The 71,376-nt window shown below is 44.1% G+C and overlaps 2 protein-coding genes across 3 annotated transcripts in view; both read left to right on the forward strand.

Moving 5' to 3' along the window:
• The first annotated feature begins 416 nt into the window (after positions 1–416).
• Positions 417–33,104, forward strand: CRCP (CGRP receptor component). Its single transcript, XM_082492874.1, has 6 exons — positions 417–537; positions 4,191–4,227; positions 7,231–7,329; positions 10,636–10,730; positions 23,160–23,217; positions 31,558–33,104. The coding sequence occupies exons 1-6, from the start codon at positions 530–532 to the stop codon at positions 31,693–31,695; spliced, it is 435 nt and encodes a 144-aa protein (XP_082349000.1). The 5' UTR covers positions 417–529; the 3' UTR covers positions 31,696–33,104.
• A 32,401-nt stretch (positions 33,105–65,505) lies between these two features.
• Positions 65,506–71,376, forward strand: part of TPST1 (tyrosylprotein sulfotransferase 1) — a gene marked incomplete at its 5' end in the record, with an annotated part of 23,086 nt that continues 17,215 nt past the window's right edge. For both annotated transcript variants that reach the window (XM_082492872.1, XM_082492873.1), the window contains one exon: positions 65,506–66,350. In XM_082492872.1, coding sequence (XP_082348998.1) covers positions 65,506–66,350 — 845 coding nt within the window. The remainder of the gene's footprint in view (positions 66,351–71,376) is intronic.

Raw genomic sequence — 71,376 nt, forward strand, 5'->3', positions numbered from 1 at the left:
GGAAAAGACACATGACACTGAGGAGCCTGGTAAAATGTACGTACAGGTGCTTTAAAAGATCAGAGTATTACACAGCTGGTTCAGCTTTACTGTACTGTTTGAAAATGGCTACAGATTTGGAAGGACCTTTACAATAGTATTTTCCTCTTGTCGTCACACTTAACGGTAGCAGTAGGTTTTACCTCAGAGGATGATGTTTTGTCCCCTTTTTTTTCTAAAGCAGTTACAAGTTGGGGGGCGGGAAAAGCGTCTTTATCACCGGCATTGGTGGTTCAGTGGTAGAATTCTCGCCTGCCACGCGGGAGGCCCGGGTTCGATTCCCGGCCAATGCAGTTGGTTATTTTTTTTTTCCCCCCCCTCCACCCCCCCTTTCCTTCTTGCTCCTTCCTTTTCCGCTTCCGTCCGGGCCGCCAAAACCTCCTTTAGCTCAACCCCGGCCCTGTCCTCGCCGTCGCCGGGCGGGCGGCGGGTGTGGGCGTCTGAGGGGAAGTTCAGCGGCGGCCGGGGGCGGTCCCAGCGCGCGGACAAGATGGAGGTGTAAGAGCCGTGAGGGGGGGGGGGGGGCGCTGCCGCTTCCCCCACAGCTGCCACCTTCCGGGGCGGCAGCGGGGGCTCCAGGGCCGGGGGTGTGTGTAAATCTATATGGGCCTGTCCGTGGTGTGGGTGTGGGGGGAGTATATCTGCATGGGCCTGCCTGCCTGCGGTGTGCGGTGGGGTACATCTGTGTGGGCCTGCCTGCCTGTGGTGTCTGGGCGTACATCTGTGTGGGCCTGCCTGTGGTGGTGGTGGTGGGGTACATCTATATGGGCCTGTCTGCCTATGATGCGTATGGGTATATCTGTATGGGCCCGCCTGCCTGTGGTGTCTGTGGGTACATCTCTATGGGCCTGCCTGCAGTGTGTGTGGGTATATTTATATGGGCCTGTCTGTGATGTATGGGGGGGTATATTTGCCCTTTAACGCCCCTGTAACCACCTGTGTGTTCAGGCATTCTGATGAGAAACTGAGTTGTTGTTTTTTTGTTTTTTTTTTGTTGGCTTAAAAATCTCGTTGAAGCATCTGTTTGGGGAAAGGGCATCGTGGCTCAGCTTAAATCCCGCTCTCCCTCCCCATCTCCCCTGCCCTCCTGTCTACTTGCACTCCATTTTTCGTTCTGCCCTGGGACAGGTGAAGCGTGAATCCTCTGCTGCGGCTTCTGGGAGAGAGTTATTCCTGTGAGCGTCAGGTAGACAGCTAATTGTAGGAGTTGAATATGCTGGAGAAGGAGAAAATCTAATGGGTGTGCTCCAGCAATTGCAAATACAAGAGGCGAGTCAAAATTTTGGCTAGGTCATAGTTCGTGGCAGTTACAGCAGCTGGTCCCCAGGCTGCCATCCCAGGCAGCAAGTTTTGATGCCTTCCAGTGTTGACAGCACTATTTGTATGTCTGTCATGTTAGCGTCACCTGGGCACAAAACAATAGGATTAGACCTATTTTGAAGCTTAGAAACTCATTCTGATGAGTTGTGTGGAGCCCTTTACATTGTGTGGTTATATACATGTATGCGGAACCGGTTTCTAATGAATGGGTGCACGGAGAGTTTGAGTCCTGTAGGATGTATGTCAGCATCCACCAAAGTCAGCTGAGTTGTTGCAGTTTATCTACGGATGCTTTATTGTCATTAAATCTTCTATACTATTATAATCAAATCTTGTATACATAAAATTTGAAATATGGGTTTGTATTATGTTAGCCTCAACATGAGTAGCAGCCTGCAGGGAAATGAGCTGTTCTTACTGTTGTATACTGAAAAATGCTGTGAAACACATACACAGGCTGAAAGTTGCTGTTGCATGTGAGGAAAGATAGGATTTGCCCTGCTGAAGAAGATGCTTTTGATACCATTAGTAGTATGTCTGTGATGCACTTATACATCCACTTGTTTTTTGCTACCTTCAGTGGCCCAACTTACTTTACTGGTGCTACCTCTTTTAGTACCAATAGGAAGGTGCATCAGAGGTAGAAGACCTGGGCTGAAGCCCTGAGCTGTGGGTGAATGTCCCTTGCATTGGAATGGAACAATTTAGTCCATTTTGCACTTCAATTGCTGTTGGAATGTAGTCTTCCTCATCTTTTGCCTCCTGCCTGAGGGCCTTCATAGAGGGAAACTCTGCAACTAGCAAAACCTCTCCGAAGTTCTTGCTGTGTCAGAAGTAACTCTCACTAGAGAAAAGAACCCTCCAGAAAATGTTTTGGTTTAACTATACAACATATTTTAGATTTGAAAACGTGAAGGGTCAGTGCTCTTTTTAGAGGTGTGATTCCATATACTAAAATATTTTTCTATGTTATATGCAGAAGACCTTGTCAATAATATTTTGGTTTGGACTAGAATTTGGACAAACTTTACCTGTTTAAAGATTCTAAAAAGTGTTTATGTATTTGATGTTAACATGAGATTTCTTTCCTTTTTTTTAAGTCATAATCTGGTAAAAATTAAGCATACTTTTTAGTTGACTAGAAATATACATGAGAATGCATTTATAACTTCTTGTTTTCTTAATGTAAAATTGGCAGTTGATTTATGAGAGTTAGGACTGAAGGAAATTGTATTTCTACTTTATATGTTCTGCGAAAGTTTTTAAATGTGGTCATATTTAACAGTTTGTAATTCTGGTATTTCAGCACAACAAAAATTGTTGAAGGTTTGAGACTGACTCATTTGGTATCCATTCCTGGAAGAAAGAAAATACTTTTCTGAATGGCAAAGCGTTTTTGAATTAAAAAAGAAACAATTGTTTTAAATAATTTAACTTCAGAGAGATTTCACACACTCATTTACATAGTGATGTATTTACTCTATATGACCCTTTCACTTATTTAACAGAATAATTCCCTATATAATTCTTCTGTAGCATTATTATTTCTAACAAAGAATGTCTTTGATCCATAGGGATTTCTGTAGTGATAGCCTGAATGCAAACATTCTGAAGAATTGCATTTACCTAACAACAAAAGCTATATGGTTTGTAAAACATGAATGAAAACTAATGCGTGTATGAGCTCACTTGCTGAAGTTTCACTCGAGTCAGCGAAATGGAAGTTGAAGTTCATCTCAGCGTATTTTAGAGGGTCCTTTTCATTTAAAAACAATGATAGAACCTGTGGAAGTTTGTGGAGGCATTTAACTCGTTTGAAATTGATGAACGTGACAGTTCTATTCAAACAGTTGATGGTGCTTAACAATACATTGTACCTCTTTTTTCTTTGTGTTTTTTTTTTTTTTTTTTTATAAGCTGCTGCACAGATCTGAGAAAGGCCTTTTTTTCCTTTTGTATGGAAACTTTCTGTTGTTGTGGCTACTGACTGCTCAGCAGAATGTGGTGTTCGAGAATATAACATGTTCTGTGTTGATTTTTCTCCCTTTTTTTTTAATTTAAAAATATAAAATTACAATATCTGGTAGTAATAGAGGCATGATTAATCTAAATCTCAAAGAGAGTGCATTCAGCCTACCAGTGGTGAATCATGAGTTGTGCTCAATTGGGACAGAATTAGCGGGGAAGTAGTTGGCTGGTGAAAAATGGGAAGCTCTCAGCCTTGCCCTGCTAATAAAGCAGTAGCCACATAAAGAGGCAAAGAATAAATAAAGTGGAAATGCAATAAGATTTTTTTTTACTCAGTACACTATGTGTAAATGTAGTGCCTTATCTATGCACACACGTGTACATTGTACTGAAAGTAGTAATTGTATTTTCTTATTCTGTATTCTTGACTAATAAACAAATAGTGTGTGTATTCGGAATGATTTTTTTTCCTGTCAATCTTTATTCAAATAAATCTGAAGACCCCTTTTTGTAAGGAAGAGGCAAGGCAATTTGGTTTTAGTTTGTAAAATTGGGTGAGTGAATGATGTAGTGGGGCTGAGTAAAAAGTATGTTGTGTAAGTGTATTATGATTTATGGGGCAAATTGTGCAAAATATACTGTGTATTTATGTAATAATTCTACTGAAAACATGGAAAAATATTTTCCAGAGGTGGCCACAACTTGCTAATTATAGAATCACCAAAAATATATTTCTTGGTGATTTTTTTTTTAACTTTATTAAAGTAGTGTCTGTTCTTTTAGAGTCTGTGTCACTCAGCAAAGAAAAATTTTAGACAGTTTCATTTGGAACATAAATTAATTATTTTCATTTTTCCTTTTAGAAAAGATGCAAATGCCGCATTGCTAAGTAACTTTGAGGTAAGTTAATCTGCGTCCTGGTCTTAAACCCATAGTTTAAAGCTGTAATCAGTCGTTTACATACTTCTTTGGAAGCTGAAAATTGCCAGTGACAATCAGCAAGACCTGTATGTGATTTCCACCCAGTCCATTTGATTTGTTTTTAAGAAAAAGGCTTTTTAAAGAAAATACTGTTTGCTAGAAAATTACTAGTGAAAACTAGTAATTGGTACTGTATTATTTGGTCTATCCCAAATCTATAAAAACAGATATAAATATGTTTTTCAAATAGATGAGGAGCAGATCTTTAGAATGTCGGTAGCTTTAACTTCAGCTATGTCGTGTTTACTCTGTTGCTGTGTGGTTAGTTTGTTGAATCATCTTCCGCGAGGTGTGTTTTTATTTAGAATTTGATTCTCCACATCTTCAAACACTTGTGTATTTGGGCAAGTGCACAGGATTCACTGGTGCTTTGTCTGACATATGATGCATCGGATCCCAAATCGGGGATGTTGGCACCTCTGTAACTGGGCAGCAATGTCTAAATATCTTTTTTTGAATTTTGTCTTACGATAAGCCAATATACCACCACATATGCGACACACTGATTGCTGGAGTCTCTTTAATATTGCAAATAAAAATTCTTGCAAAAAAAAAATCAAACATTTTTTACAGATGGCTGCTGCTAGAATCCATGTTTTGTATTTAACTTTAACCTTGTGATGTGCAGTATTGTCTGAGAACCTGTAACTCATTAACGCATAGTTTTATTAAAGCCAGTGCTACTGGAAATGCAGTATTACACCTCTGAATGCTTGACAGTATTTTTTTAAACATCTTGAGGTGTTTCCAAAGCAGATCAGGTTATATAGTAAGGGTGAGGCAGTTTGCTGATCTGAGATGTGTTGCTCAAGATAAACAGTCCTAGAAGCCAGTGATGTACTTTGATATGGTGTCATGGGGAGGCTGCAGTCCCTGTCATAATAAACAATGAATATTGGCATGCAAATAACAAAAAAAAAAAATCTTATTTTCTAGTATAGATAAGTTCTGAATAATTTTCCTCTTCCCTGAGCAAAGGTATTTTTTTAGTGAGGTAGAAAGAAGTATCATGTTCTTGTTGGTTTAACTTCAGGCAGGTAATGAAAGATTTCAGTGCTTTGTTTATGAGTGTAGTTTTTTGGAATGGTTTTAATAACCCACGTGTTTCGCTTATACTGTTTTATTGCTGAAGCTTAAAAGTTGCACAGCTGTTTCATCCTATTCTGAAATAAATCTTGAAATGTTTTATCTTGAGCTGCATCTGTCTGTGTACAGCAGAGCAACCAGCTGGTGACTGTTAGAAGGGCTTTAATGAGCTACTTGGAAAGAAGTCTCCTGAGAAATAGATGATATGTCAGCCGAAGTAACCTTAGGTGTCTGTTTGTTGAAAACATGTATTATTGCAGTAAAGAAAATAGTAAGTATTTCAGAGATGATTTATTGCGAAATCTTCTCTGCCGCTGTAGGCTTTTGGGGCATGGCTTTCTTTTCATTGCTTTTCAAAGTACTGTTTCCCCTAAAACTACCGATCCCTTTCTGTTTGCTCCTCTTTCCAGTTGCAGTTTGACTGGAATAGCTAACATTCTCTTTATCGAGGTAATGGTTTGCACAGAAAGTGGTGTTTGAAAGGAATATTCAGGACTGACATGATGTGTGTTTCATGCTTACACTTCTCTGGGTTTGGAGTTGTCATTTCATGTTTTGTTGTGACTGGCTACATGTTCTTCAGATATTTATTAGATAAAAGTTCATAGCTTGAGTTTTGGCTTTCAAGTGAGAATTGGCAGGTGTTCCCTTTTGATAGAAGATGCAATATAAAGTAATTGCAGGATTTGTAACCAGCAATGTGCTTATTTCTTATTGTCTAGAAATGTTTGTATTCTTATTTCTATGGACTTGTCAGTTTATAATACCATTGGAACTGGATCTTGAATTAAGCTAGTTAAAAATTAGGGGATAAACAGTAAGAAGTGTTCCTTTGCTGTGGTTATTGGCTCTGGATATAGCGTAAAGCCTGAAGCAAAACATCTGAAGAAACTTCAACCTAATGTGATTTAATATGGGAATAAAAGAGAATTGTGATGCTGTCTCAACATTTTGGTGCGCATTTAGCTATGATAAATAAAGATGTCGTGGCATTGCAACAGATTTGACAAAGCACAGTTGCAAAAATCAAAATTTTGTTTTCCTTGCCTTCAGACTTACATTAATACTCACTGCATCATAAATGTGAAGACAACTTTATTATGTTCTTTTCAAGAATGTCTGCTTGTATTACATTGTTGTGATGAAATAGGGAGCTAATTTAATCTTTTTGGCTTAACATACCATAACACCATACCGGTCACTGTAACATTTACTATTATGAATAACTCCGCTGGAATTTACAATAGGATCACTAATCTCAGGAGCATCTATAGGTTAAGCCTTTATTTAGTTGGTTCCTGGCAGTGTGACAGTTGTAGAGTTTAATTTTTTTTTGCAGATCATGTAAAATTGCATCTCTGTGAGACAAGATATATATCCATTTTAATATTATGGTTACATCTGTCATAACAAATCCAGTAGGGCCATAAACTTGTGTGATATTTTGCTTCAAGCATCACTCCTATTTAAATGGGAGCTCTGTGCCAGTACAGCAGTGTGTGAGCCAACTCTGTTCAGGACATGAGATAAGATAAACAAGTAGGATAGATTCATCCTGGCATCTTCTCCTTTGGAGCCCTTGGATAACACTTAACAAGTGCTGGAAATCTGTTTAAAATAGTCACGAATTTTAAAAAACAATTTACGTACTTACTCATCACTCTGGTGCCAAAATAGTTTTCATTTCAATTGCTGGTGCATTCACCAAAGAAGCCATGCTTTTTTTGTTGTTTGGTTGGTAGGATTTTGCATTGTTCGTTTATGTTTTCCTGCTGTAATGTTTTTAGGTAAAATACTCTCAAATGTTCTAAAACACTTTATTTTTTTTTTCGCCAGGTGTTCCAATTACTTACTGATCTTAAACAGCAGCGCAAAGAGAGCGGAAAAAACAAGCAGAGCTCTGGTCAGCAGAATCTGAACACAATCATGTATGAAGTGAGTAGTACTGTGAAATTCCTTTGTAAATTAGCCCAAGCTGGAGTAATTCACATCCTTAGATCTGTAGATTAATAATTTTGTATCAAATTTCCCCTATTAAAAAACACGGTAATTTTTTTTTTCTTTTGCCACTTTTCTGTGGTCAGTTTATTCAGGTTGTAGGCTAATGGCACTGTTGGGGCAGAGGCATGCAGCTGCTCTTATTAAAATCACAAAAAGAATAACCCCCCCCGCTCGTATTTTAGCTGGTTAATTTTTTTGGGGGGGGGGGGGATGTTGATTCCAAATATTCTATCCTTTTAAAACCCAGGGCAGAATTTGCTATCATTTGATGAATTGATGATACCACCTAATCCAGGTTTCAAAGCTGAGGCACAGATATTTTCTTATTAACAGAATTAAACTAATAATTTCCCACTAAAATAGATTATTTTTTAATTTTTTTTTTTTGTCAAAAGAGCAAGACATGGACAACCTGAGTAGCAAAATCACATGTACATATAGCAATATCAGTTGGATGCCAGATCGGTAATAAATGTTCATCTGTTGCTAGGAAGAACTTTTAAAATCATATAACACAAATATTAACATTCCCATATCTCAAATTAGCAACTTCCTAACGAACTTGCAGTATAACCTATTGTGTCCGTGTCAGAGAATTGCATGAGTAGCACCACGATTGGCAGGACGTTGAAAGCAGTTTGCCTTGCTTGCATGAGTAATCCCGTTGAGCAGTGAAACTACTCATGTGAATAAGATTTGGCCTAGGCTTTGTTTTTGTTTTAGTTCTGGCTTTGTTTGAAAAGGTATAGAGTTGTAATTCCTAAGCCTCATATTCAACAAAATAGGGGCTTACAAAAAATCTAATTTAAATCTTCATGGAGACTAACAGTCTCTTCCTGTACCTCTTTGAAACAGCTGAGAAAGATCTTGTAAGTATATTTTGTCAGAACACACCATAAAGCTTTAATTGCCATGTTATTTTGCTACATGTTAAATTAACTATAGGATGCTTGGTTTTGTGCACGGGGTGAAGCTGGTGTAAACTCTAGGTACATTTTTATCTATTTTTGACTGAAAGAAAACCCGAATTTGATCCTGAAGGTTGTTTTTATTCGTGCTGAGTATGTCTTCATGAGCTCTGTGCAGGCTTGTATCCATCGGTACTGAAATAACTAGCTAAAGCTTGCTAAACTGGAGCTGTGTTTTGCTGTACGGCTGGCATTTTAGTTGGTCTGATATGGCCAAAAAAGACTAAACTGGAAAAGAAATTACTCCTGTTGAATAATCTTATTGCATGATAATACGATAGTTTCATGTGGGGCATTACTGGTATATAATAACTCCATTTTATCTGAAAAGGTCGGGATGGGGCTCAGAGAAGGGAGGGTTTTGTAACACCTTACTGTGCTTTTAAATATATTTCTCAATAGTCCAGTGAAACTGGTGCTTACAAATACCAGTGATTCATATTTAATCAACACTCTTGTTTGTTAATTAGGATGAATTATCCTGTGTTGTTTTCCTTTTCCTAGCATTTTTAAGTGATAACAGATTTTAGTGGAAATACACTGGAAATATATTTGCATATTTTCCTATATGCCATACTGATCTTGTAGCTCATTTTTTTTTTCCAGTAGCTGTTGTCTTCTGCTCTGGGAATACTGATTCAGCTTTTTTGGCTTCTGACTCTCCAAATATGAATATTCATTTTAGAAATTTTCTGAGAAAGAAACTAAAATAGTGTCATATAGAATTTTATGGGTTTTTTATTATTCGAGATAATCTGTGCATGTGGTATCCTACCACACATGTGTCTCTGTATTTGCAATCCAGTTAGTGCTTCGTGAGTCAGTTGTATTGATACTTTTAAGCTTTATGTATAGCTATGCAGTGTCAACTGACGAAGATTTTCTTCCTTAATTCAAAACAAACGTTGACAGTACTCTTCTAAATCCTTCAGTTGCTGATGCACACAATGCAGACAATGCAAGGATTTCCTTGACTTTTCCATTGATGCTCGTTATTTCCAACTCCTTATTTCGGGGTCTAATCAAAGTGACATTCAGGAAGATTCTAAGCTACTTCCAGTGAAAAGACAGCTATGAACTGGAATTTGTGTGGGGTTTTTTAACAACAATTTTTTTTTTTTTAACGCGGGTCAAATGACATTATGTATTATCTGTCTGCCAAGGGTCATGTTTTAAATAAAGAAAGCAGATGTAACCTCAGCAAAAGTTAGCTGAGGTTGGTAGGTGTTACATGTAAAAAATGGGGCAAAGATAAATTGTCTTAAGTCAGATAAACATTTCTAATCCTGTAGTATTCTTGTAGATGTTCATGACAACCCACCTAACCTGCTTCTATGAGCTTTAAGAAAGCGTTGCCAAATATGCATATACAGGATGAAAACGGCCATAGATTGGAGAGCTTAATGAGTTATTTACGGGTTGGCAGTGAGAGTGTCCCTGGCACATGAGAACTTGGCGGAAGGTAGCATGGTTTTAAGGATGAATAGTATTCAGCTTTTCTGAAGTGTTACTGCTTTTTAAAAAACAAAAACCAAAACAAAACACACAAAAAAGAAACACCATAAAAAACATCCCAAACCCTGTGTCTTTGCACCTTTTTCAGCTCGCTTTGAATCTGTAAATGTTTGTTGGCTTTAAAAGGAAAAGTAAATATGATTGATACTATTCAGCACAGCTGTAAGTATGTCTTGATCACAGTCTTAGCAGCTGAGATTATTTCAAACCAAGAAAGCAAATGTCTTTCACAATCAGCACCTGTTTTTTTTCACAGAGGTAAAACTTGCTCCTTTCCTGTACTCTTCAACATGCGACTTTGGGCTTTGAACAGATGATATAAATGGCTGTCCGGAGCCACAGAGGGAATGGTGAAAGCTGTAATTCTCACCTGGCTGTGCAGTGAGCTGGCTGGGTCATGTCTTTATGGAATGAATTCACTGGAGCTTTCTGGAGAAGTACTAATGTAATGTCTATTACATAATGTTGTAGTTACATATTGCCTGTTTCTTACTCCCTCAGCAAATATCAGTCTAGTCTTACTGGAGACAGAAAAATGTAATTTATCATCTGTGACAGCACTTCCCACTGTTAAAAAAGCCCCACAAACAAACAAACAAACAAAAACATAAAAAGCCAAACCCTCAAACCTGAATTGACTTTTCCAATTTTTCTGAGTAGTACTTAGGAGACTTTTCAAGATGGACTTGTTTCATACACACTGGTAAAACAAATAATAACTGTGAAATAATGTATACTTTCCTTCTATCCCTTGCAGACACTGAAGTACATTTCAAAAACACCCTGTAGATACCAGAGTCCTGAGACTGTGAGAGAGTTCCTTGTAGCAATGAAAGACCATAAGCTAACCAAGTAAGTAGCAATGTGCCTTTGAATAAAAGTATAAACTCGTGGACACGTTGAAAAACTGATCCCCATGTACGCGGTATGATAATCTGTCTGGTTTTGATTAACGTATTTTAAATATTTTCTGCCGTTATTTAAATACTTATCCAAACATCTTTTCCTTCACTCATTAACGCCTACATGGATGAGTATTTCCTTAAGTAGGCCTGTGTCTGCCAATGTATTTCTCAAACAGATTCTTGACAGTAGTTTGGGTTTTAGCATGTTTTCACGGGGTCCAAGCACAAAGTAGAGTTCATCAAATATTTTCTGAGAAAGAAGCTGTAAGTTGTAAATGGGTTTTGAACACAGTAAAAGAACTGAAAAAAAAACCAAAACCAACCGAACCTCAGTTTATTATCAGTCTTATTTTTATGAACTTCCTTAAGCAAAAATGCATTCATTCCTAAGAGGTGAAAAAGGTAGCTGTATTGCAGGGATGTAATAAGTAAATAAAATCCTAATGTAGATGTATGGGAAAGAATGTTATTCTGAAGTTAAGTTTTATGTGAATCTGTGAACCGCAGCTGCTACAGATCGTCTCTCAGGATTGTGTCCTCTAATTAGCATTTAGCAAACTAAGATGTTCATCTTCTCTTTTTGTGCTGTTTGTCCACTGATATTTATGTCCACTAGGATTTCTGAGATGTGCATTTCAGTTACCTAAATAGTGTGTCAATCAACCTTCCCTCTTTCCCCTGCAGTTTCTAGTAAAGCTGAACATAAAATTCATTACTCTTATTTTGGAAAGTCCTGCATAGAAAATAAGACTTCCTTCACAGTTACAAGAAGACTCAAAGGGCATTCTTCCTCTTTCGCAGTGGTGTGAGTGGCTGTTGGCAGTGCTCGAAAGGCATAATCATCTTGAACCTCTCTCCAGAGTGTGAGCGAAGCCTGTCATCTGATTTTTAAAGCAGAAAGAGCAAAAATTTATTTGCTTCTAAATGACTCCTTTACCATGAAGGAGTAATTTATGCTGTATAGACACTGACTGCATTTTTCTTCCCTGCTGGACGGACTCCCAAGGAGTTTGTTCCCTGGGAAAGAGGCTCTTGCTAATAATTTGGTTGTGTCACGAAATGCAAAGTGAGAGCATCTGGAGAGTGCAGTGCTACAAGGCAAGTTTTTACCCTGTCCAAAGCATAGTAAGTTGAGTAGAAAGCAGATTGTCAGCTCTTTTGTTGACTTTCAGTGCCCCCTCTCTACAAACAATTATGCTCAGATCCAGTATATCAGCAGCTCTGATCACAGTATTGCTGTCACTGCAGACATAGGGGTGCTAGTACTTGGAAGCTTTGTCATGGATATTGTAACTTTGCTTGTAGCACTTCCTTTTGTAGAACTGAAGTTGCCAGGTCAGTATGTCAGTGTTGAGTCCTCCAGTAGCTCATTTTATATAGCAGGATACTGTATAGCAGGATACTAATTTATGTAGTGGGGAAGGTATCTTAATTCTTTTATGTCATGGAGGTATTGAAGCATTTGAGATAATACTCTGTTTACTGTAAAGAGCTGGTTACAGAAATGAAAGAGGGTATCTTAAAATTCTTGAGTAAGTATCACAGCAAAAAGCCAGCAGGGGTTAAAAAGGCAGAACAGGGTTTTTCAGAAGTAACTGAATGAGTTAGGTATAAGAGTCTTGTTAGAAGTCAAAGGTTGTTTGGTTGTTTGGGTTTTTTTTCTTTTGTTTGTTTTAAAGCTCATTTCTAAACTTGTTTCTGGTAGAATTTGACCAGGACCTCTGGGTTAACTCTTACAACAAGGTAGGGGAGCTCTGTTATCACATTAGATACCTTGACCACATCTGCTTCTCTGTATGGGGTCTCCAAGAGTGAAGTACTAAACATTGTTGGGTCATAACACAGAAAATTCTAGCTACAAAATCTGTCCCCCATAGTGCCTAGCTGTTTTGTAGATCTACCCAAATATTGGCCTTCCCATGCCTGCCTCTTCTGTGAGCTTGAGTATAGCGCTGCTGCAAAGGCTGAAAGAGTTACAAGCTTTAAATGAGCTTTTTGACTATTTTCTTTTTTATGAGTGCTAGGATGTGCCATTGATTTTTAGATATCATCCTCTCTGTCCTTTTTCACTGAATCAGTCCGTAAGATAAGCAAGAGAATTATTCCTAAGTAATTTCCTTCTGCATAATGGCAGAAGGATGAAAGTGAAGAGCCAACCACTAGTTTAGGTTACAAATTTACTGCATTTATGGCGTATCAGAACTCAGATTGGACTGTCATACTTTAGTTTCTTAAGCATCCTGTACAACTTTTACTGTGCTAATACTTTGTCATCTGGTAAAGGAGTTGCCAGCTCTGCATTTGCCACGTGCTTTACAAAATAAGAAACAGAATTGTTTAGTGCGATCCTGGCACTTCTTCTTTCTTCTAATCTTTTCCATTCAGACATTTCAAGCTAGAAGTACCAGAGCCCATCTGGCAGTCTCTTCACACCGAAACACAGAAAGCATATGGTGTGCAATTACTATATAATGCACTTTATGTTAAACCGCTTAAAACAGTAATGCCTCCAAGGAAATTTTGAACTACCCTTTGGGTCGTAACCAAGATCATTTCAACACTGCTCTGTTGTTACATAAATGAAAAACTAAAGACTTTAATCATTTCCATTCTGTGGGATGGAGGTGGTATTTGTAGAAAAGACTTCACTAGAGATTTCGTTCCAGTTATCTGGTAGAGAGCATTCTTCCCCTTTGAGAGGAAAGAACCTGCAGTGTTTGCTCGCCAGGACCTTGCTTACATGGTCTCGCTGTAATGACCTTTCCTCCCACGAAGAGTAATGAACTCCAGAGTCTGTGTTTGCTGCTTCCTTTCTGGGTAAGGCATTCAAAGATGTGCTCTCTCCCTTAATTTCTTAGCTGGTTATAAGCTGTCTCTGCTGGTAAAATTTTCCTGAAGGTAGCTGATTTGATCTCAAATATGTTAGTTGGTGTCTGTCCTCAGTGAGGGCACAGCAGTGTTTTCTGTTTTCTTGTTTCAAGAGGAATAGAGAATTTAGTTAAAAGGCACAACTGGTCAGAAGCACCTCATCATCTTAGACAGCTTCCTCTGCCATTTAAATTCCTTGTTATGTCTCTGGCTCTAATCAAGGAGGAAACAATTAAGCAGTGTGTTTATGCTGCTAATTAGGCTCGGCAACTTCTTTTCTAATACAAGGACTTCCGGGCTTTGAATAGAAGAAGGATTTGCAGCTATATCTAAAACCCTGATGGAGGTAAGGTAGTGTGATAAGCTGACTTTCCCCTCTCAGCATGTTATTGCAGCACGCAAGCACTAGGTTGTGCTAGTGCATGGGAGAATTTCCAGGTAGTGAAGAAAGACCAGACGCCATCCAGAGAAGCACCAAGAATTGAGGCACGTTCGTTTAAAGAACAAAGGTTTTAATCAAGTGAATTCTTATTTTTCCTGCCCTCCTTCTACAAACCTGCAATACTAACCATGCAGAGTGCATTGCTCCTCAGGCTACATGTGAGATCCTAAAACTTTCTGGCTCCAGTTACAGAGCTGATAGCGTTGTCCTGGCAAATAGTGCAGTTCCTGTAAAATCACCTCAAGTCTTTTTTTTTTTTCTGTTACTGCTGATGTTTGCTACTCAAAATACCAGGTTAACAGACCAGCATATCCTTTCTGCTAACAGACATCTATTTTGTGGTTAGTTTTTCTCATTATTGTTACAGGCAGAAAAAAAACCCTTTTTCCTAAAAGGAAAATTTTAAAAATAAATACTAATGTGTACAAACAATGTAAACCTTTCAGAGTAATTTCAGATAGCTGCCTTACTAAATGGAGCAAATTCAAAGACATCTAAACATGTATTTCACTAATGTAGTTAGTAAAGTACAGTAAAGCACAGTGTTTTTTCCTTGTCATCAGTTATTTTGGTAAAATTGAAACTGCAGAACTGAGGTGGGGTTTTTTGTTTTTTTTTTTAAGATGAAAAGCTCTGAACCAACATCGTAATGAATTTTATTATTACCTTGTTGAGGCCTAAAGCTTTGGCTAATGCCACAGTACAGTAAGCCACGTCATACTTGGAAATACAGTATGCCACTAACAGCTAATTTTCCAGTTTTAATCCCTGGAATGGCTTCATGTTTTGTAAGGTAGTGTGAGCGACATTGCATGGAAAATACATTTATTAAGCTTGTACTCCGTAGTTGTGGCTAAATGAAAATTGGCTCTACTTTTACTTCTTCCTGTTACTGATAGCCTATCTTGGATCTAATTTTGGAATAATCAAATTACCAATCACTGCATATTATAATTTTTTTAAATTGACATAAACATAGCCTTTTTTGTCTTCAAATCAACACATTCAAGGAAATGTTGAGCTGAAAATCAGTAGTACTTTTAGAAAGTATTTTTCCCTTGTTACTGCCAAAAACTACAACAAATATAAACCTCTACAATATTGAAGGCTGAATGATTTACTTTGTAATTTTTGTCTCCTCCTGAGCTTTCAAAGTGAACATACAACACGAAAGTCAGGATGGTGCTAGTTTAACAATTGCATCATTTAATAGCCTTTTAAAAGGCTCCTGTGTTTCCCTCTGAATTGAAATTAGCCTTTTGATCTGTAACAGTATTGCTCAGTGTTTTGTGGTCAGAAACCATTATCAGCCCTCAGATTTCGTCCTGGACAAAGGTACTGACATCGAAGTACAGTGGTGACCCCTGTGGAGAATACAGCCCCCAGTATGTTTGCGCAGACTGGCACTGTGATTGCACAGAGCATGGCTCGGGACTGCTCATCCCTAAGCCAGGTCCTGCAGTCTCAGACATTTTACGTGAGTTGCTGTGGTTGACCCAAGACTATAGGATTTGACTCCTAAGTATTTTCAGCTAGTAATAAAATACATGGTTGTGTTACTTTATGCTTTTTCTAGCAACTAAACAACATACATTCCTGAGGATAAATTTGCCTCTGCACAGTCACAGATGTTTTAGGTTTTTTTTTTTAGCTGTGTGCTGTACGTTGACACTGATACTGTTCTCTTCTTACCCATGCCTATAGATCTCTTACTAGAAAAACAAAATGTGCATGCATGTATATTTATGTGCAGTCTAGGAGTTCAGTAGCTAAAAAATGGGCAATACCAAGATAGAATTTGTGAATTTATTATGTACTGTAGCGATGTGCTGTCCATCCTGGCTACCCGGATATGCAGTGTGATCTTGAACACAAGACAATGATTGATTTTTTTTTTTTTTTTTTTGTCTTCTAGGAGAACATTTTTTTTTTTTGACTGTGAAGGATTACACTATTGTAATCCTACATCCTCACCTCCTACAATATACACTCTCCCATCAAACGCTGACCTCTGACCCATTTTCTTCTCCCATAGCTGCGCACGCTTTTGACTCCCGCAGCCTGAGCTTTATACATCCCAAAGCCCGCTCCACATCATTTTGCCCTCAGCTGGAAATGCTGATCTTGGCTCTGGCTGAGTCTCAGCTCCTGCTCAATGTGTCCCAGAAGCGGGGAGGCTCTGCTCAGCCTCTCGGCAGTAATTGTCATTTGGGGATTTCTCACTAGGCAGGTCCTGTAAGAGTCTGCATAATGGACGATTAACTCCGATTAGTGGAATCTTGCTTTTATGTGAGAAAATGGCTTTCAGACGTCACTCGTCTTTTGTATGTGGTGTTCTCTTGAACGAGCAGCTTTCATGTTCCAAACAGTGTTGCTAAAATCCAGACAGACCAGAGAAAATACAAAGACTTACTTCTTGGGGGCAATTAAGCTGAAAATATTCTTCACCTTCTGTTTAGATGAATGGGACAGTTATCCTTTTTATTTAATGAGCAGGAGTGTAAACATGCATGCCGTAGAAAGTGTAAAGATGGATTCATCTGAGTTGGAAAAAGTTCCATTTATTTTTTAGATGTAATGGAGCATGAACTAAATTCAGGCTTATCATGTCTGTGCCCATGCAAAATGCTGCAGTCAGCACTGATACTGATGCATGTTCAGGCTTGCAGCATTTGCCTTCTTAAAGCTTATTTCTGATGGGATTGTGGGTATTTAGTTTCTAATTTGTGTATGTGTTAGTAAGAAATCCGAGGTACACAGAGACTCTGATCCTAACAGTCAATTTTTGGTATCAGCGTAAGAAAAAGTCACTGTGGTGGGTACTGAGCTGCAGCTCTTACTGCCTGCAGAGATACACTGCTTACTGCTAGTGTGGAGGGCTGAGGAATCCAGTTTTCTGTTGCAATATTGAACTTCAGAGTCATTTTGTGAGTGTTTGCTTCAAAGGGATGGTGAGAGGAGTAACCTGGTTGCACTATCTGCCACAAGTAGGAAGGTCAGAAATTGTGTGCAGGTGGAAGAGCTGGGACCAAAATATCTAAAGGGTCGCCTGAGCTGATCTTGGATCACGTCCCTGGAGTGCGTGTCTGTGTTCTGTGTAAGCAGCAGCAAGAGCTGCTACGGGGACCTCCCCAGTGAGCAGAGGTAACTGCTCATGTCTTGCACACGTGTGTGCTTGGTAGTTCTGAAATAATCTTAGCAGCTGGATATTTACTAAACAGAAAAGATAGGAGGAGCGTATCTACCTATGCTAGTATCCAGTGTACCCACCCTAGTATCAACATATGTTTCCCAATGTCTTCAATTACAATCAATTATCCCTTTGCCATCTTGCAATATTTTGCCAAAATGAAATAACTTACATCTTCATTATCAGAATGATGTTCAGGCTGATCAGCAAACAACTGACTCGGTACCAGCTTTCAGATGACAGTTACTGAATAGTTGGTCATCTCTGTGTCTTTGGATTCAATCTCTATATAAATAAAACAAATGCATTGCTTAAATAATATTTATTTAATGGTAACATGTCTAAAGATCGTTATTTTTTAGTGTTAATTAGTGTTCATAATTTCTAAAACCCTGAAACACTGCAGAAGCACCTTCAGATGAAATATGTCATTTATGTAGCTTTTGTTTTTTTGCACCCTGCTGCTAATTCCTTTTTGATGTTCTGAGTCATTTTTCCAGTAGGGAGCTTTGCAGATCAAAAACAAGCATGAAATTTTTCAGATAACACATTTTAATGATTTACTTGCAAATTATCTCTCATTCTTCTGTACGCATTTTTTAAAACTGCAAATACTCTGAAGTTTTGTTGGCAACAAATTTCAAAGATACTACTTTGAAAAACAATAAAATTTATCTTTTGTGTTCTTTTGTAAAAGTCAAGTAATACGTTTTGTCTGGAGATGTGGTGGAACTATAGCATTGGACTGGAATATGTCTCGCTGCAAAAGTGAAGAAAGACTTGTTTGAAAGAGCTCTGATCTCAGAAGTGGCATGTGAGTGTACGGTGCAGTGAGAAACTTGTATGAATTCATTAAACAGTGAACATAAAAGTCTGCCTTTGTAAGTAGGGCTTTGGGAGGAGGTGGAAGTGTTTTACAAGTAGATACCCTCATGGCTCTCCTGCGAGAGCTGAAAATGTTGCCTCTGTGTTAGATGTCTGGAAACTGAAGCACAGACACGTGTTTGGGCAGGGACCATAAAGTAAATAACGTTGAAAGCCAGGACCAGCGCGCCAGCTTCTGCATCTCCGTCAAGTGCTCCAGGCACTGAACCAGGCAGTTTCCTAGCTCTTGAGGAAAAAGCACTAAATCTTTCATACATTCATTCAGATGAATTGGCCAGATTTTTGTACGCTGAAGATGTTATTTAATATTCTTTATCCAGCTTTGTTAGGACTTTTGCTTTTACGGCAGTTACGCTTTCACTACAGTTTTATGAGGGTGGGCTTTTTCTCTCATTGACTCCTTAAATGGCCTGCTCTCAATTTTCATTCTGGTCTAAAATATATCAATACTTGTCTCTCATCAATATTAAGCTTTTATTTCTGTCCTTTCATTACTTATGACAGTAATAAATGGCAGCAGTTATAAATACCTTCTCTTTTTGACAATAAAGCAGCCAACAGTGGTGTTCTCAGTTCAGTGTTAAATTCATCCATGCTCTTAATAGTCTCTTGTTGTAAACATCAAGCTGCCAAATAGATATAAGTGATTAGCATGGGAAAACAAAGGAGGTGTATTCACTGCTACCCACCAATGGAAACATATTTGGCTTTCATCCTTGATTCCCCAAAACCAAAGCAATCCAATAGATCTGGCTAACCAAGCTAATTCTGATTCCTTTGTGTTGTCTGTAAAAATCACAGTATTCTGAATTTAAGACCAAACCCTGTGCTGCCAAGGGCTTGTTAACAGGAGAGGGAGTAAGTACGGCACAAGTTAGAACACAGGTAGTTCTGTTCAAATACACGGAAAAATTTCTTTACGGTGAGGGTGACAGAGCACTGGAACAGGCTGCCCAGGGAGGTTATGGAGTCCCCTTCCCTGGAGATTTTCAAGACCCGCCTGGATGCAGTCCTGAGTAATGTGCTGTAGGCAATCCTGCTTTAGCAGGGGAGTTGGACTAGATGATCTCTAGAGGTCCCTTCCGACTCTGAAAATTCTGTGATTCTGTGAGTAAAAACGGGAAGTTATTCTGCAGGAGGAAAAAGAGAATGTCGTCACTACAGTGGAAATTGCTTTTAAATACTGATTTATACCATAATTGATACAAAAGCCCTTCTCCCCAGCGTCCTCCTGTATTCTTGCAGCTTGGATGCACCTTACAGTTCATGTATGCAGGTACAGATCCTTTTCAGGGGACTACAAAATCTCCAAGAGGAAGGAGGAGGTCTGGCCAGACCTTTTCCGCATTATTTAGTGGAGCCTTCAGAGATTATAGCAATGTCTGCTGTGATGTAGTGTCTCAAGGGCCATTCCTTTGCTCCTCCCACACCACACCTCCAAAACCCGATGCCTTTAAAGCAGTCACAGCTTAATTGTTCCCTTCAGTCTTACTGTCTGTAAAATAGGAATAGCGATCCTTGCTACTCTATACAAGACACAAATCAGTGTGGGCAAGCTCAAGAAACTAATTTGATAATTGGTGTTTCTTAGAAAACACTTTGAAACCACTGTTAAAATATTTGCTTTAGGAACGTATTTAGGCAATTTGTTTCTTTTTTTTTTAAGCAGTAAGTTGATGGCCCTGCTTGGAAGGGCTGATGTGCAGGTAGAAAAATCTTCCTGTTCTTCAGCAAAAATACTCTTTTAGCTGTGAAATCTGAAATCGATGTGAAATCTGCCACACTTGTTGGCATTTGTCCAGGTGCCAAATGTCACTTTATTGCAAGCTTTTTCTGAAGACTGAGAAAAACCTTCTGATGTGGTTCTGTAGAAGTAGAAAAGAAGATTAAAAGGATAGGGTGGTACCCAAAATGTTTGAGCTTGTTTAAAAAAATGGACATTTTGAACAGTTCTGTGGTTGATTAAAATTGAGGAAAAAAAAATAGGTACAGTTGTAAAGTGAATGTAAATTCAAGATGTTGAATTGTGTGTGCTTTTTAATGGTAAATGAATATATAAGGGGATTTCTTGGAGCTTTCTGTTGTGAATTGTTAATATTTCACAAATGATGCATTTTAAAATTGCAAGCTTTTCTTTTGAAGCTGGAAATCATGATTAAAATGATTTTCCAGTATTTTGTAAAAATTATGGCAGAATGGCTCAGGGACTAGGTGGAACAATTAAAAACTTTTCTTTTTTTTAGAATTTTGGTTTTGTTACCACCAGGCTGGGTCTAAACCCAACAGTCAGCATGTCATCTCTTCAGAGCTGTTTTCTGTTCTTAAGGGCTGTGGATACATCCCACAGCCCTCTGGTGTAACGAAGCCCAATGTTTGGTATCAGCAAAGCCCTTCGCTTCACTGAGCCAGTCTCCCGTAGTCCAGTTCCCATCATATCATCACTTGCAATCAGGGACATTTTCACTGAAGAGGGTCTGTTAGATCACCCAATCTGGGGTAATACAGCATTTTTTCCTTTGGGGGACATCAGCCAGGAAAATTTTATGCTGGTGCTGCTCATTCTGTGTGTTTGGTGGATAAATGAAGGGCCTTACTCTCTTTGGGTGCCAGCTGCTGGCCTCCTTAAGTATTAAATTCAGCCTCTCAACACATACGCGTGTGTGCATGTACGCACCAGAGCAGTGAATTGCCTGTCAAAGGCTTCTCCTGAGGAGTCTAACACCCCAGTCTTTGAACGTGTACCGGTGCACGTACATGGATGGTAAAGTATTGAAACACCTGCCAATGTTAAAAGCTGTGAGCTGGTGTTGGATTTCAAGGGCAGCCAGTGTCGGAGGCCGCTTGAAATGGAACGGTGTCTGTGAAGTATCTCCAGATGCGTAGACATTGACCTGTTGGTTGTAAACGCCTGCATGGGAGAGCGCGGGGCTGTGAGTTACAGCATCTGTGTTCTCCTGAAAGCCACCCACACGCCCAATAAACCAGGGGGAAACTCTTCAGAGTTGGTTTAAATATGCATTAAAGATGCCTCTTAAATAATAATAAACTCCAAGCTTTAATTCTTCAAAATCATAGTTTATGACTGTATCATAGACTGGAAGATTGTGCATGTTAACTGTCACTTCTCAGTTTAACGCATGACTGTGTGTGATAGAGGTGCTGCATAAAAGTAGATGGCTGCTGTATGTCAAGTAATAATCACTCAAGATGATCCCCCCCCCAAAAGTATGTTCAAGTTTGTTCACTCATTGTATCTGTTATTACACTGTAATTGTATGGTTTTATTATAAAAGTGCGTTTGTTACTGTTTCATACGCCCTTTTAAACATCTCTTTTATCTTTAGGAGTGCTGTATTATTGTGCTTTTCTGTTCTAAACCACAAAGATCGGCTCAGATTGTTAGCCATGTTGTTATTATGTGGTCAATGTTAATGTTTTGGGTTTCAGAAATTAATGAAATATGCATTACTGGCATGTGACAGCTGTTTTTACTTTGTTTTCAGAATTATTTGTATTTAAGTAGAGTGTAAAATTAATAATTTTTGGCTGCAGAGCTATTGCCTAAATGTTGTGGTTTGAAGTTAATGAACATACTTGTTTGATCACATCTTCACCCCCCCCCAAAAAAATACTTTTAAATGTCAATGAAATTTTCTCCCTCATACCCTTTCTTTTCTTTTTTAATGATCAAAGTGTTTTAATGCGTATTTGTGAAATCTTGTAATTTCTTGATGGAAAAGTAGAGCTAATAGCTGTGTGGTTAAAAAGAATACAGAATAGCAGTGATGCTGGGTGAGCTTAATGGTGGTTCTGAATGTATCGGGGATTTTGCTGCCGATTTCAGTGGTGCTAAACTGTCTCCCTGAATATTAAAGCGGGTCGTGTTTAAGTATCAACATCAGACATTTTTTACTGACTACTTCTTGTACGCAGAGGAGAATGGAATTTGAACTACTAAAAATACAGGTGCAGTGTGGTGCATACCTAAAATCAAAACAAAAAAGCTAATATAGATTGAAGTGCTCTTGTGCTGAAGGCACAGGACTCCAAACCTGAACACGTAGAGTCGCTTTCTGTCTGCCTTAGAGTGTGGACAGGTAATCAGAAGTGTTTGAATTACTGTAAATTAATGAATATCACTTTTATTTTAAACCACAATAAGTGACCATACCTTTACAACTCAGGCACTGATTGAGAGGGGCGGTGGGGTTTTGACATTTTCTGTGTCTTTGCTACTTTGCTGCTTGTGGTCTCGCCAGTCTTTGCGGGACTGCGTGGTGACTCAAGTCAAAAACAACCCTGGAGAAAGAGGTTGGTGATCTTTACAGCCCAGCTCAGCCCCCCACCCGGTTTGCTGCATGGTGCCCAACAGTTGCAGAGACCAAACAGAAAGGAAGAATAACATGGGAACAGAGATGAAGAGACATTTTTGCCCAAATATGTGTGTGAAAGTATGGCCTCAGCCCATTATAATAATGCATGAAAAATACATTGGCTCAAAGTGTGTGGGCTGCAGAAAGTACATGTGACCAAGTGGTTTCAAGCTGTTTCGTTTCTTTAACTTTGCATTTGCAACGGGCTAAAAGAATAAACGTGTTATTGCCGTTTGGCTGAAGGATTGTAACTTCTTAGGTACGATAATTGTTCTTGTGGTCATGTGTTCATAGCAAAAGACTCTGTGATCTTTGAGTTGTTTAGCATTTCTGTACAGCATTTAACAAAGCAACAGCACATGTTAATTAATGCTTGTACAGTAACGATCTAAGGTCCTCTGCCTTGCCACCTTAAACTAGAGATGGCAGCAGCAATACACCTAAACTCACAAGGAAGTACTGTATTTAAAATACCCAAATTATCGTGGCAATTAAACCACACTGCAAACCAAATCAGAAACTAAACGATCAGGAATGTATTTGCCTCTCAGCAGTCATTTTGGTGGATCCTCAAATTATATAGTAATGTGGATTGTTTTACGCTTTGCTTTTAAACAGGGCAGAAAAGCTCCAGTTACTTAACCACAGGCCTGTGACGGCAGTTGAAATACAGCTGGTGAGTAACAATTCTCCTGACTGTTCAAAGCTTAAATGAAAGCAGCTTTAACCTTGAAGATCAATTGAATAATTACTTTCTCATGGCCAGTGATTGAATGTATCCCTTTATGCACATCTTTACGTTTCCAGTTTCAAATCTACTCTGCTTCCTCCCTGAGATCTCCTTAGAGGCTTGCCCATCTTTCTTTCAGAGATTCTCCACCTCTCTTTGCTTCATTGTCGCATAATGAAAGTGCCTGATGCAGTCATTAAAGGTTAGTCACAGTGTTGCGACTGAGAATACATTTAACCTGAGTCTTTTTGCTGTTGCTCTGTAATCAAGTACTTCACTTTTTGACAGCTGTGATGTTGTGGTGGTTTTGATGGCAGGGTTTTATGTCATAGTAAAACCAAACACGCCGAAAAGGAGCGAGTAATGACTGATACAGAATTTTGGGCAGTGGTGCAGAATGAGAAATGTATATAAAGACAATTTCTGATGGAAAGTAGCCATTGTCAATCTGTTAAGCACAGTTCTAGTGTAAAGAGGGATTGTCGCTGAGTAGAACTAGTAGTTGGTTATATTCACTGAAATATCTCCTTAGGAATACAAAATCCTGTCATAATAAAGAGATTATTGTAATACGGATATTCTTCTAATAAAGATCTCTTACATTAAGAACATATGTTTACAATCTTATTCTGAAACCAAACTATGTAGTAACAGGATCATATTTTGCTCCAAAAAAAGGGAAGGATTAAAGAGGTACCAGTAGGACTATTTTTTCTTTCATAGCCAAGGAGCAGACAGTGTAATGTGTGTCATAAAAACAAAAACAAAAAACCAAAACCAAACCTGCTTCTAGCTGAGGAATTAATACTGTGTTTTGTGATTGAAGAGATGAGTGTCAATCATCAACCCAACCAAGACCATTAAGGCTTTGTTAGTTTTGCTTAGGAAGTTATTTATAAGCGATGATGTAGAGCCTGTCCCATACTTTTATTAGCTTCATGGGCTTAGACACGGATTTGTTATATTCCCATATAGGCCATATATGGTCTTTTTTTTCCCTTTTCTTCTTTAAATGCTTTCAGGTGACTGTGTGGTTTTGTCTGTCTTTCTCCTCCTCCCCTCGTTATCCTACATAATTCCTCATTATCGTACCTATCCATAAAACATTGAAAATAGCTTTGTTCCTGTGTCATGTTTGAAGTCGAGGAGGCAAGTGTAAGAAATGTGGGCCTTTATATTAGAAGTCAGGTTTCTGTAGAATATCGTACTTTAGATATTCCAAGATTTGTAATGTCAAAGTTAGATAAAACTCATTGCTGAAACTTACAGAATACAGGTACAAGATTTGGGTTCAGTATTGGTCTGTTATTGACACATAACCCTTCTCTAATGATCAAAAGCAACTTGTGAAAAATGTAATATTCATACATTTGGGGACTAGCCTGAATTTGTATTGTCATGGAATTATTTGGGATGCAGTTAATTCTGTTCTGTTGCGATACCCCTGTAATTCCCAGGGCAAAGTTTCTCCAAAACTAGTATTACAGTAAACTAGGTTGACTGGATTGTTAACGCTGTGTTAAATTAAGCTTCCCCAAAATTGCAGTACACTTACTCTTTCATCAAAGCACATCAAAGTCATTTGAGCTCAATAACTGCTAGGAAACTGCAGGCCATTTTTGTTAGTGAGGTACAGACTAGGAGCAATAGCAAGCAAATGATTTTGCTGTTCAGTTGCTGTCCTGAATCATTTTGCTTTCTGGTGAGGACAGGGGAAAGACACTGTAGCAGTGCAGCGTCTTTGAACACAGACAACCTCTATCTTCTCTGAGCATCTTTGAGTGTAAAATAATGCAGAGCCCTGGAGGCTACCAGCATTTTCTTCTTTGATGTCGGTAGGGATAAGATTATCCATATGCAAATTTCATGCAGGCAAGTAAATTCACTGCAGTTGATGGAGGAGAGACAGCCTACAGAGAAGTGAATACTAGGTCTAAAATTGACCTGATTCTCTCTTCACTGAACTTGCCTCTGCCACTCGAAAGCTTTAAGTCACTCCTGAAATTGATATCAGAAATAAAGGATGATGAAAACTTCTGACCACTTCATAGAATGTAGGCAAATCAATCTTATTTTTTAAAAAGCCAGTTTTAAACAAAATGCCAAACAAGCCACACCTCTGTTTCTCGCTTGCTCTAATAGTTTTGATATCTCAAACTTTTATTCAGTGCTGCCTGTCCATGGAATGCAGCCAGATTTACCTGGTAGGCTTTTAACCGCTGATGTGAGGGGATAGTTATATTTACTGCTGCTTGTTCCTTTTTTGCCTTTCCAGCTTTTTGCTTTTTTACTTTCCCTCTATAAAATCCCCTGTCTTTAGTTGTATGCAAACAATAAATCAATTTTGATAAGATTATATTTAAGCTAAAAAGCAAATTTATGTTGTGATCTTTTGATCTCAAGCTCTTTTGTAAGTCTTGGTGCATAAATTGCTGTATTGTTCGTATTTGTCTTTTCCAGACTGTGTGCCAGGATTTATTTTCAAACAACAATAGCAACAAAAGAAGCATGAAATTTTAATTCATATCCCACAGGGTAAAACACTGTACACATTGCAGCTATCTTGACCTCCTGTTTTAATCTTTAACATACATTGTTCCTGGCTCAGTGATTCACAAAGGAGGAAAATAAGACAGTGATGTTGCTCTAACCATGACAGTGGTCCAGCTTTACTTAATGCTGAACCATGATGGGTTTGAAGATTAAGCATCATCTTTTCTAATTAACAAATTGCTCTACATTCTTCTTTCTGAATAGAAAAGTAGATTTTAATTCTGTACTTTTTAAAACTAGATTTCCGTCTCAGAGAGCATTGTACCTCATGATATGTGCTCTGCATAACCAGCCTGGCAGATCGTCTTTTATTGTTAAATAGAAAATAACAATGTAGAGTACTCTTCTGGAAAATGGAAGATGTTAGAGGATTTAAACATTTTATTTTCTCAACAATATATTTTGATTCCCACTTTGCATACTTGGTTAATACTCTCTGAGGGAGATTAATCTAATCACTCAGTCTTTTATTTTATTCCTTTTTTATGCGCTTTTTTTTCTTTTAACATGTTGGTCCCAAAGAATTTCAAATTACTGCTCAAAGGAGGAAATAGCAGTCATTTTCTCATAAAATATGTACCTCCTACACTGGAGTTAAATTATGTGCTTGACAGCTTTGGAAGTGATCAGAACCCCTATTTCCTTTTTTACTGTAGTTTGCTGATTATTTTTTAAATCAAATTTTGAGCTTATTCAAATAAACAATAGCTTTTAACCCACAAATTGTCCTGTTCTGTGATGCTGAGGTTTGTTACCCATCAGATATTACTTATCCTTGAGACAGTTGCTCTGTTCTTTCAGAACTTATTAGGGTTCTTCAGTGGGGCTTTATTTATTCTTCAACATTTGCGGTGTATTGTTGTGTCTCAGGAGGCTAAATGAAATAAACGTTAGCATTGAAGGCTTAAAAGAAGTGCAGTGAGGATGATGAAGTCTTATACTCTGCTTTTACTAGACAAGTATGCATGTGTATGTCTGTGTTCATATTTTGTGCTTACATGTGTACATAGCACTATGAACATACAGATTTGCTCACTTATTTTATGAGTAAACATTTTAAACCTTGAAATTATCTTGATAATCAGGCTAGCTGTTATTTTCAGATTTACCTTCTCAATAAATAAAACCTTTAAAAGCTCCTGAAAATAACTTTCTGCCATCAGCAGGTTTTAGTGTGACTTACTGCTTAATGTAATTATGTTATTACGTTCTGATTTGGTAGTTATGATTGTTTTGTTCCTCTGAGAAATTCATACATAGTGCTCAATTAAAAAAAGCTACTGTTAAAATGTGCGGCTGGGAAAGGCTGCATGGCAGTAACATATTCCACATACACATTTGTTTAATAAGCGTAGCTCTGCTTCCCAGTAGCAGTCGTGTTACTGAGCAAGGCATCTGCCAGTGTTTGATTCTGCAGTTGGCAAGCGATTTGTCTTTTCATGTTCTTGTAGCAAGATTCAGTGATGGATGTTGGATGCGTGTTTCATTTTGCTGTGTTAGAAAGCTCATGCATAGATGTACCTGGAGAGGCAGAAGAGAATTGGCATCCTTTTCTTGATGTAGTCTCCATTTAGTAAATGTTTGCCTAATTTTAAGCTTAAAGTCCAATCGAGGTAGTTGGACCTCTTGAGTACTTTAAATTAAGTCAATACATAAGCTGTGGCTTAACAGTTGTAGGTACACGGTGCATAAGCAGGTGAAAAATTGGTTATTAGACTTCTAAATAGAGTTAGCATTGCTTTCAGAGGTGAGCAGTACAGTAGCTTCAGCTGCCTTCTGAATATTTTGTATATATGCCACAGTTCTGAAGATGTGTCTGTTTTTATGGATACATTTATCAATAAAGAAAGAAGCAACTCTAGGTACTCAGGCTTAAAAAGTATATGCTAGCTGCAGGGGGAACATGGCTCCTTTTTTTAGCTGTAAGAATTTTATACCAATTAAGCTGCCAAATAAAGTTTTCCTGCTTCCTTCCTTGATTCCTTCTTTGGTCGCCCTGTAGATGATACTCTTTAGGGCGCTAGCTGGGTGGGAAATGAAATGTGACGATTGCATACTGTATGCATATATTGCAATGAAAATTTAAAAACTAACTTACTGGTTTGAGTGAAATCAAAGTTATTGTTGAGGCCTGACTTGACTGAATTTATCTTGACCACGTAGTTGCCTTTCATAGATAATACATACTGTATATCTGTATGAATGACATTGATATGCTATGACGTTTGCTACAAAAACACTGTAGTTATTTTGGTATAGTAGAGACTTGAATGCTGAAAAGCATTAATGACTTGGGAATTATTTATTGCAAGGAGCAGTGTAGCTGACATGGCTTACTGCCTTTCTCTTGTGTTCATTTCAAGAAAATCCTTGCTCTCAGCCCTGAGGAGGAGATATGCTTGTCCTGCTGCACATCAGAGTGCTTTTTATCTGTCGGTTGTGTTACTGTGACATCCAATTCTGTTATTTGCGCAAACCCATCAATATTGAAATTGCACAGTTCAACGGAGCTTTAGTTGATGATACCCTACACTTTGCACATGGCATCGTCTGTGAGGATAATCTATTTCCATTTTGGGTGCGTGGCACTGCCAGCATAAACATCTTGCCTCATACACTTATTAAAAACATTTGCATTTTTGTTTTCCTTAGTATAAACTTTGCATTCCTGACTGCTTATGGTTTGAATCTGTTGCTTGAGCAGTTTCATCCAATTGCAAGTTAAAGGTTAGCAAGGCTTTTTGGTAGATATTTTTTCATATATTGGTAAAATTTTTGCTGGAAAGGTAGGTACTTGAATACAATTGTTTCTTTTTGCCTTTTAGGCTTTTTCTCACGTATAGTTTCTCTTCTGAGCATCATAACATTGTTTCCTAGTACTAAAAGTAGCAAAGGTATTTTTTTTTACAGTTGTAAATCAGTAGACTGTGCGAATATCTGTTGAATCTAGAATAAGCCTCTGAGTGACCATCTGTTTCCCTTGATAGCTGTTTTCCTTTAGGGCAGTTTCATTTGTCTCTTTATTTACATGGTCTCTGCTTAATTTTTGAATTTTTCCTTTTGGCATGCTGCTTTTCTGCTTCCTAATTGCTTATGTTTTCATAAGTCGCTGCTTGGGCTTTTTTCCATGCAGAGTGAAAAAAATTGATTTTTAAGCTTATGCTTTTGATCCTTTGAACTTTTGAATAGTATCACAGCAAAACAGTGCTGAAGCATCAACTTGAATAATAAGCTGTCCATCCTGCCAAATGTAGATTTTTGTCTGTCGGTAGTTCCCGGAGTGAGAGCTGGCAGTGAGGGTGCAGGGCTCGGAGGCACTGAGAGGTGAGCCCTTGATGAATTTGCTACACAGTTAAAGCAATTACCACTTGTTCTGGCAGTGACTATGGATCTGTCAGCAGAAGGGAATTTGGAACTATTTTACCCACTCCTCAGTGCAGTGTCCAGCATCTTTCTTTAAAGATGCTTTTCTCAACACTGATGAGACATCAGTTATAGCCCCAAAGCATCTGAAACATGAGACTATTTTCTTTCATCAACTTTCTGGTAAAGTGTGATTTCTTAAACTGCCAGAGCAATCACCAGAGCTCATCTGTCAATGTCCCGAGTCATATCTGCAGTTTGTCAGTCTTGCAGGCTTCCGTGTTCAGCCAGTACAAATGACATCAACATGATTGTTCATATTGGGCGTTGGGGTATTACTCATTTGGCACCGAGGAGCATGTAAGAAGCAGTGATTAGACACTCGCATAAGTACATTCAGCCTTAAATGCAGTTGTGAAGAGTTGATGCTGATCTAGAAATCCCTGTCTATTATCTGTTTAAGTTCTGATCAAATCCTTATGTTTAACTCTGGCTACCTGAAGCAAGCACCAAAAGGAGAAAGTGTTTGGAGAAGAAAGGGAAATGAGATATATAGGGAGGGGTACAATTTAAATGGGGAAGAGGGGCGGACTTCATGTGATCCAATAAATCAAATCTAAACCAGGCAAGGTGCCATTTTCTGAAGATCAGAAAGCAGTGGGATGGTAATGAACGCAGGAAACGTTGGCCACTAAGAGAGAAATCATTCTGCCTTAAGTGATATTACCTGTCCAAAGGATGTGGGCTTTTTCTTTGTATGGCTGCTGCTGCTATGGGGCTGTCACCTTTAAAGTTCAATGTAACAGTAATTAGTAACACTATAATCCAGTCCAAAAACCAGGCTGATAGTCCTCTACAAAACTTAATAGCATAGGTCGTCTGAAGAGTAACGGCTTTGTCAGCAGTATTGGCAGCAAAGAGTGTATGTATGCGCTGTAACATACTTTATTGTATCATGTTGATGCTCCAAGGTACACTAGTCAAGCTGCTGAGATGATCACCTCTGAAATGCATCCAAGCAGGCAATTATCTGGTACCACTTCAGTAGCTGCAGCAGTTGCTTACACAGAAGGATAACATTAGGAGGATTTTTAGCATATTTTAGTGCATAGTGTATAGTATAGCAGCTGGCAGTAATGAGCACCAGGACTGGTTTTCAAGCCAGGGTCCTACAGTTGTTCTGAACTAACCGTACTTGGAAAGCCACTGCACAGAGAATTTCACCCTTTGATCAGGATAGTCCCCAGAAACAGTCATTTGCAAATGGATATTCACTGTCTGCCTTTTGCTACGTGAGTGGATTCTAGCGTGCTCGCTTTCCTCTCATCAAAGGTCTGTGGATAATGGCTGATGAAAGATGATCAGATTGTGCAAAGAGGGCTCACAGGACATTGAAGAGAAAAAAAGTTAATTGAATATACTAGTCTGCTTTTTAGAAGGCAAGATGCATCTGAATAGCTGACAATTTATAGCTAGAACTGATTAAAACTGCGTTGACTTGGAACCATAATTAATATAAATCACTGCTCTTCAAAGGACATTTTAAAGGACTTTGTACAAAAAAGAAAATCTCAAACTCCGCAATCCTAATTGGTTTCATTTGCGTTTGAAGAGCTCTTTTGGCTTGCTTTTCCAGTCCTCTGACAAGCTTTTCCTTTTAACAGCTGCCTATAAATTAGGGCAGTTGTTTTTACTGGTAGCAGCGATATAAGAGTTCCCACAGCTCCACAGTGAGAGTAGGTCCCTAATTAATCTTACGGAATTTTATTGTTGATTCATGACAGCATGTTTTGTGTTGCTTAGAGGTTTTATATGCCTTTATATTCAGGAATATCACAATCTAAGCAAATTCCAATAAAGTATAGCTGCTGTAGGATTAGGTGGTTTCTTTTATGGCCTGGTTACTTCTTGTCTAGGTGCTGGATAAGATACCAAGGTTAGGTAACCACTCTCAGGTTATCTCACTTCGGTTCTCACCTGAAAGAACAGGAACTTAGGAGAAGAGGTGTGGAAGGTAGGTCTGCGTATGAGCGAAATGAAAAGCCTGTCACAAGCTACTGATGAGAGAGGCTTTAGGAGAAACCAGGGAGGAAAGCCTGTTCTGAGCGGGTGTTTTCCTTGTTGTAAAGAAAGCAGGGTCTCGTTATGGAGTGCCAATTGTAGTGGTTAACAATAGAGCTCTTCTTTCTTTTCTTTTTTTTTTTAAATATTGTGAGAGTTCCACTTTGTAAAATGCTTTTGTAATGAGCTCAGATAATGTCTTGCATCCAGTGAGAATAGTATTTCCCAATTAGTTGATTCCTTCTGTTTGGAGCTGAGGAAGGAAGTATGGATTTAATGATTACAATAGATTGTTTTTTTGACCTGCAGATGGTAGAAGAAAGCGAGGAAAGGCTAACAGAAGAGCAGATTGAGTCACTTCTCCAAACGGTCACCAGTATTCTTCCAGGGGATTCAGAAGAACAACTGAGAGACTCGGCAATGGCAACTGAAGACAAAGGTGACTAAGCGTAGGAGGCATCTAGACCAAAGCTGGCAACAATTTTGGCAGAAGAGAATCAGCTAATATTTTTATTTTTTATTTCACTTGGTACCAGTTTAATCTTGTATTGGACATTATTGTAAAATATATTACAATTTTTATTACTCAGAGGTGATGAGGGAACCAATTGTTTACAAGAAAGCATGGAAAAGGACACTATTGTTTTGGCATTTTGTCATAAACAGGGATGGTAGTAACTGGCTTTGTCGTGTAGCAGTCTGAGAAATACGGGGCACAGAATCTGAAGCTTTTGTATTTTTTCCTTTACCCATGTAACAGCTGTACATTTGAATAGGCTTATATACAGCTGGCAATGTTTTAATTATCACAGCAGTACTGTAATTATAATTGCTTTCATATGCTTTTGAATTGCCCAACTGGTTTTGACAATACGGTCTACCATACAAAGCCAACTTTTGGAGCTGTTTGTGAAAAGGGCTGTTTTCAGTGATCAGAACAGAGAGTAATGTACAAGAACTGCTGGGTGTCTGGCCAGAGGATTTCAAGTAGGCTGTTGGTGTCATGGAGGTGAGAGGATCTGTTGGTAGGGTGACTGTTCTCAGGGGTGTCTGACAGTCCCTGCTTGGTAAAAGGGAGATTCGGATCATCAGCTAAATCATCAGCATATTGCCACTGAAATAGCTGAGTTGGACCAGTTTACAGCAGTTGAGGCTCTGGACTCAAATGTTAGGGCTTTTAGTAATACAAACAGAAGAACATTTAGGCATAAGGTGTATATTTTCCCTTTGAGCATTTGTTCCAATATTTATATATAGACAAGTCACAGTCCTGCAAATGTGCTGTGGACCGTGGAATAAATGAATGAGTCAACACTGAAGTGAAGTCCTAATCTGGTTTAGAAGAATGAGAATCTGTCCTGGTTGAAGCGCAGTTTTTTGTGCACTGAGCTTTTGTCTGATTAAAGATTTCAGGATCGAGTATTTAATGTTGAAAGCATTGATGATTATAATAATAAATCTTTTGTGTATATATACATATATATACACTAAGTCATGAGTTACACGTGCCACTGGTTTTATACTGTGACTGCACACCATTCTTTTATAATTATTTTAATACACTGGAAAAAGAAATAAAGTTTGAAGTACATTCTGGGAATTTTGTGGCTTATAGAAAAAGTATAAGACCTTGAATTAGAATCTCTGACTTTTTCCCCTGCTTCTGTCATGGTTTTATTCTGTTTTTTATGCAAAGAATTTACGCGTCCTGAGCTTTAGTTGTGCCATATATGAAAAGGAGTGATAACTTCCTTCTAGCATCTGGGGGTTTTATGATATGCATTTCCGTGGTATTTTAAGCTTCTTTGATGTTTGGAGAGGAAAGGAAATTGTAACAAATATATTTTCCAGTATCTTAAACATAATTTATCTTACATTAAATGCATTCCAAGGCTGAAGACTAAAGGTACATTTTGACTGGGTAAGTACAGTATTAGAGGGGCAAAGTCCTTGGTGGGTTTTGTGATAGATCAATATGTATTTTCTCTCTAAATGGGCAACAAAACAAAAGAGTAGAACATGTCACAGAATGACGTGAAATTAATTTTAAAATTAGCATTTTTACTCTTAGCAGTCACTGGTGTTGTTTGACATGCTGTGGCCTTGGGCTGCAAGTGTTTACTTTTTATCTGTCGTCTTTTCCTAAAATTAAGTTTATTGAAGCATGTTCTAAACTTAAGAAAAGCAGATGGAAGCAGATCACAAGTATCTTCAGCCAGCGAGAATACTTTAACAGATCTCTGAAGTTGTATGTTCCATCTTGGGAATTGCTGGTTTGTTATCATAATGGATTTTTGCCAGCATCCATGTTGTCTCCTGTTGTGTGTGTATTGTACAAGACACAAGAACCCCTTCACTTGCTATTTTATTTAACCTTTTTAGCAAAATCCATTCCAGATGGATACATATATTAAACTTATGCAAACACATGGATAGCTTGTTCAGACTCAATTAAGATACGTAGGCTATAATTTCACTAAAAATGCAATACTAAGTAATGTTTGAAGGTATCTGGGATTTTGACATCTGCGTTACATCAAGAAATCATTTTTAAATCTACTGTCTGTGCTCTCTGACCATGTAAGTACAGGTGAGGAATTACTCTGGCTCTGAGAGCAGGTTTCGCCTTGTGTTGTTTACGCTCGGCTGTGTTCTTTGGAAACCTGAGACTCAGAGATGGTTTATGGAAAGCAAATGTCATCCTGCTTATGTGAGACTATTTTTCCGGTGTCCTGTATATTACATAAATGATGGGCCTGTCTCCCAAGGCTGCTTTCTGTTCTCTTGACTAATGAGTTACCTAACACAATGAATGTGCTCTGATAGTTATTCTGAAGGGGACGAGATGGCTTAAAGAGGGTGGCCCTCGGACGTGTCATGGGTACAAGAAAACAAATGTGTGTACTGGGCACTTAAAAGCTCGGACCGTAATTTGGAGAAGAAAATGGCGGTGTACTTGGCGCTTTCTGAATATTTAAGAAGTGCATCTTATTTTTAGCTTTCCTATTTCATGTGTGTTCCTCACTTTAATTTTGTATCACGTGTTTGGGTCTTGGCAGATTGGAAGCTCCGGTTATGGCAGCTCTTCAGCTCTCGACATGGCTCTGGGAGAACGGGGGACCTAGCTGCCAGAATTCCCCAGAGGTCCCAAGCTGTTTGTGAGGTGTCCTAGCTTTGCTTCTCATAAATTGAAGCCCGAGAAGGACAGCTCTCCTTAGGGTGGTTTGGCAGTCCTCACTGGAGAGGTTTTATTAGCAAGAAGCTTTGTTTTATGGAAAGAGAAGGAGCTGCTGCTGCTACCTGGCTGTGCTTTGGTGCTGGGAAAGGGAAATAGGTGGGTTGGAAACAGTGATGTCCGCAGGGAATTTTATAGAAGGTACGGGAAATCCCTAGTGATGAGCTGAGCAGCTTTAGTGGTGGTCACGCCGTGGCAGGGCTGTGTGTAAGGCTGTTGCCCACCACTGCAATGCAGAATCTGACAAGCTCACCTTTTCTTATGGGGAGCAAAATGTGTTTTGTTTGTCTGTATTTATGTGGTGCATATAGTAGATAAAGGTGTGTAGTCTTAATTAGACAAAGCAAACCAAAAACTTCAAAAGTTTGGAGTTTTGGTTCTCTTCTGAAGCATGTCTTTAAACAAAGTTAAAGTAGTACGTGGAAATGGCATTCAAGCCTAATGCATCAGTATGCTGGAAGGGTTAAATAACATCTACAGTGTCCTGAAGTTTAAAAGTGTTTATACAAATGTTTTTAAAAAGATCCTGTCGTTAAGTGCTGTACGTGACTTTTTACTTAGTAAAATCTCTACCGGTCATAGTCAGTGTATTGCTTCTGAAGTCAGCCAAACCGGGCTGATTTATACCGGTTGCGAATCATACCCTAAAATAATTAACCAGTCACATAATGATACAGCGTCAGGGGTGGATGTCTGCAGCTGCTGTAACCCCAGCAGACCCCTGACACGTGAAGAATAATCAAACTGTCATACCTGAGAAGAAAGAAAGGCGAGAAATTTCACTAGAACATAGCTGAGCTGTCGCAGACTGAAGTCAGTGCGTGCCCTGGGCAAATTCCTGCTGCTCCCAGAGCCACCTTGGAGGTCGTGCTCAGAGGGAGCGGGGTGAGCTCCAGCCTGCCTGATTTGTACCTTGCTCTTCATCCCGTTGGGAATATGTGTTTCTCCCAACTGATAGTTAAAGGGGAAGACCCGGTTGACCCTGCTTTGAGCAGGGCAGGTTGGACGAGGTGATCTCCAGAGCTCCCGTCCAACCTCAATGTTTCTGTCACTCTGCTTTCCCTTCCTCCCGCTACGGACTAGGGATGTTTTCATTTGCTCGCTCAGCGAGAGGCAAAGGCAGCTCTCGTCAGGAGCTGAGACTCAGCGAGTTGGGGGTTTCTCCCTTGTGCCCCTTTCTGTCCGTGCCTGGTGCAGCGTGGCCCTTTTGCCGGTGGGCGCTTGGGGCTCTGGCACGAGGCAAATACTTTATTTCTGGGATGTTGACAGAGAGAGAAGGGGACAGCCTTGCAAGGATCTGGCAGGATTGTGTGTCGTGCCTGTGGTTTCATCAGTTGTTTGAGCCTGAAATGGCAGTTTGTGAAGTTGCTTGGCATTAGCAGTGCGTCCTTCGGCGCGGTGCAGCTACGGCAGTGCCTGGGGTCTGTTCCAGAGAGGGCTCCTCTGGTATGAAGGACGTGTCCCGGGATGCTGCTGGGATTAGGATGGGGTTTCAGTGTGATCTTCATCACAGTTTTCTCATGAGTTTCGCTTAATGTTACTCCATGGGCCAAATTAATCCGTAGTGCCTCGCACTGCTTTAAATTTGGGCTGAAATACAGAATCTTCACTCATTCACACCGGCTGTGCTCGGCCCCTCCGGGTGAAGCTGTGCGTCAATTAACCCAACCCAAATCGGGATTATTCTGGATCCCGGTTTTGAAACACACACGTTTTTCTGTATTGCATTTTCTATGACTAAACTTTTTGTTGCCTCTGCATCCGGGGGGTGGCAGCTCTTTGCCACGGCAGTGTGCGAACAGCTCATTCTGTATCCTGGAAAATGTTTTGCTTCCTGGGCATGAAATCCACTTCCCTGTGCTCGGGCTTCGCGAGCATCGCTCTCGACTGGGAGCTGCTGCTGTTTGAGTGGCTTCTGAAATGCTTTGGGCTTTTGGTAAGCAGAAGAGGAGTCGGGGGCACCCATGTACACCTCGGCCTGGCCCAGATGGGGCTTTTCCCACTTTTCTTTCTTCATTTTCCACCTGGTACCCATAACCAGCCTGTTCCTGGTACCAGCTCCCAGAGCAAAGGGGGTGTCAGGCTGTTTCTAAAGACATACAGCGGAAGGAGCATGAAGAAGATGTTTTGTGCCTGAAAACTTGTCTGTTTTTTTTGCAATTGCACCGATTGGTCTAAATAACAGCTAGTGTCTCGCCTTGTGAGCTTTGCCTCACTGATAAGAACTTCTGTGGTTATGAAATGTTCCTGGCAATTGAGGAGGACTCATGGAAATATCTCAGTTGAGTCCTCTCCAGCGCAGGCGGGCGATGCGCACAGGTTAACCGCCCGGCAGACAGCAGCAGCTGCCTCCTCGTGCTCTGACCCACAAAAATAAAGACTTATGTTTAAATCTGAGCCACAACTACCATCCTTTTAGGACGAGATGATGACCGGACAGGGACTAAAACTCAGCTCCTGCTGTTCTTTGTCCTTAGAGATGTATTTCCTCTCCCATGGATGAGCAGCGCTGGGGTGGAAGATGCGGAGTGGGGAGCCAGCGTGGCAGGACGGGTGGTGTCTCTCCGGCTGTGGGAGATGCCCAGAGATGGTGGGGTGGAGCAGTGCAGGGTCACGAGGTGCAGGCGGAGAGGGGGCCGCATCCCAGCGTTGGCATTTGCCACCTCGAGAACTTTCCCTTGGTCTCCAACACCACCCACCCAGCAGAAGGAGAGTTGAGTCATATGGAGGCTTTGGAGCGAGACTCAGCAAATGCCGGCTCTGCCACCGGCCCGTGGCCTGGGGGAAGTTGTTTCTCTTCTCTCTGCCTTGATTTCTTCTTTGGCCAAAGGCCATTATGTTTTCCCCCAAAGCCCTCAGGACCCCGAGGTGAGCGATGGGCTGGGCGCGGGCAGGGCTGTCGCGCGGGGCTCGCTGCCAGGCTGTCACCAGGAGCGCTGCCCACAGAATTGTTTAATGTTTTTTGTATATCCTGACAGATAAAGGAACCTTTTTTACTAACAACTAAGGAGCTGAGGAGGAGGCTGCAGCCCTCAGCTTTCCCCGTGCTTTAAGACCTGCGTGTAGGTGTCCCAGCACTGCTCTGACTGTGGTCCTGTCCTCCTGGACGCGTGGGTGTCCGCCGCGCAGGCAGTCTCTGCTCCCAGCGGGGGCTGTCCCCTTCCCCTGACAGTCCTGATGCGACCGCATACTTGCACATCTGCAGTGAACACTTGGAGGTTGTTCGTTAGAGGGCGTTGAGCTGGGAATTGTTTAGGAGTTGCCGGACTTCACAGCCCTGTGCCCGTGGGAATCGCCTCACCAGGAAGGTGTGTCCTGCATGCGCTGCGCGTCGCTTGCGGCAGAGGTAACGGGGAGCTGAACTGTGCGATGAAATGACTTTCTAATGAAAACATCTGTGCTCTGGAATTGGGCACAAGGTCATGTCTGAGGATGGGGCTGAGCCATGAAGCCAAAGGAAAAGCGTTCCCTTCTGGGTGGGCTGCCGAGCGGTGGCACGCTGACCTCGTGGGGCTGGTGGCCGTGTCCCCTTCAGCAGTGGAAGGTCACACTTTCCAGAGGAGCGGTTCATTTAGTTTATTTAACGGCGATCAGAGGGTCATTTTTGTCCAGGAAACCAAAATTACACAGGTTCCTCTTGCATTTAAAATACAATAGTGGGAGCAGATCCCGTAGCTGGCGTACATGGACGTTGCTCTCCTGACCTTGGTGGTGTGACAGCAACACGCGCAGGAGCATCCCGTGACTCCAGGAGAACGCAGGAAGGGCAGCGCTTGGTGTTCTCCCAGTGGGAGAGTTTGCAAAGGACAACTTGGGACACCAAACCCGACCTTTCTGCGTCAGCGAGGTGTTGGTGTTGGGAGGGAGGACCCAGTTTGTGTCCTGAAGTGAACACCGCAGTAGAGCTGATGTTGGGGATATGGGAAGAGCGGGGCAGGGAGCAGGCGGCTGGAAAGCCACCAAGAGACGAATGCGCAGTGAGTGCCAAAATGAGCATCGTGCCTGTTCCTTGCCTGTGAGAGCGATGCCTTCATCTGGGCAGCGAGGTCCTGCCCTGAGGACACTGATTTCTCACCACCAGCTTTATATCCCCACCCTCCCAGTGCCCCGGTGTGCGATCAGGGATTGGGATCTCTGTTCCCGGGTGAGATCCTGTAAAAGGGGAGAGGGGTTGGGTCAAGGCAGGCGGGGAACTGGTTGTCCTTGGGGTGTTAAAGCTCTTTAAACTATTTCAACAGCAGCTGGGACGCATCCAAAGCTCCCCACACCCCCAGATGAGCTCAGGGAATTCTCTCGAGAAGCCCAAAGCCCCCTTTAAAACCACAAGTGATGTTTTATAACCTTCCGGGAGAGAGGAAGGTCACGTTAGCCCCCTTTCCAAAGGGCTGCTGTGGAGGCGCAGTTTGGGACCCGGCCAGCGTCCTGGAGGGAGTCGATGGCAGCCTTGTTTAGGTTGGAGCTGCCGCAGACGTTGACAGAGAAAATATTTTCTGTTCCCACAGAAAGAAATCCTGCTGCACAGTTTTTATTGAGCAAAAAGAAATGCTTGTGCTGAAAAAAAAAATCAGAGCTGCAGCCAAAGCACAACTAAAATGCAGCGAGCACTTAGGAAACGTTTGTTAAGCCCCAAGAACCTTTGCTTGCCACGAGCGAGAGTCTCCCTGCACATGTTGCTTAAATTAATTTCCCTCTGCATTAAGGATCTTTATTTTATTAACTTCAGTGTTTATGAAAACAACCATCAAAGGTAGCTGAGATGCTGTTGAACTTTAAAGATAATTAAAATGAAGCCAGCCTGAGAACCAGCCAAACGGGGTGAGAGAACATCTGAAAAGAGATGGGAAAGCCAAAAAAAAATCATCGGGAAGGACTTGATGCAAATAGGAAAGCCGGGGAGGGAGCTGCGGGGAGGGCTGGGGGACACTACGCACAGTCCCAGCGGGGCCGACTACGCGGGGGATTAAAGAGCATCCTCCGAACGGCTCTTGCCAGCATCTCCGCCACATCATGGCGAGGTAGCTGGAGGACGCGCTGCACGGGGGCACCGGGGACGCCCGGCACTGAGATCCCTCTCCGAGAGTCACTTTTTCCCACAGCCAAACCTGCCGTAGGGGCTTTTTCTCGCAGCCACCTGCGAAATGGTGCTGATGGTGCACTTTTATGCAGCCACCCAGGTCTGGCCACGGCACAGCTCCACGTCGCCCTTGCAGGTTTTGCAGAGCTATTGGATATTCAGGTTTATTTTAGCCTTTTCCTGTTCCCAGCCGGCGCTGGAGGCCGCTGGCACAGCGAAGTCTGGGTGTGGGAGGGTGGTGGTGGCACCACTGTCTTCGGTCGTGTTGGATGGGCTTCGGCGCTGAGCGTGAGGGCTCACTGTGCCGCTGTGGTTTGAAGCCTTTGTTTGTGCATCCCACCCCTCGTCCTCTCTCTTAACGGGCAGCTTTGCCGCCCGACCCGCTGCGTGCAATTAGTGCTTGGCCCCACCGGGCTCCCGCTCGGTGCCCTGCCGAGCTGCGGGAGAAAAGCTGGCAGGAATCACCCGGTCCTTTTCTTTTATGAGGCCAGGCAGAAACTTCATTGTTCATTTAAAAAGAAAAAAAAAAAAATAAAAATACCGAACCCAGCTGTTTTGCAAAGTCCTCCACCTCTCATCCCAAAAGTTCCCTGCTGTTGGTCTCTCTGGGGACAGGAGGACAGCATGGTCATGGATGCCCCATCGCTTCCCAACCAGATGCGGCCACAGGATGGTGATGTCTAACATGAGCCGGGGCAGCAGCGGGGCTGTGGAGTGGGGCTTCAACTGCGATATCGGTGCTGGGGGGGATGGGGGTGAGCTCAAACCACGATCCCAGCTGGAAACGAGTAACCGGGCATCTTCACGCTGCTCCCGTCGGCGCTGGGTTGCTGCATGAGTCGGGGACTTGGTACGTTTGTGTTTTTGCAGGAGGGCGATTCCTCCTGCCGGGTTTGCTGTTTACGCGCTGGCTGGCTTTTTCCTCTTCAAAGGTACAGACCCGAAATACGCACTGGCCGCTGCTCCTGCAGCTTGGGGTGTTTTTGCGGCTCCTCTGGAGCGTTTGCTGTGCGGCGCTCTCACGGCAGAGGAGCGGTTTCTCACTGGGCTCTGTCCCAGCCTCAGTCTCTGACCCCTGCAGTGCTTACGTCAAATTAAGGGTAAAGGTTTGCTTTACCCAACGATTTGCTCCCCCAGAGGTTTCCATGATGGGGTCGGGGTGCTGGAGGGGGTCGGCCATCCCCTGAGCGGGCGATGCCTCGATTAACCCAACCTGTTCCCCTGGGGATGGGCTGTGGGGTCTGCAGAGCATCGGTGACGGAGAAGGGGGCTGTTAAGCCCAAGATTAAACCCACTGCCCCAGCGGTGAGCTGTGCTCCGGCCCGGGAGGGCTCTGCCCATCCCCAACCCCTGCGCTGCCCTCGGGATTCCGCCGGGATAAACCATCCCCTTCACCCCAAGCGCTCGCCCGTCGCTCCTCCACCAAAAACTGTGGATGTCTCGGGGCGGCAGAGCCAGCGCCGTTCCCTGACCTCGTGTCTCGCCCCTGGGGCTCCTCCGTCGCGGGACGTCGGTTCGGGGAGCAAATCCCTTGTGTTACAGACCAGACGCCGTCGGGGGGGAAAAGGCATCCAAAAACAGAAAGTCTGAGCTGTTGAAATTATCCATCTCAGCGGTGAGCATGGCGGGGGGTGCTCTCCCAGCTCTTCCCACACTTTATTTATGCATATATTTATATATATAGTGAAAGTTAACCCCTGGAGACGTGCTAAAGGCTTTAAAAAAGAAGCGCTCTGTTGGACTAGAGATATTTTTGCCAAGTCTAAAAGGACCTTCAAGTTTACTGCTGCCTGTGCTGCCCGTCGAGGAGGGAGGGCATCAGCCGGGATGAACTCGGGGTCTTTTATCGGCAGCTGTGGTTCAGGCGTCCGCGCTTGCACTGGGCTCATTGCCTCATTCAAATTGCTATTTTTTTGTTAATTTTGTTAATTAGATGTGTTCAGTGATGTGACTGCCCCGGGACAGAACAGCGATACACGGTGAGCTCGGAAATGTCGCGGGTAAAAAGAAAGCAGAGGGGGTTTGGGGGAAACGTGCAGGACGAGCACTCTGATGGCTCTGCAAGCGGCATCCCGGTCCCCATCCCGATGCATCGGGCACTGGTGTCCCTTGTCCCAATGGGAAGGTGGTTGGTGCCACCTTCCTTGGCTGAGTCCTGTTCCCCCATCCCGGGCTGGCTCCAGACCAGCCCCTTCCCAGCCTCACCCGCATTAAATTTCAATGCGCTGCCGTATCATTTCAAGACACGATTGCCTTTTTTTTTTTTTTTATACTCTTCAAATTCATCTGCAAAGGTGGGTTGTTTTGTTTTTTTTTTTCCCTTTTGTATTTTATTGTTCATCAATTTCCTTAAAAAACGCTATGGAAAGGCAGCACTAAAGCGTTCCTTGGGGTGCCGCAGCTGGAGGGCGGCCGGGCGGGAGGGAAGAGGAAACGCCAAAAACACCCACTCGGAACCTAACGGGATCCAACCGCCTCCTCCCAGTGGGTTTGCTCCTCCATCGCCCAGCAAAACCCATAAACCCCCCAAATGCTGCTCCCGGCTGCCCACGCCGCAGCATCCGTGAGCGGGCCGGGGGTGGAAATGGGCCGCTTCAGGCCAATTTAAACATTTTCCCTTTTCCTGTGCGGTGTCCTGCCCCACCCCCCCCCAGCGTGGGCTCAGCAGAAAGTTGCCTCTCTCCAGCCCTGTGGGGCTGCTCCGAGTGGGACGGGACCCCTGTGCCCACATGTCACCGCCTCGGGTGACACCCCAGTGGCTGAAGAAACTGGAGAAGGTGGCTCGAACGCTGTGGGTGTCATACTGGAAACGGCCCTAAAATGTTCCTCCCGCTCCAAAAAGCTGGTGGAGGGTGTCCAGGCGTAACTCGCCCCCGCGCGGTGCTGGGGTTGTCCCACCCGTGCCGGGGGCCTGCAGCAGGATCATTGCTGCCCCATCTTGGAATCCTCCAGGTTTGGTGGGACGAGGTGGGGATGAGCAGCGTACGAGTGTCCAATGTTATTCCGGTGAAAGAAGATTTATCCTCTTTGGGCTGGTGGCGCAGGGGCGGAGTGCTTTGCCCAGACGGGGCTCTGCTCTGCGGAGGTGGGTGCAGACACAGGGGCTGCTGGAACTGGGGTCTGTGCACGTAAGGACGAGCAGTCGCTGCTTTCTTACTTATTTTCCTTGTGCATGGATGCCAGGGGTGGCTCAAAAGGTAAATCCAGCCCCAAATTCTCCTGCTGCTGGAGCCCTGGCCCTTGCAGCCGTGCGGGGGAAGAGGTGCCCGGAGCGAGGACCGCAGTTGGCATCAGCCGCGTGGCGGGCAGGTTCTGGGTGAACCCTGGCTCCTGTCCCACGTAACTTCACCACCACCCACAGTATCTCGCTGGGTTTCATCAGGGCAATGGAGAGTGAGGTCCGACCGTGGGCTCCAGCTCCTCTCTAGTGCCCAACACAGCAAGAAAGCCTGCGATTCACTCCAAAAACTTATGATTGACTCTACAGACGCTGCTTCTTCATGATTTAACCTCCAAATGTTGCTTCTTTCTCTTTGAACACGAAGGCTGTGCCGCCGTACAGCGTGACCTGGACGGGCTAGGGAGTTGGGCGGAGAGGAACCTCATGAAATTCAACAAGGGCAAGTGTAGGGTACTGCATCTGGGGAGGAGTAATACCCCACGCACCAGTACAGGTTGGGGGCTGGCCTGCTGGAGAGCAGCTCTGTGGAAAGGGACCTGGGAGTCCTGGTGGACAACAGGATGCCCATGAGCCAGCAAAGTGCCCCGGTGGCCAAGAAGGCAAATGGCATCCTGGGGGGCATCAAGCAGAGTGTGGCCAGCAGGTGGAGGGAGGTCGTCCTCCCCCTCTGCTCTGGCCCGGTGAGGCCACATCTGGAGCACTGTGCCCAGTTTGGGGCTCCCCGGGTCAAGAGGGACAGGGAACTGCTGGAGAGGGTCCAGCAAAGGGCTACGAAGGTGATGAGGGGATTGGAGCATCTTATGAGGAAAGGCTGAGGGACGTGGGGCTGGAGAAGAAAAGTCTGAGGGGGGATCTTATCAAAGCTTATCAGTCCTTAAAGGGAGGGTGCCGGGGGGATGGAACAGTCTTTTTCCAGTGGTGCCCAGTGACAGGACAAGAGGGAACGGGCACAAACGTGACCATAGGACGTTCCATCTCAACCTGAGGAGGGACTTCTCTCCTGTGGGGGCGGCAGAGCACTGGCACAGCTGCCCAGAGAGGGGGGGAGTCTCCCCCTCTGGAGCCATTCCAAACCCGCCTGGACGTGTCCTGTGCCACTGCTGGAGGTGCCCCTGCTCCGGCGGGGGGTGGCACTGGGGGGGCTCCAGAGGGCCCTTCCAGTCCTCACCAGTCTGGGATTCTGTGGTTTGAGCTTTTCCCAGCTGTTCTGCAGCTCTGGGAGCTGGAGCCCTCCCTCCCTCCCTGCCTGCCTGCCTGCCTGCCTGCCTGCCTGCCGTGCCAGCTGAGCTGGTTGTATCAGGCCAGGAGCGGAGGCTCCGAGGAAAACCATAAATATTCCGAGAGTGGTGATGAAGGAGCGTGATGGGGATGGCGATGGGGAGCTGGCGGGAGGGGAGGGAGCGACGGAGGGAGGCTGCGGGTTCTGCTTTTTTTTTTTTTTTTTTTTTTTGCTGGGGCCTCAGCAGAGCCCAATAGTTAATCATTAAAATATGCTTATATGTAACTAATCTCTGCAGGACAATGAACTGGGAAATTATTTAACGCAATTTAAATGGGTCATAGTAGTCACTATAATAAGTGTGCCCGGAGCCAATGGGAGCTATCAGGCTCCTATAAAAGCGGGTGGGGAAGAAATAGCAGCTGGTGGGGAGAGATCACCAAAGACCCGATGCGTGTCCTGAGCCGCCTCTCGCCCTGCGGAGATCCTCCCGATCTGTGCGGAATCAGGCTCCAGCTCTGGGCTGAGCCCTTCTTCATATATCTGTGATCCCTTCGGCGGTCGGTGGCTGCGGTGGGAAGGACGGGGTCTGCCCGGAGCCGGCACTCGCTGCCGATGGGGACCAGAATCGCCCATTTAAGTCTAAAAAGGTGAAATTCAGCAGTGCCGTGAGTTGGGGGGTTGCGTCGCTCGGATCGGGGGCGAGCGGGGTGCGCGTCCACAAAGTGGGTCAGACCCGGGGCAGTGGCTGGTTTTGGTGAAACCCATTTGGGCTTGCGGTTTCGGAGGTGTGACAGCGTTAGCGGCGTTACCGCGGCGTTCTCCTGTGGGGAGACACAGCACCGCGCGGGCGCTGCAGCTCCGTAAGGGGAATAAGGGGGGGGGGGGAGAATGAATGGAAATGGATTTTAGCGGACTTTGATCAGCCTGTGAGAGGGATTATGTCAGCCGAGCGCTTCGTGAGCTGACCCCGACAGCTGTCTCAAGCCCCATCCTCCTGCGAGCTCGGTGCTTGGCTCCCGGCCTTCCCACCAGCGACGTTTCGGCTTTATCCCTGTTATCACCTGCGGCCCCGTGGGGCCGATGCACTGGGTACCGGTGCTCAGCGCGGCCGAGACCCTCCAGCCTGGCGCTGACCACGGCCGGGGTGAGAATCCATCTTCTGGAGGGAGAAGTGACAGGGAGCTTTCTGCCAGCCGCCTTGCCTGCCTCAAAATACCCCAGAGAGGCGTTAAGTGCCGTTATTTGTAGCTCCGCGGTACAGACATTAACTCCTGCAGCGATGTACGCCGCTGCCCGGCTGCCAGCCCTTCGATAAGCAGTAAATCCCGACATCTCCAGGCATCGGTTTCATCCTGCTACTTGCTTTCTCTCCAGTCTTTTGGTTTCAGAGCATTTCAGCTGTTTCTTTTTGTGACTTTTCTGTCTTTTTGTCCAATTTGAAGTCACATACGGTTGATTTACACCAAACCCCGCGGTACATGAAATCGGCTTTCAGCTCCCTTTTCTCTGCCTGCGAATAAGCAAATGGGTGCGAGGACTCGCGGAGGTGATCGTGGCTGCGCCGGCCGGCTGCTCTCCCATCCAGAAAATGAAGAGCGCGGCCTGTTTCCTGTTAAATTTTGCTGGTCGCATTGATTTACATTGTTTGTCTCGTGTTTTATGGCTTCCAAGCTGATGTTGCGTTAAGCTGGCTGGAGTTGAGGCAAGAAATCAAATGCAGGCACTGGCAGGCTGCCCCGAGCGCATTCGTGAGGGTTGATGGCATAGTCACATTTTCTTAGTCAGCGGAGGAGAAATAGCGGCGCTGCCTCGCTTGTCTCCCGGCCGGTTTGCATCCGTGCCGTGCTGGTAATAAGGCACTTGTGGGACAATTTTGGAAATTCAAATTGCGGGGCAACGCAGGCGGCGGAGGGGCTGCGTCGCCGTGCGCCGTGGCTGGGGCGCTCCCGCGGCCACCAGAGCGGCCGTTTGGTGGCCATTCGGCATCTCCTGTCTTTCTCTCGACCTACACGCTTTTTTTCTCATCTTATGTTCTCCCCCGTCCTCTTGAGGAGGGGAGTGCGAGAGCGGCTGGGTGGGCGCGCGGCCGCCGGCCAAGGACCCCCACCCCAAACACAGACCGCGGCGGAAATTCATATACTTATACGTAAATGTGTATATGGAATCATAGAATATCTCAAGTTGGAAGGGACCCGTGAGGATCGTCCAGTCCGACTCCCGGCTCCTCGCAGCGCTACTTAAAACTAAACCGTATGACTGAGAGCATCGTCCAGATGCTCCTTGAACTCTGCCGTCACCGCTTCCCTGGGGAGCCTCTTCCAGTAAATATATATATATGTATATGCATTTTATCTCTCTCTCTATATATATATACACAAAAATGCATTTCAAGCAAAGCAGGACGAGTTCCTCACGTCCTTGCATGAGGGCTCCGTGCAGATAAACGGGACTGAGTCCGGCTGGTGCCGGCGGCTGCGGGTCGGCGCTTTGCCGGGGAGGAGGGAGGTGCGTTTCGCCCCAGCCTGGTGTGGGGGGGGGGTCGCTCGTACGGGCACGGCTGATTTTTGAGGTGGCACGTTGCAGAGCTGGGTCCTCCCGATGGTTTGCTACCGTCGTCCTTGTTTGGTCTCGGCAAGTCTGTGCAATGAGCTGTGGATGCGTCCACACACACACACACACAAAAAACCCAAAAAAACAACCCAAACCAGCAGCTTTCCATCCGCCTGGGGTTAGCGGAGCGAGGCAGGGATTTCCGCCCAAAGGAGCCCAAAGTATTTGGAATCGAAAGCCCTCATCTAAGGGCAAAAGCTTCTCACCAGCCACACGAGTGAAGAAAGTTCCTTATTTCGTTTTACAGGCGCCACCAGCACGTTGGCCGGGCAGTCCTGCCCTTTCGGCACTGTTTCTGGCAGAGAAAGTCTCGTTTTTTCCTTAGGAAAACAAGAAATAGAATATTCCTATAGGATTGAATGCGAGAGAAGGTGAAGAAGTTAGGGAAGGCGCCCACAGAATTCAGCAGGTTCCTATGGCACGAGCTTGAACGGCATTTAGCGCTCCCTGTGAATGATCTGTTTTGTCTATTTGGAAATAACGGAGAAGCCATGCGGGGGGGGGAGGGGGGGATTGGAAGCCGGATGGGCCGAGCGAGTCCCGATTTTGCCATTTCTGTTCTCTTTCTCTCCATCGCAGTCTGGAAAACCGGAGTATTGATAACCGCTCTCTTCTATTGATTTAAAAGTACTATTGCGGGAAGAGGAGTTCATTATTTGCCTCTGCTGGTGCAATTTGGGTTTTTTTTTAAGGGGAAAAAAAAAAAAAAGATATTTTTATTTTTGGGTTTTTTTGTGCCCCGGGTTTTTCACGTGAAGGGGCAGAGCTTCACTAGATGATTTCTTTGGTGCGTTTTATTCTTCCCTGTGCTGCTTTTTTAATTTAACATCTGTTTTATAGTTGAGGGGGATATTATCCGGTGGTTAGAGCTGGGGGCGGGGGGAAAGCAGGTCTGGATTTTGTAGCTTGTCGGCAATGAAGTTGTAGCTTCATACAGGCCGTTTTTTGGCGGGCGCAGATTTCGGATGTCTTCACACCCTCAGGTTCTCCGTTGGGTCTCACCGTTCCCATCACCTCTCTAACGAAGGTGCCACCTCTGTTCTCAATTAGGGCTATTTCCCTGCCTGTAGCAAACCCAGCGGTGTCTCAGCAAGCTCCGGGAAAGGGTTAAATGCCGCCTTCCCATTTCAAAAGGCCACCGCGAAAATAAATGATTGATGGAAGCCAAACACCAGGAGGGAGCTCTGCAGAAGGTACCGCTCCTCCCTCCCCTATTTACCCGTCTCCCAGCCTTTGGCCCGGGGGCTCGGGCTTCACCCGTTTCACAGCCTGCCTCGCTCGAGACCTAAAGTTACAGCCTTGGGAATAAAAATAAAAAAAAAATAAAAAAAAATAGTCTAAACCAAGATTTTTCAAGCTACGGCCCGGACTGAGCTGTTCGGCTGTTGCAAATAGGGGGAAAACCACAGCCAGGGTAGGGAGCTGGATCCAGCAAAGGAGCCTGTCCCCAAAAGCAATGGGATTTTAGTCATTATTTTTCTACAGCGTCGCATTACCCTCCTCATCTCCCCCAGGAATCCGGTGGCTGAACCGGCGCTCGCTGGTGGTGGGCCTGAGAGCAGCGGGGCCGCGCGACAGCCCCCGCGGAGGCGAAATCAGGGTTCACTTCAGTCTCTTCTTTCAGCCACGGAGGAGGGAGGGGACGGCGAAAATGCCGCGAGCCCGGCGCGAGAAACCACGGTGGGGATGGGCTGTAAATCCTGCCTCGTCCGATCTTTACCAGCGCGAATTTTAACACCGCCTGTAGGGAACTCAAAGAGAAGGGCCGCACCACGTCTGATTCCATCAGCCGCGTTCGTGATGTTCCTTATAGAGTCACGGAACCGTTTACACCCCTGCAGCTCCTTGCAAGCCGGCCAGCTGACGAAGGGGCGCGTGGCGGACCCGCTGGGCACTGGCGGTGCAGCCGCTGCTCTCAAGACGCCCGCGCCTCGCGCCCGGTGCCGACGCCGACGCCTTCAGAGGACGGGATGGTTTTCGTTTTCGGACCTGCTGCGTTCGCAAGAGCCGAGCGTCAGGGAGCCATCCTGCTCCCGAGGGGCTCACGGCGCGGACCGTGGCCCACTGCCCGCGCACGGCGCCTGCGGCCGAGGCCGTTTCGCTGATGTCCCACTGCGCCCGAGGGGCTGAAAGCCTTCGGGCGGGTGCAAGCAGAGCTCTGGGTCTTTGGTAGCGGGATTTTTGGTGGGTTTTTCTTTTAGACGCTGGGGTTTGAGGGCTGCTTTTTGCTGTTTTCCAGACACAGATGAGACAATTTCTTGTGTCACTGGCGTTATAAATAAACTAATGGGTATTCAGCTCGTTAAGCGGCCGCCACGCATGCTTTGCAAACTCAGGACTTAATCCTGCGAACTGCAGGGTGTTTTCAGCTATTTAAACTTCACAGGACAAGTCCTGCGAGAAACAGCTTATCCCTCTCCTGTTAAGGGCTGCCGTGCTGCCGGCGATGCTTTCCCAGGCGGATGGACGCCCGTGGAGGTGGTGAAGGAACGTGCTGAGGACGGGCTGCGCGGGTGCGGAGGGGCTCTGAGGAGCACCGCTCCGCGCTGGTGGATGAAAGCTCAGCGCTTGGCTCCTGCCCCCGTCGTCACCAGCCGCGCCGGGCAAGCAGCCGAGAGCATCGCACATCACTCGACGCAAACGCCTTCAGCAGCGTGGTAGTGGTCAGATGAGACAGTATAAGAGCTCCGGCTTAGCCAGTCTCGGTGATAATTGGATTTTCTTTTTTTAATTTTAATTTTTTTTTTTTACGGGAACCTAAAGGAGGGGAAGGAATTAGGCAATGGCTCATTCTCAGATGTTCCCGTGTCGGAGACGAGTTCTCCGCCTGCGCACGTCCGTCGTGCCACATAGGCAGCTGTCTGCGAGCCAAGAACACGGGAAGATGCCTATAAATGTAAAAGAGGAGAGTATTCACTCCTGCGCTGCGACTGGAAAAACGGCTACTTCTGTATTTATTGGATGGCTGGGGCTGCTTACCAGCTGGAAAAACCCGAGGACGCTGCACCTCCAGAGGCTCCTACAGCTGGGGAAAAAATCTCCCCGTGAAATAAATACATCTGATGCCTAAAACGCCTCGCCTGGGAGAACAGGGACGAGGGCTGCACGGAGATGTTCCTAGCCCAGTAATTATTTCTCCAGGCACGTGGAAAGATCAATTCTCAGCTGTCACATTTCTAAAGCAGCAGACGCGAGATCAGACAGAGACGGGGGAATATGGAGCTATTTATCACAAAGAGCTGCTTTACGGGGTCGGAGCAGAAACCGTCTCGTTCCTCTCGGAGCTGCAAGCGGGTTAAGGTCGGGTTGCAGCTACCTAAAGAAAGGTCCGTGTTCTCCTGACTGATAATCTCAGTTTAAATCCTCCTGGAATGGTGCTTGCAGCAGCAAAGCCAGCCCTGTTGGCGATGGAGCGTGGCCCTGCTGGGACTGGGGAAATAAGGGGTCAAAGCTGGGGCTGGAGCTGGCGGGGAGGTGGGTTCCTGGGGGTGATGTGAGCCGGGGGGGGGGGGTCTGGCTCCGCAGCCGTGCCCAGACCCCCGGCAGTGGTCAGGGCCAGTGCAAAGCGTGTTTGAAGTGTAACCACATCCGACAGGTCATGCTTCGCTCTCCCGCGGGATGCGAGCTGAGGTTTTCTATTTTCGGGCCAATATCTTTCCCGGCAGGTGGGTGCAGCTGCATCACGGGGTGGGTGAGAGCAGGTTGGAAGAGCAGGGTGAGCCTGTGTCCTGTGAGATGCGGGGGGCCGCTGCCCTGCACCTGGGGCAACGCCGGGGGTCGGGGAGCGATGCTTTCAGGTCACGCACAAGGATGGTCGAGAGCAGCCCTGAGGAGAAGGACCTGGGGGTGCTGATTGCTGAGAAGCCCACCGTGAGCCGGCAGTGTGCGACGGCAGCCCAGAAGGCCAACCGTACCCTGGGCTGCATCAGCACAAGTGTGGCCAGCAGGGCGAGGGGGGGATTCTGCCCCTCTGCTCCGCTCTGGTGAGACCCCACCTGCGGTACTGCCTCCAGCTCTGGAGCCCCCAACATAGGAAAGACATGGACCTGTTGGAGCGGGGCCAGAGGAGGCCACGGAGATGCTGGGAGGGCTGGAGCCCCTCTGCTGGGAGGACAGGCTGGGAGAGCTGGAGGGGTTCAGCCCGGAGAAGAGAAGGCTCCGGGGAGACCTTATTGCAGCATTCCAGTGCCTAAAGGGGCTCCAGGAGAGCTGGGGAGGGACTTTTTACAAGGGCATGGAGTGATAGGATAAGGGGGAATGGCTTCGAACTGGAAGAGGAGAGATTTAGATGAGATATGAGGAAGAAATTTTTCCCTGTGAGGGCGGTGAGCCCCTGGCGCAGGCTGCCCCGAGAAGCTGTGGCTGCCCCATCCCTGGAGGTGCTCAGGGCCAGGTTGGACGGGGCTTGGAGCAACCTGGGCTGGTGGGAGGTGTCCCTGCCCAGGGCAGGGGGGTGGACTGAATGGTCTTCAAGGTCCCTTCCAACCCAAACCATTCCATGATTCTATGATGCCGTGCACGCAGGTTAGGTGGATGCCGGTGCTGGCAGCTGAGGCTTTTTGCAGGCAAACACCGAGAACGGCAGCTTTCTGGTCCCGCGGTGATTCCAAGGGCTCGGTTTTGCTGGCTTTGCCTGTGAAATACAAATCATGTGCCTATCGAAAATGCCCAGCGGTGCCCCAGCCCGGCGGTGCATGCACCACGTCTGCTCCGGCATCCCCTGGGGCAAACTTCACGCTGCTAAGATGATCGATACGTGAGGCAGCCGGGCCAGAAAAATAATATCGGTAGCAGAGAAAAGCAATAAAAATGAGCGTGCCTCTGGGAAATGCCGAGAGAGAGACATTAGCATCCTTCCAAGTTAAACAGCGTCCTCGCTGGATTCGCAGCTGACAGGTCTGCTCTGCTGGTAAGACAGAGTGCCTTCAGCGCAAGGCGTGATTCTGGGTGCAGAAACATCTATTCAGCAGAAACATCGTATTCTCCTGCTGTGAGGGGATGCAGAGGAATGTCATCGGCTTAATGTCTTTGTGGGGCCTGTTTTCCCTAAACTCAGAGGCCCCTGAACACAGTCCTTGGATGATCTCCTCCTCCAGGGATCGTAAGTCTTCCCTGAACGTCCAAGTTGGGGTTTTTTGGAGCAGTCTGCGCTTCCAGACACCGCTGGGATCCATCTGCGGTGCTGGGTGCCAGCCGCCCCATCACTCCCTGTCCTGCTGGGATGCGCAGGCAGGAGCGGGCCATTCCCATCCCCCACCCCTGTTTCTGGGGTCTGGAATAACCCTCAGCCCAAGATAAATTTAGGGCACCTCAGAAGCCGGGGTGTGGAGAGGAATGCTGCCCCATGGTCCTCCCCCGGCCAACGCAGCCTGCGAGGGCTCGAGGTCTGCGCTGGTTTAACTGCCGGCAGTTTACTTTGTCAGTGAGGTGTTATGTCCATCCTTTTTCCCCGCAGTCAGAGGGCAGTTTGGTCGTATTCATAAAGGCAGAGATAACAGGATTGACTTAAGCCCGTCTTTGACACGGAGCCAACTAAGCACTTAAGCGGGGTTGCTTGGGGGAGGAAGGATGCCCAGCCGCGCTCCGGGCTGCGAGACAGCACCAGCACACGCGGGGCTTGGGATTTCTGAATTAATTCCACCTAAAGGCCAAATGAATTTCCCATGTGCGCAGGACAAGCTGAAATCCAACCCCGTTGCTTTGTGCTTTACCATATCAGTACCCTCCTCCAAACCCCTCTGTTCCCTCAGTTCCTTCTATAATGGTTCTATCCATATGTATCCTGCTATAACGGAGACAACAGAGATGTTTTTTCAAGGCAGAAGCGACAGCTGAGCTTCTCAGCCCTCCGGCTTTCCAAACCGCCTTTGGCCAGTGTGGGGATGGAAGCCACAAGCACCAACCCTCCCCAACGGAGAGATCCTCCCCGACGGAGGGATCCTCCCCGAGAGAGGGATCCTCCCCGTGCGGGACAGCCAGCGAAAAGCCGGGTTGTGCAATCCCTGCTGAAGCATTCGAGGAAAAAGAATAATATTTACCAGTTCTGGCAAGAACGTGCCTAAGCCAGCAAGCACAGCTCTCCTTGCTCGGGGTGGGGAACGAGCTGGGCAGAGCCAGAGAGAAATTCTTTGCATTCTTGGGATTGGGAAGGTGGAATTAAGGTAAAATGCTCCTGGATGAGGGTCAGGATATCTGGACCAGCAAACTTTCTCTTGCTTCTAAACATCAAACTGGAATTGAATTCAGGAGTACTCCTGGGGTGGAGTTGGTGTCAGGAAAAGCGTTGTTTTGGGAGTCCGGGGAGGGGGCGGGGGGGAAAAACCCAACCCATTTTTGTATCTGAATGTGCCGGACCTCCAGCCAGCAGAGGCCAGGGCAGCGTCGCTGGGGACTTCGCTCACGCACGTGCTGGCCCAGCAACTTGGGTGACGTGGTCGGAAAGCTGCTGCTCACCAGGCAGGGCTTGGTACGAGTGTCAGGCAGCAAAAATCTGTCGCTGCTGCTGGATCTGTGACGGCCCGCGTTGTCTGAGGCCGTGCAGGGTGGCTCCGGGCTCCTCCATGTCCCCCCTGATGTGCCCTGGACCCGGAGGGTGGAGGGAGCGCGGATGCAGCCGCCGGGCTCGGTCCCTTCAGGCGATGACGTCCAGCTTGGTCTCTGCCACAGCAGTGATTTGCAGAAGAAGGTTCCTTTATGTTCTGGCTCACACTTGGAAATAACGTGAAAAAAGAATTTAATGTAGGCTCCTAAATAGCACCGCCTTTCAGGACTCAGGGCTCTTCTTCCCTCCTCTTCCTCCCACCAGCGGTGCCAGAGGCGCTGCGCGGCACTTAAGCTTAAAGCCTGGGAACAACCGTAAGCCGTGCCACGGGAAAAGCGGGCGCAAAGCAGGCACAGCCACCAGGACCCCCTTCTGTTCCTCTTGGAGTTCTGCAAACCCCGGGCTGTGGCCCCGCAGCATCAGCCCCGTCCCCCCCGCGCTGCGGCTTCAGTCCTGGGCTTATCCTTCACCCCGCGCGTGCGGCCGAGCCCCCAGCGAGCGGGAATTGTTTCCCAGCTTTAAGGTAGAAAACAGAGCAATTTCTGGCCAGCCAGAGCCACAGCCCATGCGGCTGTCAAATGATGAGCAATTAAGCGTCGTTGCATCTCGTAGCGTTTATCCACCGGCAACAGCAGCTTCGCGGCCGCGAATTACGCTCTGTCTGTACCGGGACTTTGCGGTGACGCGGTATTTGATGGGTTATTTGATCTGCAGCTCCAGAAGGGCGCTGATTACAGAAGGGCCCAGCGTGGGGCACCCGCTCTGTTCAGTAGCTCCGTCTGCTTCCTACAGCAGCGTTGTGCTTTTCCCTTCTCCCTTGGCATTTTTTCCCCCCCCGGAGGCACTGTTTGATTGCCACAGATTGGAAGCCTTTAAAAGGGATGATCTGCGTGAGTCACAGTTAAAGCCATAAAAGAAAAACCAATAAAGCGATCTGAAAAGTGCTGTTTAATGGATCGAGGCAAACTTACTGGAAACAGGATACAGACTGTTTCATCTTTAAATCGTTAGTTCAAATCCAGCTGCATTCGGGAGCAAATGACATTTATGCCCCGTCAATAGCTGTCAGAGAAAAGAAATCTGAAAGGAATTTTACCACCTGAAAGGAGCTACCGGTTTCTCTCCGCTCCCAGCAGCTCCGAAAGCCTTACAGACGTTAGGTACTCTTAAAACTCGGTCCTTACAGGGCAGAGCCTTTCCTGACGTGAAAATACTTGTCCTGCATGTCGATACCTGCTCACATGGCTGCCTTCGCTTCATTTAATTTTCTGAGCAAATAAGACACGCGCGAGCCACACCACGTTCACCCCGCTCGACAGCGATGCTTCTCCGTCACCTCGGAGAAGCGGGAGGCAGAACAAGCGCTCATCTGTATGGGCTCTCTGGGCAGCGAGCGGTGGCTCACGGTGACGGTGGAAACCATGTCCCGACAGGCTCGTAAAAGTTTTATGAGGCGCTTTGCAGGGGCTGTGAGAAACGAGGTAATGGGCTGTGATTAATTCTCGCATCCTGACGGTATCGCTGTCAGCTCAGGCTCCGTCGCTCCGCATCTCATGAGGCCGGGATGACGCCGAAGCCCAGCCGGTTATCTCCCCACCCGCGCAGGGTCTGTACCAGCTCTCCGGGAGACGGGATAATGAGCCAGACCTGAATTTAGGGCTTTCCAGATTAAAAGGGGATGTTCTCCCACACGGTGGTTCCCATCCTTTTTATACCTAGGTCTTGCTGCTGGTGCTCTCCCCCAGCCCCGGTGTCCCCGGCCAGCCGAGCTCTTTCCGAATCCAGTGGCACCAAATCGGTGGTGGTGTTGATCATCACAGCCCAGTGCAGAGGCGGCTTTTCCCTGACTGAATTTTGGGCTGGCACCATGTTAAATCCCTTTAGCTGGGTTTGGTTTTGTGGGGTTTTCTTTTTCCCGTTTGGCAAGCAACACAAACCTGGGGAATGTCCCATGGGATCACCCCCTTTGATATGACCCTCAGCTGTGCTGGCTTTTCCGCAGGGGGTTTGTCCCCATACGGTGACGGCAGCTGTGCCAGACCGCCTGTTTGTACGGGAGAAATTTGTTTTCCGTTTCAGGCAGACTTTACTTAACGCAATGTTAATGTTAACACATCAAATTCAACCTATTTCCCTGCTCTTTAGGGATAAAAGCCGTCTTTCTGCTTAGAGCACTGAGAAGGAAGGGGTTGGGATGGCCTGGAGGTGATGTGACCTCCAGATGTGAGTCTCCTCGTGGACGGAGCTTGCCGTAGCTACACCTCCGGGGACAAAGCGCTGGTGCAACTCGCTCGTGGCCTTTGCCCGGTCCAGCTGTGGCTCAGAGGAGTCGTGCGATGTGCCGGCAAGCCGGCTCGGGTTCCAGCTAGCGCTCCAGCCTGACGCCGTTCCAGATGTTTCCACAGTTGCGCAGGTGGCGGCCACATGGCTTATACTTCCCCACTGCCGCAACACAGGTGCGTGACAACCAGAGGACACCTGAGCTCCGCGGCCGGCGGCACTGCCCGCTCTCCTGCGCTGTCAGCGCCTCGTCTCTACTAAAATGTTTAACTGTAGCTTCTCTCCACTTACGAGGCGGTGGCAGCGCTGCGCTCAAACCCCGTTTGCCCGGGGACAAGGGCACTGCCCGGTTTGGGTGGTTTCAGCTGCAAGACGCACCTCTGAACCCTAAGCCAGAGTTGGGTAACGAGTTTTCCTGTTAAAATACCCGTATTGCCCAAGTTTTCCCCTTTCCACCTTAGCGACGGCGGCGTGTTTCCGCGGTAAGATCCAGCTGTGCCCACCCCGCAACATCTGTCTGGCACAGCTGTCCAGGCGCTGCTGCATGTGGGCTCATCCGGCCATGCTCACGGGGCGCCACCGCCCAGCTGTGGGCGCGCGCGCGCCCCGCCCGCTCCAGCTGCGCGCTCCAGCTGTTTCCCGCCGCCCCCGCAGGGGTTAACGCCCCCGCCGCCAGGCCCCGCCCCTTCAGCTGTCAATCTTCAGCGCCGGCCCAACCGCGTCCCGCGACACATCGAGGCCCGCGACCAATCAGGGCGTGGTTGTGATTTCCATGGCAGCCGCAGCCGCGCGGCTGAGGGGAGGCGGCAGCGGCGTAGCCGGTCCCGGTTTCGACCCCGCTCCCGATCCCCGCTCCCGATCCCCGCTCCCGATCCCCGTCCCCGTCCCTGTCCCCGTCCCCGATCCACTGCGATGGTGCCTGGGGGGAGCCGCGGCGGAGGAGGGGCAGCAGTGCTGCTGCTGCTGCTGCTGCTGCTGCGCGGCTCCAGCTCGGTCCTGGCAGCGGCCGCCGCGGCGCGGGGGCGGTGGCAGCGCAGGTGAGGAGCCGCTTCCCGCCGCGCACCTGAGGCGGGAGGCGCGGCGCGGCGCGGCGGGGCGGGCCCCGGGCGCCGCCGTTGATATCCCCCCCCCGCCCCAAACCTCCTCCCTCCCCTCACCGCCCGCGCAGCCCCGGCGGCTGCCGCCGCGCTCCGCCCCGCCGGCGCTGGGGCGGCTCCGGTGCTGCCAGAGCCGTTGCCTTTGTCGGCCGGGCCGGGGGGCGGCCGCGGCCTGAGGCGGCGGCGGCGGGTGGAAGCGGGTCGGAGCGGCGGCCGCGCGGTGCCCGCGCCCCTCAGGCGCCGGTGCCGGCCGGAGGAGCCGGGCCGAGTCGGGCCGCTCGGCTGTGCGGGCACCGCGGCGGGTCCCGTAGCTGCAGCCGGGAGCGCCCGAGGATGCCCGGCGGGGCCGGTTCGCCGCTTGCCGGCGGGGCCGTGGCGGGGTGCGAGGCGGATCCGAGGCGGGTAAACGGGGGGAGGTTTCCCTACGGGCGGGCTGAGTTGTTTAAAGAGCTGCCGGCGCTGCTGGGGTCTTTGTTCAGGCGCGGAGATGCGCCGGGGGAGGCTGGCGGGGGTAAATACCCGCGGCGGAGCCGGGGGGGGGGGGGCGCACCCAGAAATGGGTCCACAGCGCTGCTTTTGTATCTGAGAACACCGCCTGTAACAGTCATAGTATGTGTTAACGATACAGCAGTGGTTTTATAGCAGTAGACCTAAGGTGTCTCTTGTCTGGAAGTGGTTTTGCAGAATAAGCCATTTGCTTATTACGTTATTGTGAATGTGTTGTGCAAATTTTTATAGGTCTCTATCTTTTAAGTACTATTAAGCAGTTCGATTCTTTGAAGTACGTTGTATAATGCAGTGCTGAAATCCCTCTTAGGAGGCACCATACACGTAAAAGTGCACAGAACAGTAGCTCATCTACTATTAGTGTGCTACTGACTCTTTTCCCCTCTTTTTTCTTTTTTTTTTAAACATAAATTTAAAGAAATAGGAGCCTGTCTGTATTGCCAGTAAAATTCCTTTTGAATTGTTCTCCAGCGGTAACTGTGGTACTTAAATACTGTGTATTCTTGCATAACTGGGAGCATGCTGGTAACTCTTTTTTGACCATTCATTATGCAAGTCCAGATAACTTGATGCATGTATTATGATATGTTTAGGTAGAATAGTTCTTTGCTTTCATGTAAAGCAGAACATCTTAATTAGCTGTACTTTAAACTCATTTTAGAGGTCTTAAATGGTGAAAAACCCAACAGTGTTGAATTTGGAGTCCGTTGGTAACCTTACTAGCTGTTTGGGGTCTGGTATGTTTTTTCTCTTGCTTCTTAAGAAAGCTTCTAGGTGTTGGTAGATCCAGAGGAAGTAGAAATGCTTCTGAATTTCTCTTTTAAATTTATAAATTTATAAGTGTGTATACCTATCTGTCTAGTGTAGTGGCAGATTATGAAGAAAGCTGGGATTTTTTGTGGGGTGGGTTAACTGGTAAGAGGAAGGAGTAGAGCTTGCTTCATCTTTTACCTATTGATTATGTGAGGAAAATGCATAAGCATGAGTATAACTTTTTTTGCTTTTACTCCTTGTAATGTGATTGTATTAGAAATTGTGGAATTATTACGTAGCTGTATGCAGCCTTCCCCAATATGGAAACTTCCATCCCAGCAGTGGTCTATGGCTGTGAAGGTTAATTTGGCCTTTACAATTTTTCAGAGCTTTAGATTAAAAAAAAAAAAAAGAAAAAAAAAATGAAAAAGCATAGGTTCAAGGGAACACAAGTGTGTGAACAACATTCCTATCATTCATACAGTGTGAACTATAAGGGAATGTTGTTCACACATGTGCATTCCCTTATGGTAATTTTGTCCACCTTTGTCCTGTCATTCTACTTGTCAAACTGTTCTGCATTGATAGGCTTCACTGGGTCTAGTTGGCTGCCTCTCATCTCAGATGCTTTCCACCAGGTGACTTACTACTTATTTCTTTGGGGAGGTGAATAAATATTGCTCATTCTATTTTATCATCCTTTTTTACTGTGTAACTAATGGGGGGAGAAATTTAGAGGAAAAAAGCTGCAGGGTTTGAGAGCCGTGATGACTTAAAAAAGCTAAAGAGGGACTTGATACTCAAGGCTTCCTGACTTTTATTTCTAGCTTTGCTGAGTATTTTGCTTGGGGTTTGCTTGCTTGTCCTGTACTTTGATATTCCTCTCAGATTCTGTTACATGACTGGTAGTAATATATGATATCCGGTCTTTGGGGAGATCATTAAGGTGATTGTACAAATGCCACTTTTAAGACAAAAATGCTTCCTGAATACTTAAATGATTTTTGGAACGATCTTCTAAATGAGTCTACGATTGTTTGGATAGCTTCTTGAAGTGGTGTACTGTGAATATTTCAGTCATGTTCCTTGGTGTTGTGCTATACCATTATCATGTAAGTGTTGGCTTTCCTATGCAATCTTCTTTGCGGTGAGCAAGCACGAACGACCAGAAACAAACCAGTTCATTGAAGAAAAGGTTTTATGGAATTCCTTTCTTTAACTTTCATTTAGGGATGCTGAAAGACTAACATTGTATGCAAGGGCTTCTTACTTGGACTATTTGGTGAGCTTAATATAGAAATTCCTCTAAGAAATACAGTCTCCAGTTTTCTAAGTGTATTTTGTTTTGAAAATGATTCTTGAGAGTTCTCAGTATCTGGTGCCTTTCCAGTATTTATTTTTACAGAGGAAAAGTGAAGGGGCAAGAAGAGGCAAGGAAGATGCTGACATGGTTGACATTTGCTTCTTTGAGTCCTAGCAGCATTTTTATTTCTCCTTCTGCCATTAAGAGAAGAGAGTGATAGCGGATAACAACAGTTTAGGATTTTTTTTCCATTCAACTTAGCTACCTTGCCACTGTAAAATGAATTTCCTGTGCAGATTTATACGACAAGCTTTGGGTGTAGTAGTCAGACTGTGGTTGTGCATCTGAAAGGCGGTATCTCTCAACTGGGAGAATTTTCTATTTCTGGGGTCTGTATTTTGGAGTCTACTGCATGAAGCCTTATGGTGAAGTAATAGCCCCAGAGATGGAGAGATTGAGTAGACCTCCTCAGTAGGAAAAGAAAAACAGAGGAAGGTGGTAGGAAGACAAGAGGGTAAACTGTAAAATCAGTGTGAGAGGAAAGATGCCTTTGCAATAGTATGAAGTCTAGCATTCTTCTGCTCATCTGTCTTGCTCCTTCTTTCCAGCACAGGTGGGAGGGCACAGTGTTTTGAGAAGGATGAATATGAAGCCTGATGGCCTGCTGACACAGACCTGAGTGTGATCATTCCTCCCAGCAAAGTTGTCCAGTAGTGTTGAGGTCAAACACTGTGATGAACATTTGGGGAGATGCAGGATCAAATCTAAGCAGTGCTACTATGCTTGCTCTTTCTAGAAAGAGGTCTGGTTATCAGAATCTGAGCCAGAAGTTCAAGAGATGGAAGCAGAGTACGTGCTCATCACTGAAAAATGTTTTATATATATGGTTGGTTTTTTTGTTCAATGTGGTTTTTTTTATGTTGTTGTTTTGAGATGGATAATGCTAGTGTAGCTGTTCTGTTAATTTAGCCTTGGAAAAAGCTGCCTGGTTGAACTTGAGAAGGAAGGTGGTCATCACTCTTTCCAGCCTTCATAGTGAAAGTCTGAGCTCTAGAGCTTATGAGGGTTACTTATTACTGGGTGGTAATGGATCATCCTTTTTTTTTTTCCCTGGCAGGGAATGCTTTAAACAACAACAAAACCCAAACTGTTCTAACATAAAATACAAATGAAAGACTTGTCTCTTGACTAAGCTAAAAATCTTCAACGTTTCTTGGATGAACTTGAGGAAAAAGGTCTTGACCTGCTGCATGTAGGAGGAGGAAGGGAGGGAGAGAGGATTAGTGTGTGCAGAAGAAAGAAACAAAGCAGTCATTTTTGCTTTGCTAACATCATCTTGTGGCTGACTCATAGGCCTGACTTTTCTGGGAATAAAATTGAGTTACATATACTTCTGTTTAGCTGCACTTCCTTGTACTGAAACTTGTAGATTCTAACTCTTTATTTTTTTTGAGTTGCACTTAAATTTTTCTAGGAATTCATTTTAGTCTGTCATTTGAAATGATTGCTGCTAAAGGCCTTCTCTACTACTGTTGTCACCTTCAACTTCCTCAACTTACAACTGTGTTGTGTGTCGGGGTTGTTTGCTTTGGGTGTTGTTTTTTTTTTTTTAATTTTTTTTAGGGTTTTTTATTTGTTTTGGGGTATTTTTATTAAGAGTTGTCACCACTTTTAGGTGGAGTGGCACTTTGCTCTTCTGAGGTCATAGTGGGTAAAAATGCCACCATTTTTCAAAGCTCTACTTAAATGGTGACAAGGGATTGCTGATTGCCTTGCTGTGATTTTAAAATGCTGTCAACTTAGTTGCTGTTAACAGCAGAACGTTAATAACTTGTAATAATTCTTCAGGTTGACAGATGTGATATAGAGCACTTCCTTATGTAGAGGAGGGAGAAGGTGCGGTTTATTTGTTAGCTGCTAAAAGGGCAGTAACTTTCGTATGTCATACTTGTCGCCAAGCTTTATATGTAACTTCAGGCACTGAAGGGAGTTTGCTGGCTTGTAGAATAGTTTGCTGAGAGGTGCTGTCTGTGAGTGCTCCTCTGACTTCCTGACCTACAAAGCCCTGGTCTGGCCATGGTTTATGGCAGTTCGTGTGCTCCAGGTATTGCTTCTAGGTGAGAAAACTGAGCACAGAAGGTTGTAGGACAGCTTCATATTGGCTCTTTGTGGTCTTGCAGCCTTCGGCATCTTTGAACTTACCAAAAAAAGTTACTGCATCAAATGAAAGTGTTTGTGGTTGATTGGTGTGGGGTGTTTTGGTCATGTCGATGGGGTTTTGTTTTTGTAGGTGAGTGGTCCATACTGACAGCAGTTTAGGAAACCTGCTCACAGACTGCAACGCGCATTTGCATTCCCAGCTGGAATTGTGCTGAGAGTGAGTTGACATTCTGTCTTACCCAACCTGTGAACTGAGGATTTCAGCCTTCAGTCAATAGGCTTTTCTCTGATGCTGCTTGTTCTTCAGCTTGGTTTGGAAAGCTGCTGCTGGTTTGGTTTTGTTTTGGGTTTTTTAAACGTGATATTCTAATATAAATGATAAGAGTAAAACAGTTGATGCCCTCGGTCTTGATAGGTAGTTGATCACTAGAGAAAAACATAACTTTTGCATTTGGATAAAGTTAGTGTCTTCAAGTAGTTTTTAATTTGGAAGATGGAAGATTTTTGTGGAGGGTTTGTTTTAGTGGGTTGGGGTTGTTTGTTGTTTTTTGGTTTTTTTTTTTGAGGAAATGAGTTGTATGGAATTTAATCAAACTGAATGATGTTAGGGATTGCATGAAGTGTAAATATTTGCAGGTCTTATGTGCTCTGTAGTAAATTCCTTTCTCAAATGACTACTGACTTTTAACTAAATCTTTACTGTATCTAAAGCATTTAAAGAGATTCTGTGTACTATTTGCTAGTTTTAAGCAGAACAGTTTCCCTTCCCTCATTGGAAGTTATGTGTTCGTGTGGAATCTGTTCAGGAGAGAGGCTTTCTGCTTTTAGGTGGTATGGAAGTAATTAATGAATTTTTTTTTTTTGAGCATTGTTCAGATGACCTCCACTTAAATATCTGGGATTTTGTTCCTTTTAATGTCAAGATATTTTAGGTACAGTTAAAGCCAGCTCTTCAGCAAGGAGAGGTATGTAAGTAGAATGAAACTCGTTACAGAGGATGAACTGATTGTAACAGAGTGGTGTTCTGGTAGGAAAGTATGATTCCAATTTAATTTTGGAAACAAAAACTATTCAGCTGTACTTGAGCATAGCGTTGTGAAAACTGTTAATTGGAATAAGCTTTTTTAGTGTGAAGGAGCAAGGCATTCTCTCACAGGTCGGCGACTAGCTCTCTTGGATGCACTGCAGGAACAAAATATTGTGGTGACAGATGCCTGCATGAGGAATTTCCTCCCTCCCTCCTTCTGCCCCTGCACTGCTATGGTGCTGTGTGGGAATTCTGTCCTCTGGCTGGTTGCACAGCCTCACAAAAACAGGGACTGCAAGGCGCTTGCCTGCGAAGAGTTGCAGCAGAACCTGCAAGGCAGCCTGCCCGCTGCTGCTGCCCAGTCTGTGCAGCCTGCGGTCTGCTGAGGGACAGTGCTGGGGGGTCTTGCTTGGACAACAGCTTGAGAATTTCTGAGTTAATGACTGGATTTGCGTGGAGGAAAAGGTTATGTGGGTAATGTTTTGGAGAGAGAGTAGGCATAAGCCTGCATTTCATTCAGGGATGCGTTGTGCGTTGCTGACAGAGATGGAAAAGCTTTGAGGAAGCTGGTCATTTAAAATGGTGGTGGTACCTCACTACTTGGAGCTCCTCACAGTTAAAAGCATCTGTGATTCATAGTGTTCAGTGAGTTATTTCAGCCCTGAAAAGCAAGCTTTTATTTCAAATTTCAATTAGAGTACTAATTTAATTTTAATTTTGAGGAGTCAGTTTTCAGCCTACCTTATCTGAAGATCCAAAGCTGTTGAACTACAGAACATAGGTAAAATGACTGTCTATACATTAACTGTTAGGAATGGGGAAAAAATAAAAATACAGTGTACCGCTTGGCATGAGCAGATCAAGTCATCTGGGCAGCAAAGTAGCAGATTTATCTAAGCCAGTGTTGGATATAAGCCACTGATATTCACTGTAAGGCATGGCGTATTCTTAGTCTTTCTTCTATGTCTCTACGTTGGAATTCAGCAGACTTCTAAAATTTTGTTTCTATCTAAAAGTTTTTGTTCAGACTCGTATGCATGTCCAGAAATCATCTAATATAGTCTTTTTTTCTCATCTGTAAAAATGAAAATTATTTTTAAATAATGCAATCTTAAGAACCCTATAAAATATTTAGTAATGGACGTGTTAGCTGTGCAAACCCTTAATTCTAATACATGTCTAATTTGTTTTCAAATACTGAGTTATAATACAATTGTAGAAAATAGTACCATAACGATTTGAAAAAAAACTTACAGGAGAAAAGTGGTGGCTTTTGGTGTGGTAAAATTAACTTTATTCAAATAATAGTCATATTGAAAAAAAATTGTTCTGTGACAATAACCATCACTGCTTAAATTGTAGATTAGAAAGCAGAATGAAAGCCGTGTTATTGATACATCACAAAACAGATGAGTGGTCGTCCTTGGTTTGCCTCTTCCTTTTTTTGGAATAGTTGTTAGGGTTTAAAATGGACTGATTAATTTAAATGTGATAATGTAGAACCAGAAGGAAGATTATACTATGACATGTTATTTTTTTACGCTATATTTTTCAATTCCATGCTATAAATATGAAATGACTATAACTGTAAACTTCACTAATGTGGGCTGCGACGATGCTTTATAAAGCATAGTTATCTCACAGTTACCATCAGTTGACTTTTGATTTGATACATGGGTTCTACCATAAACTTTTCTGTGTAGTAACTGTATATTCAGAATCTTAACTCTGAAGTGTTACGTTTTATCTTGGAGGGGGAAGACTCTTGCTGTCATACCAGCAAAAATAGAGAGTTATCTAGATGAAGAGAATAAAAGAAAGAGCAAGCTTACCAGCACTGCTTAAAAGGAATCCAGACCTTCTTATTTGAAGGTAGAATGCAGTATATACTTTATTTTGGCAGTGCTTTATTTCATGACTCAATTATGCAAGCCTTTAACTCCACACACCCCACCCCCTGCCCCAGGGTGCTGATTGAGAACAGGAGCTATTTTTCTTTCTTCCTAATTTATTCAGTTTTTTCAGTGTTTCAGCTAACATGTCTCTGGAGTTCAAAACACTGCATAAGATGTGGGGGGAGGGTTGATTTTTTTTTTGTGTGTGTTTTTTAATCAATGGAATAATGAATGATTATGGTTATGCTGAGTTTGGGTGGGGTTTTTTGAGAGAAGTATCTCTAAAAGTCAAATTTTAGGTAAAGATGACAATTAAGAAGGAGGTTTGGATGAAATCATTAGTATTGCTTTGTATATCCTGCTTTGGATTATCTGGATACTGGGATGGATGAAAAAATTTTAAGTCAGTGTGGGTTAATTTTTGTTATTGTTGCTCTTACTTAAATTGAGACTGGTCTTAGTCAACTTTAATCCTGGATTTTGTTCGTAGTCTTTAATGACTATATGCTTCTTTAATCAAACTTCTCTTGAAGTAAAAATTGAAGTTTCCCTTCCTGCAAACTATTTTTCTTCGTTGCTTAAAGGCGTTGATCAAAAATTGGACACTGTCAGTGTTGATAGGTAACTGTGAAACATTTTTCACTATCATCTCATATCCTGTGAAGGAAATAGAGCATTTCAAGCAAAACAGGAGATAATGTAGTTATGTGAAAACGTGACAATAAGTGGGATACTGCTATCATCTGTTCAGCAAGCCAGAGTTACTCTAATACTTAAATTCTTCTGTGATTTCTAATGTGATTTGTGTGGGGTGTCTTGTTCATGTTTTATCTAGGCGACTCTGTCTCAGAGAGGTAATATTTTGGTCTTTTTTTGCTGTAAAACCTCAAGAAAAGAAGAGTGGTTTCTTAATAATTACTTTTTTTAATGGTTAGAGTCCCATATAAACGATGTCTTTGCTTGAATGTAAAATTTAACAGTAGTTATCCAGTGGCAGAATTCTTTCAAATATGTTGTTAAAATGGACCAGAAAACTTCTATGAAAATAGCAGTTTTAGTCATGTATCTTGTTATGTTTTGTGTTGCTTCTATGGATAAACAAAAAGGCTTTTCATCATGGGACAATTGTGTTTAGACTTTGCATTTACTGGTCTTAACGCAACACTAGGAGATAATAGTTTTATTTAATGCTGTCAGGTATTTCTGTTGTTGATTTATCATAGTAGTTCTTAACAAAGTTCTAAATTTTTTTTTTATTTTTTTCCCCCTTGCCAGACCTTAATTTATTTTGGATTAGGATTCCCATGACGTGAACTAGAAGATAATTTGAAATAGAAGGTTTCTTTATTTTGAAGTTACAGTCTTTATCAAAATGGTTGGAAAACTTAAACAGAACTTGCTATTGGCATGTCTGGTGATCAGTTCAGTGACCGTGTTTTATTTGGGCCAACACGCTATGGAGTGTCACCACCGAATAGAAGAACGCAGCCAGCCTGTGAGGATGGAAAGTGTGAGAAGCACAGTAAGAACTCCTTCCAATGTAAATGCAAACAAAACCTTTGCTTACAACAAAGACATGCCTTTAATATTTATTGGAGGAGTACCTCGGAGTGGCACTACCTTAATGCGTGCCATGCTTGATGCCCATCCGGATATTCGATGTGGAGAAGAGACAAGGGTAATCCCGCGAATTCTGGCAGTTAAGCAGATGTGGGCTAGATCAAGCAAAGAGAAGATCCGACTGGATGAAGCTGGAGTCACAGATGAGGTTCTGGACTCAGCCATGCAAGCGTTTTTATTGGAAATCATTGTGAAACATGGGGAGCCTGCTCCATATTTGTGTAACAAAGATCCTTTTGCTTTAAAATCCTTAACTTATCTTGCTAGAATTTTCCCCAATGCCAAATTTCTTCTAATGGTACGGGATGGTCGTGCATCTGTGCATTCCATGATATCTAGAAAAGTCACAATAGCTGGGTTTGACCTTAACAGCTACAGAGACTGCTTGACCAAGTGGAATCGTGCTATAGAAACTATGTATAACCAGTGTATGGAGGTTGGTTTTGAAAAGTGTATGCTGGTACATTATGAACAACTCGTATTGCATCCTGAAAGATGGATGAGAACTCTCTTAAAGTTTCTTCGCATCCCATGGAACCAAGCAGTGCTGCACCATGAAGAAATGATTGGAAAAGCAGGGGGTGTTTCTCTTTCAAAGTGAGTATGAGCGTTCCTCATTTACCTTGTATTGGTCTAAGAGGTAAAATAGTATGTTTTGTGTATAACAGACTAGTCATAACTTGGTTTTAGTTTTTAGGCAGCTAATAATGTCTCAGGAAGCTGATTTATGATGCATATTATCTGGAAAACAAGAATCATTGTTAGCTAACAATTTGCAATCTCAGATTGCTCCCGCTAAACAGTTGTCACACTAACACATGTATGGAGCATATGTACAAACTTCTAATTGGTCAGCCTAACTTGAATTTGTATCTCTAGTATTAGCCTTACTTCCAATATAACTTTGCTTTTCTCTGTGCCCCAAAATAAAGCTGGACTGTTTTATCTAGACTAGTGTTATTCATCCTAGCAAGATGACCCATTTGATTTCAGGAACTGAAGTATTGTTGTCAATGCAAGAATGGCCTTCGAGCTATATTTGCCAAGAACATATTCTTCCAGGAAACTTGAGAAACTGTTCCAACAAAATAGAAAGCAGAATTGGCGTGCTTTTCTGTTGGCATGCGCTCCTGAAAGGACAAGCATTTTGAATAAAATTAACCTTGTTGTAAGCAAATCTCTGTATTCTTTTGTGCCATCTGTGCACCTGATTTAGCTACTTCCAGAAACTGAAATCCAGCTCTGCTTAGAAAAACTAAATAGGTGTGTGTGGGGAGTTAATTCTCCAGTTAAACTACTCTGGTTTCTTTGCCACTATTTACAGCTGAACTACTGAAATATGGAAGCTGGCTAGTCTTTACATTGAGGGGGGAAAGGTGTAAATGTACCTGCCACAACAAAAACAGGAAGAGAGATTCAGACATCTACCAGATTGTCTTGTTTAACTTTCTAAAATATTGATTAAAAAGCCCTATTCCAGCAGCAAGGCATGCCCAGTTAAATTTCTTGGCTTCTGTTTTTTGAATATTCATCACTGGCCAAGTGCTGCTGAGTAACAGAGGCACCTTGCACAGCAAGCAGTGTGGGATGGGTAGAGGCATGTCAAACTGTTGAATACAGAGTGATTCCATTTTTTTAAAACTACAATTTTGAGAGATAAAAATTGGGAGTGTTTTTTATTTAATGCCTATGGAAGTGACTGTGTGGATTTTCTAATATATTGTAGGAGAATATGATTTAAAGCAAATAACAGAATTATTAGTCAGCAGGTACAAACAGAACTTAAAACTCAGATAATTGTTTACATATTTACAATCCAGAGGTTTCACATCACCATTCCCACTGAAGAAACATGGCCACCGTGACTGTTCGCAGAGCTATCAAGAAGGCAACTCAACCCTTTTTTTCATATTGTTCATTAGCAGACTGAAGCCTTCTGATAATGTTCACCTGAAGCAGTGTACTGTTGCACCTCTCTGCAAGCTGTATCTGCATGTGAACTTCTCTTTAGTTACCTGTATTATGTTACTGCTTCACAGTGGCAGCTGAGGGGGGAGTAAATTTACTTTTACTGATATAAATAGGTGTCTGCCAAGTTCTAAGTGTCTTGAAAAATAACTATGCATAATGCCATTTCTAGTAAAATATTACTACCTTACAGATTCCAGATTAGTGTCTTTAAAAATTAATGGACCACTATACTATGGAACTCGGTAGCCTTGCTGAATTCATACAGTTTCCAGTAATACTTCATGCTAAATCTGGTGGAATGGGATGTGAGGAGTTGAGAATACTTGTTCATGTTTCTAAAAATTAAGAAAATGGATTGTTGAATGTAAAATGTGGCTTCATGTTTATTTTTGAATCAAACTTTCAAATTTAAGACAAATGAATATGAGTGTTCTTGTGACCCTCAATCTGTCCACTGAGTTCTTTATGCTTTTATTATCTCTCATAAGATGATATGTGAAAGTAATTTATTATTTCAGAAGGCTCTGGCAATAGTGGAAAAAGAACAGGGATATTAGTGTTATGTCTGTGGTGTTTTTTTATCTAATCAAATACCCTTGAAATAGGTGGTGAGATTTGTTTTTCAGTTGCAAGAGACCTTTATAATTTGATAATGATTTCAGTGACTCAGTCTTTTGAGGGCTGCAGAAAAAACAGTGAATATGAAATTCTTAGATGTCTGGTTTGTGTATATATATGATACTAATTGAAATTGTGCAGGGGGAGCTTGAGATTCCCCAATTTGATTTCCGTGTACCAGTTAAAGCCTCCTGCTTTTGGCATCCCCAGCTCCTCACTGCCCTCTCGTGTGCAGCAGAGTGCTGTGGCCGGGGATGGCTGCCTGTCTGGGGGTTACTGCCCAGAAAAATTACTTTTCAAAGATGTTTGCTAGGTAGTTTACTGAGAACGTTAGAGTCTGCCACAGTTTATCAAATTTTGACAGCTGAACAACATACACCTTGCTTTAGGCTTAGTTTTCCTTCTATCAAATTGCATTTGGCTTGTTCTCAGCTGCAGCAAAATTCTTTATGGCCTTGGGTATATGCATGGCTGTTACATTCTGGGTCAGGTTCTAACCAACGTTGTTCTCTTAGAATTTCTCTTTGGGCTCAGTGGAGAGTGCTTTTTACTTGACAGTGTGAATACTGTCTTCTTTCAGCTGAAACAAAAGACTTGAGGAGTGGGGCTCCATATTCTGATTAGTAGCTTTCTCCCATCTGATTTTGCAAAGGATGGTGCTGAAGATCACTTCAGTGATAATCTAAGGAAATTCAAAACGCTGCTGTCTATTGCAACTCTGTCTTCTCAGTGAGCTTTAATTTACTGCATGCCTGGGGTACCAAGTGCTTCAGGCTGTTTCATAACAGTATATTAAAATCAGAACACTCAAATTATATTATTTTTTTTTTTACTGGCAGGAGGAGGAGATCACAAGTACCAAATCTGTATTGAAATGATGTGTGTTTGAAAGTTACCAAGACATAGGCCTAGCCTCTGTAGTGTAGTAGGGAGAGTATGAAGATCTAGATAAAATTATTTCCCCATTTGTCTGCAAGGTATTAGGTAGGGTAGAAAACCTCTGAAGTCAAAGAATGAACTGCTCTTACAATCCGCAAAGGCTGTGATACTGTGTAAAGACTTAAGTAAATGCGCAGAGAAACCTGTCTCAATCATCTTCTACTCACTGTTAAGACTTTCAGATCTTTCAAACAGGCTCAGCATCGACTTCAGAGGCATGATGCCTGCTCAGGTCAGGTCCAGTGTAAGATGCCTGGATGTGTTTTAACTGTTGAAGGGTTTTTCAAAAGAAATCTGATGTGTTTGTCTTGAAATATTTTAAAACAGTTTGAGAAACTGATCACAGTATTGCTCAAAGATCTTTATAATGATGTTATTACCTGGTAACAGAAAGCAAATGTTTAAGAATATATTTTTAACTCATCTGAAATCAAAATTAATTATGTCAAATGAAATTTGTGTCAGATGAATGAGGCTCTAGGTCAGGGTTCAGCGTTTTATTTTCAGTTGTATATAGAGTTAAATTGTACATGCAGGCTGTTTCTCTTCCAGAGATGATCTAGCCACCCAGTGGCTTGCGGAATTCCTCAGGCAGTGAGCTGATCCCGTTTTTCTCTTATTTCAGTCTCAGAAACCCTTATGCAATAGTCTGTTCAGAGCAATATTAGATACTAGACAGTCTGTATTTAAGATTCTGACTTCGTCTGTTCCTCTGGCTGTGTGATTTGAGGAAACTGTTGGCTGCCTTACTCTCTTCTCTGCATTTGCTTAGTAATCCCTGCTTTTTCTGTTGCTCCTGCAGCCCTAGCCTCACTTGTTCTATTTTACTTAGTATTTTCACCCCTTATTTTGGTTTTTATCCAGCTGCAAGGAGAAACACTGCAAGGGTTTTAAGGATGCGCATTGCAGCATTTGTAGTAGCGGGAAACCTTCTGTGGTTTGAAGTAATTGCCAGCGTGGCTGTTCAAGGAATGTATTATGGCTGGACTACATGCTATAACTAGTATTGTTAATGTAGCTCTGGCATTTGCCTCCTAACTGAAAACAGCTGTGGTGACCACCAATGCAAAGAAACATCAACCCTTTTATAACAATTTTTATTAGGCTTATTATGAAAATAGCTGTCTAGGCAAAATTACTCCAGAATATACTATTTTTAATACATACCTTTCATTTGATTCTAGTAGAGATGTAGAATTAGTTGGGGTTAGTCCTGTATTCCACGCTACCAGCTGCTTTCAAAGCTGAAACTGTTCCTGTGGTTTTGCAGTGGAGCCTGGAAGCACTGAACAGGCAGCATTTGCCATGTGCATACATAATCAAATTTCCTTGTTTTGCTCTGTTTGGGTTTTTTGGGGTGTTTCTGTCCTCTTGTCCCCAAACTGTCTTCCCCCATACTCCTTTGGTCTGAAGACTCTTTCCCACAAATTGTTTTACTTTTCTTCCCACCTTAACTGAAAGGATAGAAAAGGATTTACACAGAAGAGAAAACGTGGTATAGTACACTTCTGAATTGGTGCCTGGGAGCAGCTAAATGTAGTTCCCTGCTTATCTCTGCCAGCTGTTAATCACCAGGAAATGTTTCATGCTGAGCTTATTGTTACCAAAGACTAAAATGACAGAGGGGCAAAACATACACATTTTATGTACTTTTACTTCAGGAAGAGGTATCCATATGTGTACTAATTTAGGTGCTAATTGATGTATAGCACCCCTTGTTTTGGGGTTCCAATGACCTATTAGCCAAACCCATTACCTCACTGTCACAGTATCACCCTTATTTTAAATGGTTGAATCAATCTGCAGTTTTGGTGAAGGGATTTTGGGCTTGGCTTGCTCTGAGAGGGAGAGGACTGTAAGACTTTTCAAACACCTAGTGATAAATTTTTCTTGAGGGTCCCAGCCAGCATGGTTCTATGGACTCCACTTCGTGGTGTGTTGTCCTCTGCCTTGCCACTTTGAACTTCTGAAACTCAACTCTTAATAGCAGTTTTCGTGCTAATCTGATGTGAAATCAGATGCTCATCATCTAATTACAAGGATCAAAAGGGCAATGCCCAGACTTTTTAGTTTGCTATACAGGCTTGTGATCTCG

The sequence above is a fragment of the Vanellus vanellus genome (assembly GCF_965231255.1).
Source record: "Vanellus vanellus genome assembly, chromosome: 19".
NCBI lineage: Eukaryota > Metazoa > Chordata > Aves > Charadriiformes > Charadriidae > Vanellus > Vanellus vanellus.

Excerpts from the sequence above, each read along its gene's own strand:
- CRCP (XM_082492874.1), top strand. Across the intron at positions 7,330-10,635 it reads TGAACACAATCATGTATGAA|ACACTGAAGTACATTTCAAA; the intron begins GTGAGTAGTACT and ends TATCCCTTGCAG. Across the intron at positions 10,731-23,159 it reads AAAGACCATAAGCTAACCAA|GGCAGAAAAGCTCCAGTTAC; the intron begins GTAAGTAGCAAT and ends GCTTTTAAACAG.